This window comes from Triticum aestivum, chromosome 5B (assembly GCF_018294505.1).
Source record: "Triticum aestivum cultivar Chinese Spring chromosome 5B, IWGSC CS RefSeq v2.1, whole genome shotgun sequence".
Taxonomy (NCBI): Eukaryota; Viridiplantae; Streptophyta; class Magnoliopsida; order Poales; family Poaceae; genus Triticum; species Triticum aestivum.
In genome coordinates, this window is record NC_057807.1 from 170,441,444 (window position 1) to 170,513,532 (window position 72,089).

Consider the following 72,089-nt stretch of genomic DNA (forward strand, 5'->3'; position numbering starts at 1 on the left):
TGTGTCCATGACCCCAATCATGGTCAGTCCAGAATGAGCTAACAACCTAATTCGGCTCATCAGGGAAAGGACGTCCCTGTCATTTTCCTTCTAAGGGCTCCGCGGATGCCAGCTTAGGCGTTTCTTCAAAGGAGCATCCTTGAACTCAGGGAGGCCGATCCGAACAGGGTCCGGCAGGGGGACATCTTCTATATAAAACCATTCCGAAGGCCAGTCTTCGGACGCCTTATTCGGGGTTCCGGATAGATATCCGGTCCGAGCGATGCGCCATAGTTCGGCTCCGCCCGCTTGATATATTGACCCCTCTTGAGAACGGGGCACAAGGCAGAACATCTTCTTCCATAGCGCAAAATGAGCCTCGATGCCCAAAAACAGCTCGCAAAGGGCCACGATTCAGATCTAGATCCTCTTCTCCTTTATAGGCAGCTCATTTGCGTAGCTAGGGGGGTAAATGTAAAAATACCCTGCCTTTTTGCATTCGTTCAACACATGGAAGATGGCCATTATTGGGCGTGTAAGCCAAGGAGCGCAATATTTACGAGAAGCCGGACGCTATTCAATAGGTACACAGGATTTGGAGAAGAACCCGCCTTGCAATGTCGAAGACAATCTACGCGACGGACTCATCGCCATTGAAGCCTGGTTCGGGGGCTACTGAGGGAGTCCCGGATTAGGGGGTGTCCGGATAGCCAAACTATCACCTTTGGCCGGACTCCTAGACTATGAAGAAACAAGATTGAAGACTTCGTCCCGTGTCCGGATGGGACTTTCCTGGGCGTGGAAGGCAAGCTTGGCGATACGGATATGCAGATCTCCTACCATTGTAACCGACTCTGTGTAACCCTAACCCTCTTCGGTGCCTATATAAACCGGAGGGTTTTAGTCCGTAGGACGAACAACAATCATACCATAGGCTAGCTTCTAGGGTTTAGCCTCTCTGATCTCGTGGTAGATCTACTCTTGTACTACCCATATCATCAATATTAATGAAGCAGGAGTAGGGTTTTACCTCCATCGAGAGGGCCCGAACCTGGGTAAAAAAATCGTGTCCCTTGTCTCCTGTTACCATCCGCCTAGACGCACAGTTCGGGACCCTCTATGTGACAACCAAAAATTTGACCTTGTTTTATTAATTAAAATTTTGCCAAGAAATTAAAACTTATATTTTCTAGGCTCCCTTTTTATTTTTGAACCTTTTTCTCCCTTGCTATTATGGAGTTTTCCCCATAGAGAAAACTTTTCAAATATGTTATTAGACTTGTTTAACCTCTCAAGAAAAACTTTTCTTTTATTAGTAGAACTAATTACATAATTAATTTGCTTGATCTTTATTTTCTTGAAAAATGGTTTTTCAAGGTTATATGGCCATATTTGAACTATAACCATTTGATAAATTCACTTAAAATTCCAACCAAAATTTGGAGATGTCAGGTGATGTTTTTAAATCACTTTTATGCAAAAAGATATTTCTTTCATTGAATACTTTGAGCTCTATCCCAAGTTTTCAAATTTGCACTACAACCTATTTATTTATTTCTTTAAAACTTCTACCAAAATTTTGGGATGTCAGTGGGAGCATATTATTCAGCTTTATGCAAAAACCCAGCTATGTTCTTTGAAAAATTTGAGTGAATCATCCTCATTTCCATTCTGGTCCAACTTGCTCCTTTTGCTGTGATTCCTTTTCCTACTTGTAGTACACCTTACAAAACCCCAATGTCCAGGAGCATGCACCCATTGGATCAATTTTGTTTCATGAAGTGATGCCATTTGTCTCCTGTCCAGAATTGAGTTTTTGCAAAACTTGCACTAACAAGTTTCTCCTTTTAACAAACTAACCTCACCACCCTCTCATGCATCTAAAGAGACCCCACTCTGGAAGTTTTGGCCACTCCATGAAATGCCTAAGTGCACCTGGCATTTTGTCAAACACCTTTTGGGCATGATCAGCTTTTACATGAGTTTTGGTTTGCACTGTGGACTTGATCCCCTGACCAAACCAGCATGTCTAGTGGTTTTGCCCTAGTCTATTACCCCACCCTGCTAACCCTCTTGTGGTTTAAAGCCCCCTACCTTGTAATGGCATTTCGTCGAGCACATTCCGTGTGTGCACTGGGCACGCCCAGAGCGCGAGCGGAGCACACATTTTGCATGTGCCTCGCCTGAACCGCCGCGTCTCGCCCCGCACTCACTCCGGTCCGTGACCGACCGCAGCCAGCACGTCGTGTCCCCTTCTGCACCCCACGAGCCCCGCAGCCCCTCGCCATGTCTCCGGCAGGCCAGCAGCTAGCCTCCACTGCCACCCGACAGCTCCTGCGCTAGCCAGCACCACCCAAGCCACCCCCGCTCGCTAGCTCTCCCTTGGAGCAGTAGCTGCTCATCCGCTAGCTCCTGCTGCCATCCCCAGCCTCGCCACGATGCCCTGCAGCTACAGAACGTCGGTCGCCGACGAGCTCATCCATTGCCGCCGCGAACCGACGTGGGAGCACTATAAAAGGAAGCCCCTCGAGCCCTCCGAGCACACAAGCAGCCTCACACCGTACTCCTGGTGCCCCCATTGCCGTCAATTGGAAAGAAATAGGCCATCTTCCCCCACTCCGGCCAGTCCGGTCACCGCCGCCTCCCGGCTCTGTTCGGCGCAACCAGGGCCTCCCCCTCTCCACTCTCTCCACCAGGAACCCCCTCACCCTCTCGTGAGTACGCCCCCCTACTCAATCTTGATCGGGGCTCACCGCGGGCAAAATCTCACTTTTTCCGACGACCACCGTCCGCCGCGGAGCTCGCCGCCGGCAGCTCCGTCCACCCCAGAGAACAAAACAACCACCGGAGTGACCGCCTCGACCCCCTGAGCCTATGGATGACATCTGTTTATTGAGCGGTGCCGCCGTTCGCCGGCGAGCGTCGCCGGAGTCTCGCCCCTCCTCCTCGGGCAGAGGAAGAGGAGGGAAGTGGACTAGTCAAACCTGACCAGTGGGCCAGGCGGGCCCACTGTCAGTGACTCAGGCGCAGTCCATGCTGGATAAGTGAAAGCGTATTTCCAGAATATGCTTTCGACGTGTACGTATTTATTTGAAACGTTTTTCTTTTCTGTTTTATTTTAAATAACAGATTTGACTAAACTTTGACTAGCTGTAACTTTTTAAATATAACTCCAAATGGATTGATTCTTTTTCATACCTCTCCCAAATATTGTCTAGTTTATTTTAAGATTTATTTGAAAAAATTTCAAACAACTTTTTGTGCTGTTTTGAATTGGTGTGTTGATTCAAATTTTATTTAAAATAGGACTTTGGAGAGAGAGAAGCAAACTTTCAAAAGTTTTCGAGTGCACCCTGCCTTTCCACATATTGAAGGCAAGCATTCTGAACCCTGGCATAATATTTTTGGTGTGTTCATCGACACGTTTATAACACCACCTCATTTCGAAGGACTTGTTATTTCATGTGATATGATCATTTGCATGGATGCATATTAGTGATTTCCATGCTGTTGGAAATGAACACACTTGTGATGATAATCATCCTCATGTGCCTTGCATGCATGCCGGAAGGAATCCGGGAAAGCCTCTGCCTTGGGTAGGCGTGAGCTTGTCGCTGGTCTCCGTCGGGACGGTTATGTCCGGTATGGCATAGTAAGGTATAATGAGCGGTGATTCTGTTGGTTGAAATATAATTGTTATACATGTCATGCAGGAAATTATAAACCTCCTGAGTCGACCGTGGATCGAGTCTTGATCCAGTAACCCCCACACTTGTTTCGTGCTACCACTTGTCCTTGCCACAGGTAGGGTACGGTTCAGTAATTTGTCAACCCCTTTCTAGCACACACCGTACAGAGGGGCCGGGATGAGGGTACCAAGGCCATGGATTAAAGCCAGTCATCCGGTCAGGGGGCATGGGTGTTTCGGTTGTAGCCGAAGGGATAGCTTCCCCAGTTTTGCGCGCGGTATAAATTTTTTGATCCCATGCTAATCGAGGTTGTAGCCTCCCCACTTAGAGTTTTGCTTAACGAGTGTCGTGGGTGATTCCAGACACCGGTAAGTTAAGCTGGTGTGTGCATGTCAGGTGTGTTTTCATTTAAAAGACCGTAGCCGGAATTAGTCTTGATGGACTAAAGGAATCCGTTACTCGTGGGTAAAGAGTACACCCTCTACAGAGATTAAACCTATTCGAATAGCCGGGTCCATGGTTAAGGACTACAGTCTGGGTCGGGTCAACTGTCGGTCTTAGTGTCGGTCTTCGGAGGAGAAACTACTAAACCAAAACGTGGATCATGACTGATGACTTGTGATAACTATGTTTATTATGGACTAACCCATTATATTATTTGGATTATTGAGTATCCCTGGGACGGTTCTACCTCCTGGATAATCAATGTGATTATTTATCCTATAAGCCCTTTATGTGGTGTCGCTGAGACTCCTGACTGTGGCATTGCTTGTTATTCACTTTCGATATAAGCCCTTTCTGCGATGTCGCTCAGACGTCTGACTATGGCACGCTTGTTATTATTTTGATATAAGCCCTTTCTGCGATGTCTCTCAGACGTCCGACTGTGGCACGCTTGTTATTATTTTGATATAAGCCCTTTCTGCGATGTCGCTCAGACGTCCGACTGTGGCATGCTTGTTATTATTTTGATATAAGCCCTTTCTACGATGTCGCTCAGACGTCCGACTGTGGCACGCTTGTTATTATTTTGATATAAGCCCTTTCTGCGATGTCGCTCAGACGTCCGAATGTGGCACGCTTGTTATTTATTTCGATATAAGCCCTTTCTGCGATGTCGCTCCGACGTCCGACTATGGCACGCATGTCATTTACTCTTCGATATAAGCCCTTTATGTGGTGTCGCACAGACGCCCGACTGCGGCATTTTATTTCCATTCCATTATTGATTATTCGTGTTGCATATAAATAACTTGCTTGCTTGCATCAGAGATTTTTTTTTATGACTGACGATATAATCATAGAATATTTCAGCACACAATTATCATTTATATTATACCCGTGTTCACATTGTTTGCGAGTACATTCAAAGTACTCACTGGCTTGTCCCTGGCTATTTTCTTGGCCAGATTTCTTGCTTGGAGAGGAGCGACGCGATAACAGCCATGGAACCTAAGCAACGATGATAGCAGCCTCGTGAAGATAGGAGTTAACCTGGTCAGGTGTTCCTGTTGGGAAATGGAGTCCCCTAGACGCCGATGATTTCAGACCGCTTCCTCCATCAACCACTAGAACCATTTGTTGTACTCACAGGCGATAATGGTCTTGTACTACATATGTTGGATTTGCTTGGAATTTCTATATCAAGTTGGTGCCTCATCAGCTAACCGTTATCCTGGGGCCGGTGAGCACAACGGCCATTTTCTGGAATTTAATACCCGGAAAAACCGGTCATGACAAACTTGGTATCATAGCCAGGCTGACCATTGGCTAATCCTATCTTAGCCCGGTCGAAAAACCTAGGAAAACCAACCCACCAGACCCTAGCCAAAACCCAGCCAAGCTTCCCGTGCAGGATAGCCACACAGTGACCCCGAAACTTTTGGCAGTTGGTTTCCAACCTATCAGCCTAGCCTGTCAATCACGCGCCAGTGACCGACAAATAATCTGTCTTATTCGCAAGCGTGCGAAGGAAGACTTCATTCCCTTTTTCTATAAAAAGAGCACGCTAGCCTCAACAGAGCACAGCCCCGGCCATCAACCAAAATACCTTCATGACCCCAGAAGTGCTTCGTCGCCTTTTGGGAACACGCTCCAACGGGATTGTGGCCAACAATCCCCGAGATGGTCATCATCGCTACCCCGACCCTGTAGCCCCTCAACCCCCTCTACCAGATCACGACGGTGAAAACCGTGGAGAAACCTCGACGTCCGCAAGGCAAGCCCGCTTAGATATGAACGAGGTAGACCGAGTCGCTCGAGTAGTACCGAGTCTTAGTATGTCCTCGCCTTGTAACTATGTGATCCTATATCGCCATAATTAAATACTGTTTGCCTGTGCATCCCTATTTTCGTCATAAGTCATGCATGAGTATGTTGATGTGCGACTGCATTTTTATCCCGGGCGTAGCTGCCAACCTCGACGACGCAAGTTTGTGCTATGAATAAATCTTTTGTTTCCAACTCACAGGAAAGATATTTTCAAAACAACTCTTAACAAATCTCGAGGACGAGATTTTCTTTTAAGGGGGGTAGTGTTGTGACACCCAAAATTTTGACCTTGTTTTATTAATTAAAATTTTGCCAAGAAATTAAAACTTATATTTTCTGGGCTCCCTTTTTATTTTTGAACCTTTTTCTCCCTTGCTATTATGGAGTTTTCCCCATAGAGAAAACTTTTCAAATATGTTATTGGACTTGTTTAACCTCTCAAGAAAAACTTTTCTTTTATTAGTAGAACTAATTACATAATTAATTTGCTTGATCTTTATTTTCTTGAAAAATGGTTTTTCAAGGTTATATGGCCATATTTGAACTATAACCATTTGATAAATTCACTTAAAATTCCAACCAAAATTTGGAAATGTCAGGTGATGTTTTTAAATCACTTTTATGCAAAAAGATATTTCTTTCATTTAATACTTTGAGCTCTATCCCAAGTTTTCAAATCTGGTCTAGAGGACAGTTTTGCACTACAACCTATTTATTTATTTCTTTAAAACTTCTACCAAAATTTTGGGATGTCAGTGGGAGCATATTATTCAGCTTTATGCAAAAACCCAGCTATGTTCTTTGAAAAATTTGAGTGAATCATCCTCATTTCCATTCTGGTCCAACTTGAGGTTTTGTACTACAACTATATTTTAACTTGCTCCTTTTGTTGTGATTCCTTTTCCTACTTATAGTACACCTTACTAAACCCCTATCTCCAGGAGCATGCACCCATTGGATCATTTTTGGTTCATGAAGTGATGCCATTTTTCTCCAGTCCAGAATTGAGTTTTTGCAAAACTTGCACTAACAAGTTTCTCCTTTTAACAAACTAACCTCACCACCCTCTCATGCATCTAAAGAGACCCCACTCTGGAAGTTTTGGCCACTCCAAGAAATGCCTAAGTGCCCCTGGCATTTTGTCAAACACCTTTTGGGCATGATCAGTTTTGACATGAGTTTTGGTTTGCACTGTGGGCTTGATCCCCTGACCAAACCAGCATGTCCAGTGGTTTTTCCCTAGTCTATTACCCCAACCTACTAACCCTCTTGTGCTTTAAAGCCCCCTAGCTTGTAATGGCATTTCGTCGAGCACGTTCCGTGCGTGCACTGGGCACGCCCCAAGCGCGAGCGGAGCACGCATTTTGCACGTGCCATGCCCGAACCGCCGCGTCTCGCCCCGCACTCACTCCGGTCCGTGACCGACCGCAGCCAGCACGCCGTGTCCCCTTCTGCACCCCACGAGCCCCGCAGCCCCTCGCCACGTCTCCGGCAGGCCAACAGCTAGCCGCCCTGCCGCCCGACAGCTCCTGCGCTAGCCAGCACCGCCCAAGCCACCCCCGCTCGCCAGCTCGCCCTTGGAGTAGTAGCCGCTCGTCCGCTAGCTCCTGCCGCCATCCCCAGCCTCGCCACGATGCCCTGCAGCTACAGAACGTCGGTCGCCGACGAGCTCATCCATTGCCGCCACGAACCGACGTGGGAGCACTATAAAAGGAAGCCCCTCGAGCCCTCCGAGCACACAAGCAGCCTCGCACCATACTCCTGGTGCCCCCATTGCCGTCAATTGGAAAGAAATAGGCCGTCTTCCCCCACTCCGGCCAGTCCGGCCACCGCCGCCTCCCGGCTCCGTTCGGCGCAACCAGGGCCTCCCCCTCTCCACTCTCTCCACCAGGAACCCCCTCACCCTCTCGTGAGTCCATCACCCTACTCAATCTTGATCGGGACTCGCCGCGGGCAAAATCTCACTTTTTCCGACGACCACCGTCCGCCGCGGAGCTCGCCGCCAGTAGCTCCGTCCACCCCGAAGAACAAAACAACCACCGGAGTGACCGCCTCGACCCCCTGAGCCCGTGGATGACCTCCGTTTATCGAGGCCGCCATTCGCCGGCGAGCGTTGCCGGAGTCCCGCCCCTCCCTCTCGGGCGGGGGAAGAGGAGGGAAGTGGACTAGTCAAACTTGACCAGTGGGCCAGGCGGGCCCACTGTCAGTGACTCAGGCGCAGTCCACGCTGGATAAGTGGAAGCGTATTTCCAGAATACGCTTTCGACGTGTACGTATTTATTCGAAACGTTTTTCTTTTCTGTTTTATTTTAAATAACAAATTTGACTAAACTTTGACTGGCTGTAACTTTTTAAATATAACTCCAAATGGATTGATTCTTTTTCCTTCCTCTCAAATATTGTCTAGTTTATTTTAAGATTTATTTGAAAAAATTTCAAACAAGTTTTTGTGCTGTTTTGAATTTGTGTGTTGATTCAAATTTTATTTAAAATAGGACTTTTGAGAGAGAGAAGCAAACTTTCAAAAGTTTTGGAGTGCACCCTGCCTTTCCACATATTGAAGGCAAGCATTCTGAACCCCGGCATAATATTTTTGGTGTGTTCGTCGACACATTTATAACACCACCTCATTTCGAAGGACTTGTTATTTCATGTGATATGATCATATGCATGGATGCATATTAGTGATTTCCATGCTGTTGAAAATGAACACACTTGTGATGATAATCATCCTCATGTGCCTTGCATGCATGCCGGAAGGAATCCGGGAAAGCCTCTGCCTTGGGTAGGTGTGAGCTTGTCGCTGGTCTCCGTCGGGACGGTTATGTCCGGTATGGCATAGTAAGGTATAATGAGCGGTGATTCTGTTGGTTGAAATATAATTGTTATACATGTCATGCAGGAAATTATAAACCTCCTGAGTCGACCGTGGATCGAGTCTTGTTCCAGTAACCCCCACACTTGTTTCGTGCTACCACTTGTCCCTGCCACATGTAGGGTACGGTTTAGTAATTTGTCAACCCCTTTCTAGCACACAATGTACAGAGGGGCCGGGATGAGGGTACCAAGGCCATTGATTAAAGCCAGTCATCCGATCAGGGGGCATGGGTGTTTCGGTTGTAGCCGAAGGGATAGCTTCCCCAGTTTTGCGCGCGGTATAAATTTTGTGATCCCATGCTAATTGAGGTTGTAGCCTCCCCACTTAGAGTTTTGCTTAACGAGTGTCGTGGGTGATTCCAGACACCGGTAAGTTAAGCTGGTGTGTGCATGTCAGGTGTGTTTTCATTTAAAAGACCGTAGACGGAATTAGTCTTGATGGACTAAAGGAATCCGTTACTCGAGGGTAAAGAGTACACCCTCTGCAGAGATTAAACCTATTCGAATAGCCGCGTCCATGGTTAAGGACTACAGTCTGTGTCGGGTCAAGTGTCGGTCTTAGTGTCGGTCTTCGTAGGAGAAACTACTAAACCAGAACATGGATCATGACTGATGACTTGTGATAATTATGTTTATTATGGACTAACCCATTATATCATTTGGATTATTGAGTATCCCTGGGACGGTTCTACCTCCTGGATATTCAATGTGATTATTTATCCTATAAGCCCTTTATGTGGTGTCGCTGAGACGCCCGACTGTGGCATTGCTTGTTATTTACTTTCGATATAAGCCCTTTCTGCGATGTCGCTCTGACGTCCGACTATGGCACGCTTGTTATTATTTTGATATAAGCCCTTTCTGCGATGTCGCTCAGACGTCCGACTGTGGCACGCTTGCTATTATTTTGATATAAGCCCTTTCTGCGATGTCGCTCAGACATCCGACTGTGGCACGCTTGTTATTATTTTGATATAAGCCCTTTCTGCGATGTCGCTCAGACATCTGACTGTGGCACGCTTGTTATTATTTTTATATAAGCCCTTTCTGCGATGTCGCTCAGGCGTCAGACTATGGCACGCTTGTTATTTATTTTGATATAAGCCCTTTCTGCGATGTCGCTCCGACGTCCGACTGTGGCACGTATGTCATTTACTCTTCGATATAAGCCCTTTATGTGGTGTCGCACGGACGCCCGACTTCGGCATTTTATTTCCATTCCATTATTGCTTATTCGTGTTGCATATAAATAACCTGCTTGCTTGCATCAGAGATTTTTTTTATGACTGACGATATGATCATAGAATATTTCAGCGCACAATTATCATTCATAATGTTTGCGAGTACATTCAAAGTACTCACTGGCTTGTCCCTGGCTATTGTCTTGGCCAGATTTCTTGCTTGGAGAGGAGCGACGCGATGACAGCCAGGGAACCTAAGCAACGATGATAGCAGCCTCATGAAGATAGGAGTTAACCTGGTCAGCTGTTCCTGTTGGGAAATGGAGTCCCCTAGACGCCGATGATTTCATACCACTTCCGCCATCAACCACTAGAACCATTTGTTGTACTCACAGGCCATAATGGTCTTGTACTACATATGTTGGATTTGCTTGGAATTTCTATATCAAGTTGGTGCCTCATCAGCTAACAGTTATCCTGGGGCTGGTGAGCACAACGGCCATTTTCTGGAATTTAATAGCCGGAAAAACCAGTCGTGACACCCTACCCGAGATCCGCCAGTTTTGACACTGACAAGGAGGAGGAGCGCCTCGTCGAGCATGCAAAGAGCCTTACTGCTACTGTGGCCGCAACACATGCCGCCTCAGAGGCGACGGATCAGGAGATCTACAAGGAGAACCACCGCTTCAAGAGGGGTCATCTAGAGTGGCAGAGGGCGTTCAAGGTGAGCATCGCTGAAGGTGCAACAGTGGCAGGCACCGTACTGTAGTTTTCCAGCTCGTCGGCAGAGTCCTCCTCCTCTGCCTTTTACTGAGCGCACTCGACAGAGGAGAGGCTGCCTTAAGTAGTACAAACCCCTCCGTAGTAGTAGTATTTAGGGGCTATTTTCTTCAGTTTGTCTGACTATAGATGTGGTGGAACTGCACAACGTACTTTAAATTATCTAGTATATAAAGTAGAACTAGCTATTTCAGTACGTGGTTGGCAACAATTGGGGAAAAGTTTGTCCAGTTAAGCTGTTGAGTTGAACTGTTTGTATAAAGAACAACTGCTTAATCTATGAATGAAATCTATCGTGAATTACTGAATTTTAGTTGCAAAACTTAGATACTGCAAGTGATTTTTAGCTGCATATTTTGACAAATCACAGTGTTACAAGGTTGAAAAATGGCAATTTTACTAAATCAACAAATGTTAATCTTTCCAGCTTAACAAATGGAAACATACCCAATATGAGAGGTGCAGATCTTACCAAATTGTTTGTAAGTCGTTGCACACAGGACATCCAAAACAACTGTTTGCGTTGAAGAGATGCACAAATCTCGCTCACACTTCGCATATAGGTGTTCTATCTAAAACGTTTGCGATCAAGAGCTGCACGAATCCTGCTCGGACCATTTTCCCTTGGCTTCCTGGGGAAGTTGTCGGTTTGCATACGGGTGTTCTAACTAAACGTTTGCAATGAGTATTTTATATTTAAAACCATTGACATTTTTTCAAAAGAAAATCGTTTGATAAGTCTGGACATTAAGAGAGAAAAACGCAAGTTCGCTCAAACCATATATTTCATTCAATCACACTGCGAATTTATATTCATATGATCGAGATACAATATTAAACCTAAGAAAAAAATATTTCCGACGGCGGCGGAGGCAGCGTGCTGCGCCGTCCTTGTCGTTGTCATCCTCTGGGACGCCGTTGTTAAAGTCTTCGGCGATAGTGCTCGGCGACCAGCCGTCAATGCTATAGGGATGGTCGCTGGCACGGGCACGGGGATCTGAGCTGGGACGAGAGCAGCGGCAGCAACCGCCGCGGCCAACTCATTCTGGGCCATGTCCATGAGGCCCCGTTCCTGCTTATTTTCAACTCCTCTAGCTCAGAGTCGACTTCAGCAAACTTGAAGACTAGTGGCAGATGATCCTTCTGCACCATGGCATTGTTGGAGGTTTGTGGGAGGGAGGGGAATGGGAGGCGAATAGTAAGGCGCGCATATTAAGCAGCGGCTCGGGCATCATGAATGGAGATGAAGGCGGGCGGCCATGGAAGTCAAAGGGCTCGCTTCCCAGTGAGCCTTTGCAGCGTACAGCTCACACACTTCCCAATGACCCTGTGCATTGGAGGACAACTTGCACGCCTCTCGGTCATCCTGCGCAACGGACTGCGGTTGCACGCCTCCCGTTCAGTCAAGAAGTTGTCCGCACGAGACCTCCTATAGCCATTAAAACCAAGACACGTGGCGTCACATGAATGGTTAACATAACGCACATGATTTGAATTATACAAACGCTTGCGATGTTAGAGTGGCACCTATTTGTTTCAAAATGCCTGTTGGCTGTTATTTGAGTGCTTCTTCTCTCAAAATGAACACGAAAAATACGACAACATGTCGGGTGCCATTCCATGATAGTATGCCAAGTTTCATGAATTTCAGACGAGTTTTGGATTTGCTAGAATTTAAAAACAAAGTATCTCAACATTTTGCCGGCAATCAAGAGTGCCATGGTGTTTGAAATTCATTCCCATTTCTTACATGGGACCTAAGCATGCAACCAATAACAAAGAATTGATGTTTCAACCAATTTATATGCACTAGACCATGTGCATGTAGGTCAAATTTTAGTTATGCACATAAAATGCCTAGAAAACCTAGTTAATGTAGAAAAATGTTCTAATGTAGCGACCCGACCTCAGACGGTTAAGTCTCTGTGCTTACGTGTCATCCAAATAGCGGAAGCAACAAGGTTGTGGATTCCCATCAACACCAACGGCAAAGTTGAGTATAGGAAATACTAACCCTAACGTATCACTTACTCGTCGTAAGATCCTGCAACATTAGAAGTTGCAGCCACAAAGGGTTAGTACATTGAATGTACTGGCGAATTCACACCATAGAGCAATGATGAATAAAGGCTATCACTACATGCATATATGGCTGGTGGAAAAGCTCTACGGTTACAGTTTTTTGCGAAAAGCCAATTTTTCCCTACTGCAAAGGAATAAATTTATTTAACTATCATGGTGGTTGTTAAACATTGGGAATGGTTGACAGCATTCTCAATCCCAATTAAAAGTACTCATTAAAACCCAACAATATTGATTATAGTAACATGATGAGATTCACAGGAAAATCAAGTACTAGATACTCAAGATGTCCATAACAGGGGACACGGCTAATCATGATTAGTTTGTACACTCTGCAGAGGTTTGCGCACTTTTCCCCACATGACTCGATCGCCTCCGCTGTGTTTCCCGCACTACATGGTGTTTGAGAAACGGATGACCGAGACATATTCTTTCAGAAGCACTAGCACCTTACAAGAGGGGTAGACCATACCAACCAACATCCCCTACATCGGCTAGTCCACCCCGTAAGAGTTCGCACAACTTAGTCAACTATTCTAGAGCCCATAATAGCATGTGGCTGCACACGGAAGTTTCTAGTTTGAATAATCTCATGATCCCTTTGAGCCTGGGTGGCGGTCCAAAGGAAAACATGCAAGTCCTGGAAACCCAGGTGCCTAGACAGGCAAGTCCTGGAGTAACCAGGTGCCTAAATCCACCCAGATGTGTGTTTAAGTTGCCACCTTAAATAAACCATTAATTAGCAATCTCACATCTGTCATGGAAATTCACTCACCCAATCCACGTCTACTAGCATAGCATGGCATAATAAGCAAACGTAGAAGTAACTCCCAAGGGTTTGAAAATAAAACAGGTAATAGGTGCTACCTCAATCTACTTCCCAAAACCCACAATTTAATTCAGATCCTAATCATGCAATTGTTTGAGGATTGAAACTAATGCATAAAAACTGGGTAATAAGGAAGTATGATCAAAGTGTGAACTTGCCTGCAATGTTGATGAAGATGATTCGCACTCAAAACTCTTGATAGTTCTACTCGTCACACTCCGGTCAATCTATCGTGAGCAAGCAATAGTAACCACACATAAGCAATCACTCAAAAGATCGAAAAGAACGAAGTGAACAACTCAGAAAACATCAAAACCAAAAAAATAACTCTTGCAGCATAAGACAATTTCTAACAGTACCAAAATTATGTAAATTTGGCCTTATCAGAAAGTTTAGTTCAAGAGTTTCGATTTGCAAAAAGAATCAACTCAAACGGAGTTATAAATCTCAAGTTATGATCAAACGAAGTTCAAAATTCAAATCTGATCTAATTCAAATTTTAAACTTTAAGAAAAAAACATGTTTGAGTTGTTTATCTGGATAGAGGGGATCATAACAAAGAGGTGGGCGTTGGTTTCGTCTAATTTGGATGAACGAGTAAAAAGTTGTGAGTGTTTGAAGATTAGGGACTAATCTATGAATAAAATATTCACGGTTGGGTCCCTGGCCGAAATAAACAGAAGACGAAAAGACTAAATAATGAACGTTCGCAGCATAACGCTAACTAATGAAAATCGTTCGCTAATGAACCCTAGCTAATGAACGCTCGCAAAATAAACTAATCTAAATATAAAAACCGAACTAGAAACTATAAAGAAAAACCGGGCGGGTTAACGGTTTTATACCGGTTCACCGAATAAAACCGGCGGTGGCGGCGAACGAACTCCGGCGAAGTGCGGCGCGGCTCCAGCGAGGCAAGGTAGCGGCGACGACGAGCTCCGGCGATGCGGGGCGAGACGCGGGCGGCGACGCAAGCGAGCGGCGAGGGGGAGGCGTGCGACGGCGGTGGCAATGGTGCAGAGCAGCGGCGGCGGCGGCGTTGCAACGGCGGCGGCGGATCTGGCGAGGGCGGCGGCGCGAGGAGGAGAAAAGAGGGCCGGAGGGTCCGGGGCTCCGGATTTGTAGGAGAGGGGCGGCCTCGGGAGGCGTGGAGGAGGGGGCAAGGCGGCGCGGGGAGACCGACTCGGGCACGGTGGTGGCCGACGAGTCGTGCGGCGGCGGGACTCCTGCTCGAGGTCGGGAACGGGCGTGCGCGAGCTGGGCTGGCCCGCGGCCTGGTTGGGAGCTGGGCCGGCCCAGTTCGGCGGAGGGATGTTTTTTTTAAACAATTTTTCGGAGAACTAAAATAATAATAAAAAAATAACTAAAAATATTATATAGGCATATAAAATATCAAAATTTTCATAAAAAGATTTTCTACGACTTGAACATTTTTCTAAAGTTAAATAAAATACACACAAATTCAAATAAAGCAAAAAGTGCTTCTGCCCTAGTAAAATCCAATAAAAATCATTTTTTAAATACCAAAAATAATGCAAATTTATTTCTCTCCAATTTTTTGATGTAGGGAATCATGTTACCCTATTTTCCATATATTTTATTTTTGGAGAAAAATAATTTGAATAAAACTCAAATAACTCCAAATTGAAAAATAAATTCAAAAGAATTTTGAATTTAATTCTTTGAAACTCCCAACCAATATTTCATATGTTTTTGAAGAAGTCATTTTATCTTCTCTCATGAAAATCATTGAGTTGCTTGAAGTTTATGAATTGGAAATAATTTCAAATGAAATTCAAATATTTTCAACACCCCTTGTCATTTAAATAAATAGAAGAAGTCATGTCATCTTCTCTCTAGGGTTTTGTGATGAAAAGAATTTGAATTCATGATGATCATAAAAGCAAAATGAAAGTTTGGGGAAGTACTTTTATTCCCTCTCATTTAACTTTCAAAAGTTTTGAATTTCACTCAATTAATCAAACAATCAATCAAATCTATCTATTTGTTATAACATTCCAAAATTTAGAATTTTGGGATGTTACAAACCTACCACCCTTAAAATGAATCTCGTCCTCGAGATTCGGAGAGGCTAGAAAGAAATAGGTTAGGGTTTGGGGTCTTCTCAAAATCCGTCGATCATCTCCGGGATCTGGGGTGCTACCACCCTTAGAAGCATCGTTATGGTTCCATCAAAACTCATATACTCCATCCTTACTGTTGACAGTGTCGGTCTTCTCAGATCTCGGAAAATTCTTTCTCTGGGCTCTTTTGGTGGTGGCATAACCTTTACCGTAATTTTTCTGTCCTTTCCTCTTGGTACGGTTATTCCGGGACTAGGTCTTCTTAGCTGACGGGTCTGGCGCCAATACTAAACAACAATCGATATCTCAAGGTGGTCACCATTTATGGTTTCTCCTGCAGGAAATGGGTCTGGGCTGAACCTCATCGTATGACCTACGTTTGGCAACAACTGCCTTGTACAAGGGAAAATTTGCTATACCACTCTACGGTTCAAACAAGGCATTGTTCGTCGTCTCTCTACTATAGGTAAGTCACTCAGATTTACCATCCCACATAGCAAGGAGAATAATAAGAGTAAGTCGGTATGGTGATCAATCCATCCCGCACCCAAATCATTATCTTGTATATGGTTTAGCGAATCTCGCATTCTAACACTCGGTCATCCTCACAAGCATTGCAGAATTTCTCTTGTCGATGAACCAAGTTCGGATAAATCCATTGATTCTGCAAGCCAAACAAGCATCTATCGTCTCTTCACAACTCTCAGGTTTTGCGTTGCTCCTATAAAATCGTCGGTTGATAAAGTCGTAACTTCTTCCACGGTTTGTCCTTCAGCAAGAGTGTGCTTGATTCTTGGCAGGTCTTGGGGCCTGTGGGTTATGGCCCATCTCATCACTTGCAAACCTTGAACTCCTCATCACGGGCAACTGATCGTTATTCCAACATTCAACTTCCTAGTATTCTTAAACCCATCCAATTGTACTGTCTTCCTTCCTTCTATTTGTACCAAACTAAGACGTGATTACTCAGACTCATCATGGAATTTCCATTGATCCATATTTCCAACATCATACCTTCTTTATATCCAATAGTAATTAATCTCTTCATCCTCGTGGAATATCCCACATATCGAGATAACAACTTTACTTATGAAGTCCATACTCCACTTCATTGAACATCATTATCCTTTCCAGGGTCAAGCGTTCTTACAAGGGAATATTGGCCATCTCTGCATGTCACTTCTTCAACTGGGAAACGTGAAACACATCATGAACTTCTGACAGTCCTTCGGGTGACTCCAACTTGTTGGCCACTTCTCCCATACGCTCAAAAGCTCGGTATGGTCCTACAAATCTTGGGGCTAACTTTCCCTTAACTCCAAATCGTTTAACTCCTTGCAGAGGGGACACACGAAGACTTGCTCTTTCTCCAATTTCATAGACTACCTCCTTTCATTTTTGAGTCGGCAATACTCCTCTGCTTGGACTGAGCTACCTTCAGTCTATCTCGAAACAACTTAACATTCTCTTTTGACTCCTTGATCATATTTGGTCCAAACAACTGACAGTCTCCAACTTCATCCCACATCAATGGTGTCTGGCTCCTTCTCCCATACAAAGCTCGAAAAGGGGACATTTTCAAACTGGCTTGGTAACTGTTGTTGTCTGAGAAGTCCGCGTAAGGTGGATTATCATCCCTACTAGATCCATAATCTAGCGCACATGCTCTCAACATGTTCTCCATAATCTGTTTGACTCTCTCGGTCTATCCATCTGTCTGCGGATGAAAGGCTGTACTGAACTCTAGCCTAGTACCCAAAGTGTGGCGCAGCTGATTCCAAAACTTTGAGGTAAACCGTGTTCCTCTATCTGATGCGATGGTCCCAGGAACTCCATGCAGACATACCATCCTGGTCAAATATATCTTGGCCAAGTTCGCACTTGTATAGGTGGTTTTCACTGGGATAAAGTGAGCCACTTTGGTCAAGCGAATCAACTACTAATCAGATAGAATCATATCCTGTTCGAGTTCTGGGAAATCCGATAATGAAATCCATGCCAAGCTTATCCCACATCCATTCGGGTATCGGCATAGACTGCAGTAATCCTGCTGGCTTCTGATGCTCTGCTTTTACTCTCTCTGGCATACCTCACCTACGAATTCATACTCCGCAATATCCTTCTTCATACCAGTTCACCAGAAACACTCCTTCAAATCCAAATACATCATGGTGTTTCCAGGGAGAATCGAGTATGGTGAGTCATAAGCCTCTTGAAGTATTTTACTTCCTGATCTTTGCATATACACGGTCCTCGAACCATAAGGTGTCATGGTCATCCTTTACGAAAACCTTTGGCCTTTCCTTTGCTCATCCTCTCTTTTACCTCAGCAATCTCTTTGTCATCCTTCTGAGCTTCACGAATCTCTCCGAACAATGTAGGATGAACTTCCATTGCTGCAACCAAACCTTCGGGAACCATCTCCAATCGAAGTTCCCTGAGATCCTCGGCTAACTCCTTTGGTAATCCCCCACTTATGAGGGTATTCATCCTTGTTTTCTTTATGGTTGTGTCCTATTTCTCCACAAGGCTTGCATGCACAAGGTTTCTTCACATCCTTTCCATAAGGCTCCAATTTCTGGGACACAAACCTAGTCTTTGACAAGGTCAACCTAAATTCTTTCCAAGTGGTTACTCCTTGCCATCCATTGATGGTTTGGTACATCCTCCATCAGGTAGCAGCACTTCTTTCAAAGAACGGAAGAGCATGCTGGGTCACATCCTTTCTGACTATAGGGTTATTCTCCATATGATCCTCCATGTTCTCAATCCATTGGTCCATCTCCAATTGACTCATCAGTCCAGAAAATATGAGCTCATCTCCATTCATCCTCTATTGGGTCCATGGGTTTGGGGTGGGATAAGAGAGGTCGAGAGGGATACACACAATACAAACAAATTTTTTGAAAAGACAGATTTTATTGTGGCTGTCAGAAAAACATCAAACAAATGACAGCTCACAATCGTTGCATCTAACGTAGGTATGTAATAGGGGTTGGGTCTTCTAATGGTCTATAGATCTCAACGTCATGAAACTCTTCAAGTCTTGCTCATGTCTCCGGTGGCTCCTTCTGATCATGCTTGTCCTTCTCAAGTTCTTTTGCCAAATCATCTCTGTTGACGCGAAGTCTCTCATGACATCCTTTAATATTTCTGGGGTTGCATTCCAAACTTCTGGGTTTCAACATCCTTGGCATGAACCATGTCCTTCTATTCTTCAGCTCCTCATGAATCTCCGGTGTCTCTAGGTTTTGCTCCTCCAGCTTGGCTACTTTTAGCTTCTGGTTCCTGAGTTCTTCACCAATTGCCTCCTTGTCAAATATGACTTCCTAAAGTCCATCTTAAAATTCCTTGATGTAATACTCCAGATCCTGGCGATATACCAGCTAAGGTTAAAACTTCATCTTTTGCTGACGGATGCTCCATCATCCTTCTACCATCCAATCCTTCCATGCACATGCATGCTTAACTCAGCTCGGTGACAATAGCATAAGCGGGCGATAACATCATGGATAGCCATGTCTATGCCCATGTTACTGCCATGAGCTTTTATTCCATAATTGATATCTCCTGCCTTGGAGCTTTCTTGACAAAAATTTGAGTTCTAATGCTCCATGTTCCGGGCTTTCTCCAACACACCTTGATCTCGGGTATCGACAGCTTCCATAGTCTGTCAAGTTCCATAACGGTAGTGTCGGTGTACTAGAATAGGGGTACCCTAGTATCCCGAACTTGTGCACGGGCAGTTGCAGCACCCCACGGCAAGGCTCGCCAGGTCGCCGCCAAGGTCCTCCGTGGCCCCTCAAAACACAAGACCCCGGCAAGAGGGGCTTGCCGAGAAGCCATCCAAGAACAAAGTATTCAACCCAAGAAGACAAGGCCCCGGCAAGAGGAGCTTGCTGGGAAGGCCAACCAAGGCATCTCAAGAACGCTTGCCGCGACGCGCCACGCGTCCCGGCAAGGCACGACGAGCGACAAGCTCCCGAGCCCGACAAGGTAGCGCCCGTGGCAAGATACTTGCCGCGGGAAGCGGCCGCTCCGTGCCCAGGCTCCAGCACATCCACCAACGTGTCGTCCTGGGACCTTTCCAGGCACGCGTGGCAGAAGGCTGTGCAGCCAGCGGTGCGCGGTGGCAAGCGGCGCTGACAAGGAGGCCATCTTGGCGATCGGTGGCGCCCCGGCGGTCTCTTCTCACACTGTTTAGACGACATAGATGGACATTTAATGCCCTTGTCCCCTATCGTCAGGGTTAGGTATGATACGCTGTGGCTACAGTAGAGGTAGCTGTACCTACCGCACTCTTTTTCCATTTTTACCCCTCTAGTCTACGTTGCCACCTGTCGGTGTCCCCTTGAACGTATAAAAGGATGCCCATGCGCAACGTAGAAGGGGTTCGGCTCATTCGAAACACCAAGAACACTCTCACGCTCGGTCTGGTAGCTTTTATCGCTCCTGAGCAAGAACTCAATATAATTCAACAAGCAGCAGTAGGAGTGTTATCTCTCCGGAGAGCTCCGAAGCTGGGTAAACTGCTCGTGTGCATTGCCTCGATCCGCTCTTCGTGCGACCTCCGCACCCCCTCCGAACCAAAAGGGGCTCGGTCCGCCGGTCCCCATAGGTGTTCGTGGATCAGTTTCCCCCCGACATCTTTGGCGCGCCAGGTAGGGGGCATCGAGATCGTGTGAACCTGATCCGGCGTGCGCACGAGCTAGATCTTCATCATCTTCATCAACATGCCACCTAAGAAGAAGGCTTCGGAGGCAGCTGTTCCGTCCGCGTCGCTTCCGCCGCCCCCGGAGCAAACGGGTGGTGGAGTGGACGCCGGCGGAAGAAAGGGCATCGACGAGGGTGCTCACAGTGCTGCCAAGTCCAAGGACAAGGCAGCACAGACCTCGGCGTCCGTACGCGCACCACGCCCGTCTCAGGAGGTGCGGGACCAGCAGCGTCATGGCGTTCGGAGCGCCATACGTCCGCTAGGCCAAGATCAAGCTGGTGGTCCTTGCGGCGTACAAGACCAGCATGCACGCCAACATGCTGGCCCGAGCGAAGTACGGTCGCTTGGACGGGACACTGCTCCTTCTAACGTGGTTTGGAGTCCGAGCATGTCCCGCTCCTCGCACCGTTCACCTCTGCCACCCACCACTCCAGCGGAAGCCTTGGCGTGAGCTCAACTGCTTCTAGATTACCCTCCGACGGCGGACAAGACCGACGAGTGGAGGGCCACTATCCAGAGCCTCATTGGCTTCGCCAACGGCGACACTGCGCGGCAACCAAGCACCTCGCTGCCGCGGCAAGACTGCCGGACGCGAGCCGATGGCAACAAGACCGATGGAGGTGCAACTTCCATGCACTCTCCACCTCGAAGGCCAAGATCACCGACTCGCCGGATCCACCCCGACAGCGGCTCCACCGCGTCGTCGGATCCATGAGCTCGTAGCGACCAGCGCCAAGTTCTCGATGAACGGCAACAAGAGGACGCTCGTACTCGCATTGAGCGCCGAAGAGAAGCGCGGCGTCAATCTGACCAGCGCGATGGGCCCTCTGTCGACATGCACGCGCCGGGGGAACCAGGCGACTTGCCGTACGCAGTAGGTTGCCCTGCATTCACCCATGAGCTGCGACAAGTCCAGTGGCCCAGCAAGAAAAACTTCAAACCAGACGTACCGGAGAAGTACGATGGCAAGTCGCATCTGTTGGAGTTCCTCAGCATCTACACCATCGCGGTGCAGGCTGCCGGGGGACGGGACGACAAGATCCTTGCCAACTACTTCCCGCTGGTGCTCAAGCCCAACGTCAGATCCTGGCTCATGCACTTGCCGGACAACTCCATCTCCTCTTGGGCAGATCTATGCCATCAGTTTGTCGGCGCCTTTACAGGCGGCCACAAGCCACATGGCCAAGAGAGCGACCTTCATCTGCTAGCCCAGAAGGAAGGAGAGTCCCTGCGCAAGTACATTTAGAGATTCAGCCGTGTACAGCACAACATCCCAGATGTCCACCCTGGCGCGGTCATCAGCGCGTTTCAACAGAACGTGCGAAACCGCAGGATGAGGGAGGAGATGGCGATGTGCAAGATCAGGGACGTCAGCGAGCTTTATGCCTTGGCCGACAACTGCGCACGTGCTGAAGAGGGGAGGAGGCTCCCCGGAGAGAACACAGGAGCAGGAGGGTCTGACAGTGAGGATGCCGCCCTGACAATTAAAGGCCGGCGGGGGAACAATAGAAGAGAGAAGGGCAAGGAAGTGCTAGCTGTCGAGCAAACCGGCAACGGAGGTGGCGCCAAGGAAGCTAAGGATGGTGGCTCCGGCAAGGAGTCCCAGGCTGTGGCAGCCGCTGACAAGCAGGACAGCTCCGGCAAGCAGTATTGCAAGATCCACCGCAGCAAGGGCCACGACCTCCAGAGCTGCAAGAAGGTCGAGCAGCTTGTTGAGCAGCAAAAGGCTGAGTACGAGCGACGCAACAAGGAGAAGGCCCATGAAGGTGCTGGTGGAGCCGGCAAGAAATGCCCCGGCCGGGGAGGACGCCGCGGCAATGCCAAGCAGCGGCAAGGAGACAGACCTCCCCGCGGCCGCGACAAGGATGAAGACGACGACGATGACGAAGACATGGATGATGAAGAGGCCGATGAGCAGGAATTTCAGAAAGCCACAGAGGTCCTGTGCGTTGACGGCGGTGCTTCTCTGCATACTTCACACCGCCAACTCAAGCAGTGCATGCGGGAAGTTAATGTAGCAGAGCCATCCGTAGAGTCACGCAAGCCCCTGAAATGGTCCAGCACGCCTATCATCTTTGATATTGAGGACCACCCTGATCACATAACTGCGGTCGGGTGCTTGCCGATGTTGGTTTCTCCAACTATCCGCAACCTCAAGGTCACGAAGATGCTAGTTGACGGCGGGGCCGGCTTGAACCTGATATCCTCCATAGTCCTCCAGAAACTCCAGATCCCTGACAGCGAGCTCGAAGAGACCAGCACATTCCAAGGAATCAACCCGGGAAGGAGCAAGCCGAAGGGAAAGATCACGCTGCCGGTCACATTTGGCAGCGAGCTGAACTTCAGAACTGAGAGGGTCACTTTTGATGTTGCTGACTTTACATTGCCCTACAATGGAATCCTTGGCCGTCCGGCACTCGCCAAGTTCATGGCAGCCTCTCACTATGCATACAACATGCTCAAGATGCCAGGCCCGATAAGTGTCATCTCTGTCCCTGGCGACAAGAAGGATGCCCTTATCTGCGCCGACAAGATTTACCGGGAAGCAGCAGCCGCAGCCGATCGCAAGTCACTTGGCGCTGAAGCTCCCGGGGGGAAGAAGAAGACCAAGTCCGGCAAGAGCTCTGATGCCCACTCCGGCAAGTGCACCTCTTCGGAGTGCTGCGCTACCGTCCAGGACGCACCATCGAGCTTCACCGGCAAGTACAAGAAGACGATGGCAGCTCCACCTGAGACCAAGAAGGTGTCCGCCAAGGAGGACGGCACTAGTGGTACCTTCACCATCAGTGCCACTCTCGACCCCAAATAGGAAAGCGCGCTCATTGCTTTCCTGCGGGCGAACGTCGATGTGTTTGCATGGCAACCGTCTGACATCCCCGGTGTTCCCAGGAAAGTAATTGAGCACCACCTAGCCGTTTGTCCACATGTGCGGCCTGTCAAGCAGAAAGCCAGGAAGCAAGCAGTGGAGCGCCAAGAATTTATCGCAGAAGAAATCAGGAAGTTGGAAGCAGGAGGCCTTGTCAGAGGAGTGCTCCATCCCACGTGGTTGGCCAATCCTGTAGTTGTGCGCAAGGCCAACGGGAAATGGAGGCTTTGTATAGACTTCACTGATGTCAATAAAGCTTGTCCCCAAGATCCATTTCCCTTGCCGCGCATCGACCAGATTGTTGACTCCACAGCCGGATGTGATTTGCTTTCATTTCTTGATGCATCCTCAGGATACCATCAGATCTTCATGGCAGAAGAAGATGAGGAGAAAACCGCGTTCATCACCCCATGTGGCACATATTGTTTCGTACGGATGCCCTTCGGGTTAAAGAATGCTAGTTCAACGTTTGCAAGGGTAGTCCATGTCGCTTTTGAACCCCAGATACACAGAAATGTGGAAGCCTACATGGATGATATAGTGGTCAAGAGCAAAGACAAGGCTACTCTGATTCAAGATTTAGATGAAACCTTTGCAAATCTGCGCAAGATCAACCTCAAGCTCAATCCCGAGAAGTGCTTGTTTGGAGTCCCTTCCGGCAAGCTTCTCGGGTTCTTTGTGTCTCAGCGGGGGATTGAAGCCAACCCCGACAAGATCAAGGCCATTGAGCAGATCGAAGCATCGAAGCGCGTTAAGGATGTACGAAGGCTTGCCGGTTGCGTGGCTGCTCTCAGCAGGCTTATCTCTAAGTCTGCTGAGCGCGCCTTGCCGTTTTTCAAAATATTGAAAAAGGCAGGTCCAATGAAATGGACTCCAGAAGCGGAGGCTGCGCTGCAGGACTTGAAGAGGTACCTGTCCTCCACTCCAATACTTGTCGCACCTAAGCCACAAGAGAAGTTGCTGCTATATCTAGCAGCAACCAATCAAGTGGTTAGTGCTGCGTTAGTAGCGGAGAGGGAGGCGGACGATGAGCCAGCAACCGCGGAAGGTGAATCCTGCGACAAGCAGGGGGCTTCTCCGACAAGCTCTGGTCCCGACAAAGATGGATCTGCGCAGGCATGCAAGGAGGTGCAGAAGAAAGTGGTGCAGCGCCCCGTTTACTTTGTCAGTTCCCTTCTGTAGGGGGCTAGATCAAGGTACTCTGGTGTGCAGAAATTGCTTTTCGGCCTTCTGATGGCCTCGAGAAAGCTGCGCCATTACTTCCAGGCACATGAGATCACAGTTGTCACTCGCTTTCCGTTGAAAAGGATATTGCAGAATCCAGAAGAAACAGGCAGGATTGTCGAGTGGGCACTGGAACTGTCAAGCTTTGGCCTCAAGTTTGAGAGCACTTCAACTATCCAAAGCAGGGCACTGGCAGAATTCATAGCAGAGTGGACGCCAACACCAGATGAAGAAATTCCAGAAACGAGCGTCCCCGTCAAGGAGGCAAGCAAAGAGTGGCTGATGTACTTTGATGGTGCCTTCTCGCTGCAAGGCGCCGGTGCTGGCGTGCTGCTTGTCGCACCCACCGGAGAGCACCTCAAGTACGTAGTCCAGATGCACTTTCCCAAGGAGCAAGCAACGAACAATACCGCAGAGTATGAGGGTTTGCTTGCCGGCCTCAGAATCGCAGCAGACCTTGGGATCAAGAAGCTCATTGTCAGGGGTGACTCACAGCTTGTCGTCCGCCAAGTGAACAAGAGCTACCAGAGTCCGTTGATGGAAGCCTATGTCGATGAAGTGAGGAAGCTAGAAGAACACTTTGACGGCCTGCAAATGGAACATGTTCCACGAGCTCAGAATGATATTGCTGATGGCCTGTCAAAGTGCGCCGCACTAAAGTTACCTGTGGAACCAGGGATCTTTGTGCTCAAGCTGACTCAACCATCCGTGACACCATCGACCGGACAGAGCAAGAAGAGGAAGTTGGTTTCTGGTGACTACTTTCCGGCAGAGCTTCCCGAAGCCGCCGCCAAGAAGGTCCCCAAGATCGACGCCAAGAGTGCTGAGGAGCAGTCTGCTCCGGCGAGCCTTACGGTTTGTTCCGTTGAAGCAGACGCTCCCGACAAGTTTTGCTCCGGCAAGCTTGCCGGGGAGCATCACGCTCCGGCTGAGCCGCAGGTTCTTGCCGTACAAGCAGATGTTCCTGCAGCAGTAAATATGCCTTTGGTCCTTGTTGTCGAGCCGCAAGCTCCAGCATGGGCGCAGCAAATTGTCCATTTCCTTCAGACAGGAGAGCTTCCCAAAGAGCAAGAAGAAGCAGAAAGAGTAGCCCGGCAGTCAAGTATGTACAAGTTTGTCGACAACACACTGTACAGAATAAGACTCAATAGTGTGAAATTGAAGTGTATTCGCTGGGAAGATGGACAACAGCTGTTGGCAGAGATACATGGAGGCATATGTGGTCACCACATTAGCGCAAGAGCACTTGCCGGCAAAGTGTTCCGGCAAGGTTTCTTCTGGCCGACAGCCCTCCAGGATGCAACTGCACAAGTAACCAAGTGTGAAGCGTGCCAGTTCCATTCCAAACAGATACACCAGCCAGCTCAAGCTCTCCAGACGATCCCTTTATCTTGGCCATTTTCGGTCTGGGGGCTCGACATCCTCGGCCCCTTTCCCCGAGCTGTCGGGGGCTTTGAGTTCTTGTACGTCGCCATCGACAAGTTCACAAAGTGGCAGGAAGTGGAACCAGTGAAGAAGGTGACAGCACAGTCAGCAGTCAAGTTCTTCAGGTCGATTGTTTGCCGTTTCGGGATACCTAACAGGATCATCACCGACAACGGCACGCAATTCACGAGCCGCACCTTCATGCAGTATGTCCAAGATCCTTGCGCCAAGGTCTGCTTTGCTGCGAGGACTCAAGACCAGAACTTTCGACAGGCTGCGCAAGTGCGGAAGAAACTGGATCAAGGAGCTACCGGTGGTTCCTTGGTCGATCAGAACGACGCCAAATCGAGCCACTGGCCTGACACCTTTTGCTCTAGTCTATGGAGCAGAGGCAGTTCTCCCCACAGAACTCGTTTACGGGTCGCCTCGAGTGCTCGCTTACGATGAGCTCGAGCAAGAGCAGCTGCGACAAGATGATGCGCTGCTCCTTGAGGAAGACCGTCTTCAGGCTGCTGTGCGAGACGCTCGCTACCAGCAAGCTTTGCGTCGCTACCATAGCCGCAAAGTTAAAGCCAGAAGTTTCGAGGAAGGCGACCTTGTTCTTCAGCGCGTTCAATCCGCCAAGAATTCCAACAAGTTGACACCGAAGTGGGAAGGCCCTTATTGGGTGAAACGAGTCACTAGGCCTGGTGATGTCTGCCTTGAGACCGAAGATGGCATTCCGGTGAGCAACTCCTGGAACATTGAACATCTTTGTAAGTTTTACCCATAGGGCGCGGTTGCTGGGAGCTTTTCCGGCAACCACCTTTTGTACAAGTCTTGCCGCTGTTGCATGTAATCCTTTGTACAAAGCCGGGCGCAGACCCCGTGCATAAATAAAGTTCATGGGCCCCGCACATCTTGTCAATTTCATGCTGTATTCCTTTTTGCATACGTTATCTGACATTTTGTGCAGCACCTACCTCCGGTAAGCGATAACGAGCCGTAAGGCTCCATATCTTTATTTTCTCTTCTCTCTTTTTCTCAAGAAGGAAAAGGTTCCCTCGCACACAAGGTTTGCCGGGGGGGAAAGGAGAAGATAATGGTGTGGACCAGGCTGTTCAAGAGAGTTTCGCCTTGCCGGGAAGCAAACGACAAAGAAGCTAAGTCGCCAATGTTTGAGCGATCTGTTTTTAAAATTTTAAGTTATTTTCCTTGAACGACCGTGCTTTGTATGGAAAACATGTGCGTGAAGGAACCAACTCGCAGCTAGTTGCGCCCTTACTTTGTTTCGAGTCCGCTCAACAACTTAAGTGAGCTGCGACTAGTTGCGACAAGGTTGCTTGTCCGTAGCGGCACCGCCAGCAGGCTGCTGAAGTTCCGCACTCAGCGCTCGCGGCAAGGGTACCTGCGCCGGCAAGTTTTCCTAAAAAGCGTAGGGCAGAAACATACAAAGCCAAGAGTCGAGTAAAGTAAGTAACACAACAATTATTACCTAAGATAGAGTTATATTACAAAAGTAACTTGTCGCGCCTCTAATAAAAGTGTTCCCGTGACATGACTGGCAGCGGCAAGAAAAAGAAGAAAATGGACGGCCTAATCTACGCGGCCGCCATCAACCCTCTTGACCTCATTCACCTTGTCCACAATGGGTGCGACAAGGGCTTTGAGTGCGTCAAGATCAGCATCCGCCGGCAGCTTCTTGAGGACATTGGCGAAGTTGAGGCCTGGGTTGCGGAAGGCCACCTTCACCAACACCTTCTCCAAGACTCGAGCGCAGATCGTGCGCGACTCGTCGGCCAGCTGCTTCGGGATCCTCTCTCGGAGCCGCTGAAGGGGTGTCGCCACGCCTTTGAAGAATATAGTGAGCTTGGCGCTGGGGGGGGGGAGATTCTCATCGGAGGAATACCCAAAGTCCTCCACCCCCAGCTGCGCCAGCTCCCCGTCAATGACAGCGGCAATGTTCACGAGGCCCTCCGTCCAGAGCTCCACAGTATCTCTGAAGGTGTTCTGGGTCTCGGCGGCCCTTGTCAGCAACGCTTCGTTGCCCTTGATCTCCTCCTTCAAGTCCGCCTCCCGCTTCTTGGCGCCGTCCAGCGTCTCCGTCAAGGTGGCCAGCTTGAGCTTCACATCAGCATTGGAATCCTTGGCGGCGCTCAGCTCTTTGCCCTTCTCGGCGAGTTGGCCCTGCAGCTCACCGTGGGCAAGGGCGTCCTTCTCGCGCTCCAGCTTGAGCGCGGCAAGCTCTTCGCCGCCCGCCTTCAGATCAGCCTCCAGCTGCGCCACCCTTGCCTCCAATTCCTTCTTGGCGGTCTCGGCAGCCGTAGCTGCATCCTTTGCTTCTTGGAGCGCCCCGCTAAGTGCCTACTCACGCGCGGCAAGTTCCTCCTCGTGGCTGTCGAGGTTCACTTTCCGTTGAGCCAGCTCGCCTTCTTGCGCGTGCAGCTTCTCGCCGGCGAGCCGCTGCTGCTCTTCAGCTTCGGCCTTCTCGAGGAGGAAGGCCTTCCGCTCCTCAGCAAGCTCCTCCCGCTCCTCCGCCAAGGCCCGGAGAGCTTCCTGGCGAAGACCCCGGAGCTCCTCCGCGCGCTTCTCTATGTCCACGCTCGCCTTCGTGACGAGCGCTTCCCGGGACTCCAGCTTGGCTTGGCGGGCGCGGTAGAGCGCCAGCAGCCTCCGTAGCAGCCGTTCCTCCTCAGGCTCGTTGCTGCTGCTTCCCGGCACGTCGACGATCGACAACCCGGCGGAGGCGAGCACCTCCCCATCCAGAGCTTCTCCTTCCACTGGCGCCCTGGAGCTTGACGCCCAGGGAGCTTGATGAAGATGCCCTCGCCGGCCTTCAGATAGGCGCCGGGCTGGGACTCCTCGGAGCCTGGCGCTGCGGCAGCGGCAGAGGGATCGGCGGTCGGTGTAGCGCCTGGCGCTCCTGCGGCCTCAGGGCCGTTAGTGCGATCGCCGGATCCCTCGCCAGCTTCCTCGGCGGCAGCCTTGGCGGCCTCTTCGCCGGCGTGCACATCAGCACCGGGTCCTTCTTCGGTGTCCGCGGCATCATCAGCATCACCGCGCGCGTTCTCCTCGCCACCCGCCTCGGTCTCCATCGGCTCCGTGGAGGGTGGATCTGACGACCGGAGAAGGAGAATAAATCAAACAAGCATTCAAGAAAGAGAGAGAAAGACCAGAAGAACACGAGGAAGATTTCAAGCAAGGGATTACCTGCACTTGGATCCATGACCATGGGCTCCACCACCGGAGGCTCGCTGGTGCTGCCCCTTGCCGGAGGCTCCTCTCTTGCCGGAGATTGTTCCCTTGCCGGGGAACGCTCCCTTGCCGGGGAATCACCCCTTGGCGGTGTGGTGGAAGCGGAAGGCACGTCGGAGGCAGTTTCCGAGCCCTCCGGGTGAAGCTGTTCTGCTCCTGCACAAGCAAACCAACAGTTAGAAGTCAGCAAAGGAAAGAGCACCCGTGCGCGCCCAAAAGCAGAAAGTAAACTATGTACTTACGCTGGGGGCTGAGCTGGGGGCTGCTTCGCGGAGTTGTTGCCGGGTCCGGCAAGGTAGTCTCGGGCGCCCCTCCTGTTGTCTCGACGGGCTCATCCTCGATGATAACCACCAGCACCTTGACCCTCTTCGCCGCCCTTTGAGCCAACATCCTGAAAAGGAACAAGTTCAAATTGAAGCAAGTTAGATACAAGATAAAGCTACAAGATGGAAGAACTACAAGTGCGCAGATGAATCTTACTCTTCTTCCTCCTCATCGGAGCTGAGCGCGGAGAGTCGAAGTCCGGCCCACCTGCGGCGCGATGAGGCGGAGGAGAAGGATCCCTTGTCCGCTTGACGGGTGCGGTGGCAGTGGCGCGGGAAGATCCAGCTCCAGTTGCTGCAAGGCACGGGGCGCTCCCGCGGCAACATCGCTTGTCGCGGTGGAGCGTGTCGCGCGGCGCGTCGGCTGCTGATTCCTTTGCCGCCCCGTTGCGTCCCCGCCCCTGCGAAGGTGCCTTCTTGGTTGAACTGGGGGCTGCGCTGCGAGATCCGCCTGCGGCAAGTGGCCTGGAGATGGCGGGCCGCTCGCACCCTCGGCGGGCTCGCCCGACTCGACCTCCGGCGTGGCAAGCTCTTCTTCGCCGTCGATCCACTCTCACTCGGCAAGGCTTGCTGCCGCCTCCGCCTCTGCCTCCTCCACAGTGAAGCCAAACTCACCCGCGGCAGCGGCTGCCGCCGCCTCTTCCGCCCTGGTGAAGATGCGTCGCATCTCCTCCTCGGTGGTGTCGCGGGTGAGGCTCCTCTTCTCGTTGGCGTGGACCTCCACCTCCACCAGCCCGTCGAAGAATTGCTGCATGACCTCGTCGGCTAGCTCTTGCCACGTCGGGACCAGACCGTGTGAATCGCACTACGGCATCATCGCGTAGATGCGGTTGAGAGAAGAATTGTTGCACAGAGGGACGACCCCCGCCGGCAACCTAAACCACTCCGGATGCTGGGGATCGTGCTTGAATAGCTCCTTGAGCATCGCATCCAGCTCCAGCACGGTGAAGTTGAAGTTGAGGCCCGGGCGCAGTCGCATGATATCTGCCGGGCCGCCAAACTCCCAAGCGGGTCTCTTCCTCTCTTGCAGGGGGGCGATGCGGCGGCGGAGAAAATCTGCACCTACGGCACCCACGGTCAACCCGGCAACCCTGAGACGCAAGATTCTGGTGGTGGCAATCTTCAGCCTCGCGTCCTCCGGGGCTAGGCTGCTCCAGTCATTGCCGCGCACTACAGGAACTTGTCGCAGGGCGGTGAACGGCTGCGGGTCCTCCTCCATGATCCAACACCACTCAGCTCTCCACTCGTCCCACTTGCCGCGGAGCTCCCCCTCCAGATATGCCTCCTTGCCGGCCCTCGAGATCTAGGTGATTCCTCCGGAAAGCGGCTCTCCTCTCTCGACCCGAGGCATGAAGTAGTGGCGGAAAAGAGCGACATTTGGGTGGACTCCGACAAAGTTTTCTCACAAATGTGCGAAAACGGACATGGTCAAGACGGTGTTGGGGGTGAAATCAAGGAGATGAAACCCGTAGGTGTGCATAATGTCGCAGAAGAATTCCGAGAAGGGCGGGCAGAGGCCGCAATAGAAGAACAACGGGAAGAAAGGATACCCGTATGGAGCCCTTGTCGAAGCAGCGGCGGAGAGAACTCTCGTGCGCGGATGCGCACGCATCTCCGTTGCCCAAAAAAGATAGAACCATTGCCGCAGCCCCTCCGCGTCGAGCTCGGCAGGGAAAGTGGCCTGCTCCTTGCTCAGCGCCTCGAGCCGCAGCGCCTCGGCCGACTTCGCGACCTTCCCGGTCTTCGGAGCCATGGCGAAGGTGGTGGAAGGGGTCGACGGTGTTGGTGGAGACGGTGGAGATTGGGGGCGGAGCGCTGCTTTCTCAGAAGAGAGGGGAACGGCGGAGATTCTGGAGTAGTAAACGGACAAGGTGAGCAACTGCCTCTGTCCCCTCTGCTTATAAAGAGGGAGGGGGCGAACGTTACGCATTTTCAGAATAAAGAATACCCCACGATCTCTCCCACGACGCCGCAATCAACGTGTGTCGTTCGGGGAGGGCGCGGTGGATGCGGAGTAGCAAACGGCACGACCAGGCCGCGTGTGCCCGTGCCCTGTTTTGGGCCTGGCCCAATAGCGCTCGGCACCGTGTATGGCCCAGGCCCGGGGGCTCCTGTCGGTGTACTAGAATAGGGGTACCCTAGTATCCCGAACTTGTGCACGGGCAGTTGCAGCACCCCGCGGCAAGGCTCGCCAGGTCGCCGCCAAGGTCCTCCGTGGCCCCTCAGAAGACAAGACCCCGGCAAGAGGGGCTTGCCGGGAAGCCATCCAAGAACAAAGTATTCAACCCGAGAAGACAAGGCCCCGGCAAGAGGAGCTTGCCGGGAAGGCCAACCAAGGCATCTCATGAACGCTTGCCGCGACGCGCCACGCGTCCCGGCAAGGCACGGCGAGCGACAAGCTCCCGGGCCTGACAAGGTAGCGCCCGCGGCAAGATACTTGCCGCGGGAAGCGGTCGCTCCGCGCCCAGGCTCCAGCACATCCACCAACGTGTCGTCCTGGGACCTTTCCAGGCACGCGTGGCGGAAGGCTGTGCAGCCAGCGGTGCGCGGTGGCAAGCGGCGCTGACAAGGAGGCCATCGTGGCGATCGGTGGCGCCCCTGGCGGTCTCTTCTCACACTGTTTAGACGACACAGACGGACGTTTAATGCCCTTGTCCCCTGCCGTCAGGGTTAGGTATGATACGCTGTGGCTACAGTAGAGGTAGTTGTACCTACCGCACTCTTTTTTCCATTTTTACCCCTCTAGTCTACGTTGCCACCTGTCGGTGACCCCTTGAACATATAAAAGGAGGCCCATGCGCAACGTAGAAGGGGTTCGGCTCATTCGAAACACCAAGAACACTCTCACGCTCAGTCTGGTAGCGTTCATCGCTCCTGAGCAAGAACTCAATATAATCCAACAAGCAGCAGTGGGAGTGTTATCTCTCCGGAGAGCTCCGAAGCTGGGTAAACTGCTCGTGTGCATTGCCTCGATCCGCTCCTCGTGTGACCTCCGCCCCCCCCCTCCGAACCGAAAGGGGCTCGGTCCACCGATCCCCATAGGTGTTCGTGGATCAGTTTCCCCCCGACAGGTAGTTTTCCTAGGTCAAGCAAATCTGGAAAATCTTCAACGCCTCCTAGTCTTCGAAGTCTTCAGCCGTAGTAATTTCCATTATCCAAATGCATGGTAAAATCTCCTTCATTCCGAATGGTCTTAATTGTCCAATATCTGGTCCTTTTTGGAGTGGTCTCATCATCCGAATCTTCGTGATCAAAAGGGGGAAAGGGTATGGTCTCACTATAGAGAATATTTGAAGAAGCTCAGAAGAGAAGAGAGGTAAAAGATTCTTTTGAAAAGAAAGATATAGAGAAAAATCTTTCCTATGGGCTTGCCAGTTTCTAGGGTCACGTCCTACAGTCAACATGTGCTCTGATACCATCTTGTAGCGACCCGACCTCAGACGGTCAAGTCTCTGTGCTTATGTGTCATCCCTGGATCGGTATGCTGACACACACAATACTTGAGGATTTATAACAGAGGTAAATCACATGTATAAAGTAGAGTAAAAACTATTACCTCAATCCAAATAGCGGAAGCAACAAGGTTGTGGATTCCCATCAACACCAACGACAAAGTTGAGTATAGGAAATCGTAACCCTAACGTATCACTTACTTGTCGTAAGATCCTGCAACATGAGACGTTGCAGCCACAAAGGGTCAGTACATTGAATGTACTGGCAAATTCACACCATAGAGCAATGATGAATAACGGCTATCACTACATGCATATATGGCTGCTGGAAAAGCTCTACGGTTACAGTTTTGCGAAAAGCCAATTTTTCCGTACTGCAAAGGAATAAATTTATTTAACTATCATGGTGGTTGTTAAACATTGAGAATGGTTGACAGCATTCTCAATCCCAATTAAAAGTACTCATTAAAACCCAACAATATTGATTATAGTAACATGATGAGATTCACAGGAAAATCAAGTACTAGATACTCAAGATGTCCATAACCGGGGACACGGCTAATCATGATTAGTTTGTAAACTCTGCAGAGGTTTGTGCACTTTTCCCCACATGACTCGATGGCCTCCGCTGCGTTTCCCGCACTACATGGTGTTTGAGAAACGGATGACCGAGACATAGTCTTTCAGAAGCACTAGCACCTTACAAGAGGGGTAGACCGTACCAACCTACATCCCCTACATCTGCTAGTCCACCCCGTAAGAGTTCGCACAACTTAGTCAACTATGCTAGAGCCCATAATAGCATGTGGCTGCACACGGAAGTTTCTAGTTTGAATAATTTCATGATCCCTTTGAGCCTGGGTGGCGGTCCGAAGAAAAACAGGCAAGTCCTGGAAACCCAGGTGCCTAGACAGGCAAGTCCTGGAGTAACCAGGTGCCTAAATCCACCCAGATGTGTGTTTAAGTTTCCACCTTAAATAAACCATTAATTATCAATCTCACATCTGTCATGGAAATTCACTCACCCAATCCACGTCTACTAGCATAGCATGGCATAATAAGAAAACGTAGAAGTAACTCCCAAGGGTTTGAAAATAAAACAGGTAATAGGTGCTACCTCAATCTACTTCCCAAAACCCACAATTTAATTCAGATCCTAATCATGCAATTGTTTGAGGATTGAAACTAATGCATAAAAACTGGGTAATAAGGAAGTATGATCAAAGTGTGAACTTGCCTGCAATGTTGATGGAGATGATTCGCACTCAAAACTCTTGATAGTTCTACTCGTCACACTCCGGTCAATCTATCGTGAGCAAGCAATAGTAACCACACATAAGCAATCACTCAAAAGATCGGAAAGAACGAAGAGAACAACTCGGAAAACATCAAAACCAAACAAATAACTCTTGCAGCATAAAACAATTTCTAACAGTAACAAAATTATGTAAATTTGGCCTTATCAGAAAGTTTAGTTCAAGAGTTTCGATTTGCAAAAAGAATCAACTCAAACGGAGTTATAAATCTCAAGTTATGATCAAACGAAGTTCAAAATTCAAATCTGATCTAATTCAAATTTTAAACTTTCAAAAAAACATGTTTGAGTTGGTTATCTGGATAGAGGGGATCATAACGAAGAGGTGGGCGTTGGTTTTGTCTAATTTAGATGAACGAGTAAAAAGTTGTGAGTGTTTGAAGATTAGGGACTAATCTGTGAATAAAATATTCACGGTTGGGTCCCTGGCTGAAATAAACAGAAGACGAAAAGACTAAATAATGAACGTTCGCTGCATAACGCTAACTAATGAAAATCATTCGCTACCGAACCCTAGCTAATGAACGCTCGCAAAATAAACTAATCTAAATATAAAAACCGAACTATAAAAACCGGGCGGGTTAACGGTTTTATACCGGTTCACCGAATAAAACCGGTGGTGGCGGCGAACGAACTCCGGCGAAGTGTGGCGCGGCTCCGGCGAGGCGAGGTAGCGGCGACGACGAGCTCCGGCGATGCGGGGCGAGACGCGGGCGGCGACGCAGGCGAGCGGCGAGGGGGAGGAGTGCGACGGCGGCGGCAGTGGTGCAGAGCAGCGGCGGCGGCGGCTTTGCAATGGGGGCGGCGGATCTGGCGAGGGCGGCGGCGCGAGGAGGAGAAAAGAGGGCCGGAGGGTCCGGAGCTCCGAATATATAGGAGAGGGGCGGCCTCGGGAGGCGTGGAGGAGGGGGCAAGGCGGCGCGGGGAGACCGACTCGGCCATGGCGGTGGCCGGCGAGTCATGCGGTGGCGGGACTCCCGCTCGAGGTCGTGGACGGGCGCGGGCGAGCTGGGCTGGGCCGCGGCCTGGCTGGGAGCTGGGCCGGCCCAGTTCGGCGGAGGGATCTTTTTTTTAAACAATTTTTCAGAGAACTAAAATAATAAAAACAAAATAACTAAAAATATTGTATAGGCATATAATATTTCAAAATTTTCATAAAAAGATTTTCTACGGCTTGAACATTTTTCTAAAGTCAAATAAAATACACACAAATTCAAATAAAGCAAAAAGTGCTTCTCCCCTAGTAAAATCCAATAAAAATCATTTTTAAAATACGAAAATTAATTCAAATTTATTTCTCTCCAATTTTCTGATGTAGGGAATAATGTTACCCTATTTTCCATATATTTTATTTTTGGAGAAAAATAATTTGAATAAAACTCAAATAACTCCAAATTGAAAAATAAATTCAAAAGAATTTTGAATTTAATTATTTGATACTCCCAACCCATATTTCATATGTTTTTCAAGAAGTCATTTTATCTTCTCTCATGAAAATCATTGAGTTGCTTGAAGTTTATGAATTGGAAATAATTTCAAATGAAATTCAAATATTTTCAACACCCCTTGTCATTTAAATAAATGGAAGAAGTCATGTCATCTTCTCTCTAGGGTTTTGTGATGAAAATAATTTGAATTCATGAAGATCATAAAAGCAAAAAGAAAGTTCGGGAAAGTCCTTTTATTCCCTCTCATTTAACTTTCAAAATTTTCGAATTTCACTCAATTAATCAAACAATCAATCAAATCTATCTATTTATTATAACATTCCAAAATTTAGAATTTTGGGATGTTACATCTAACGAACCCCGAAAAATTCCAAAATTTAACACAACACTCCTGTTGTTCTCTGTTGACACTAGAAATTTTTTGTAAGCAATAAGAGGCTGTGGATATCATTTCATCCCCAAAGGTGGGACGTTCCCTACCGAAACCATCAGGATTGTTGCGAGAAGCTTATACCCAAACCTGCCCCAAATGGGACAAAATATTTACCATGGAATGTTGATGCCGCTCCATGATTGCATGTGAAATTTCATGAATTTTAGACGACTTTTGGATTTACTAGAATTGAAAAACCAGGACTCGTAATGTTTTCGGCCGAGTGACGGTGGCAGGGTGTTTGACATTCATTCCCATATCTTGCATGTGACCTAAGCATGCAACCAAGGACACATATTTGAATTTTCAACCAATTTATATGCATTAGAGCATGTGCATGTAATTCAAATTTGAATTATGCACATAAATGCATTGAAAACTCAATTCTTGCATAAAAATGTCCAAACGAACCCGGAAAAATCCCAAAATTGACACAACACTCTTGTTGTACTATGTTGACACTACAAAAATTTGAAAGCAATATGACGCAGCGGATATCGTTTCGTCCCCAAAGGTGGGACGTTCCCTACTGAAACCAGCAGGCTCGTTGTGGGAAGCTCTGGTTTGTGAGAAGCTTATCCCGAAACCTGCCCCATATGGGACAAATAATTTTCCACGGCATGTTGATGATGCTCAATGATAGCATGTCAAGTTTCATGAATTTCAGACGGGTTTTGGATTTAGTAGAAATTAGAAAACCAGGAATCACAATGTTTGTGGCCGAGTGACGGTGGCAGGCGTTTGACATTCATTCCTATTTCTTGCATGGGACCTAAGCATGCAACCAAGGACATAGATTTGAATTTTCAACCAATTTATATGCATTAGAGCATGTGCACGTAGTTCAAATTTGAATTATGCACATAAATGCATTGAAAACTCAAGTAATTCATAAAAATGTCCAAACGAACCACGAAAAATCCCAAAAATTGACACAACACTCCTGTTGTTCTATGTTGACACGAGAAAAAATTTGAAAGCAATAAGAGGCAATGGATATCGTTTCGTCCCCAAAGGTGGGACGTTCCCTACGAAACCATCAGGCTTGTTGTGAGAAGCTCTAGATTGTGAGAAGCATATCCCCAAACCCGCCCCAAATGGGATAAAAAATTTACCATGGAATGTTGATGCTGCTCCATGATAGCATGCCATGTTTCATGAATTTCATATGAGTTTTGGATTTACTAGAATTTAAAAACTAGGTATCTCAATGTTTGTAGCCGAGTGACGGTGGTAGGGTGTTTGACATTCATTTCCATTTCTTGCATGGGACCTGTCGTGGAATTGTCACGTCAGATGTCCTAGTGAAAGGACTTCGTCGTGGAGCCATCGCAACTAGGAAGCTTGAAGGGGTTAATCCGGACAAGGGACACGAGAGGTTTTATACTAGTTCGGCCCCTTACGATGAAGGTAAAAGCCTACGTCTTGTTGTGATTGGGATTATGTATGTCAGGAAGCAGAATCGCTTGACCTAGCTCCCCAGTTGTTGTTTCATTAACCAGAACTGCCGCCGGGTCGTCCCTTTATATACTGAGGTTGACGCCCAGTGGCTCTACAGAGTCCCGGCCTTATAGATTGTATCCGTCCCAGTCTCTTAATCTTTCTTGCCTTACAGTACAAGTTACATGATCGAAGCGGTTTAACACTATGGGCCTTTGGTCCTTTACTAAGCCGCCGTCTTCAAGGTTGAGCTTCTGTCTTCAAGAATGCTTGTAAGTATAACCCGGCTCCTTTTGGCGAGTTATACTAGTAGTTATATCCCCAACATTAGGCCCCAGGCTGATTTGAACTAGTTCATGTCAGTCTTCAATACTTAAGAAAAAGTCCTCCGCCTCTTATTTAAGAAGATTCATGTAACCCGCCATGACGTCATCCTTCAAATTTGTGGTAACCGCCATGACATCACCTGTCATAAATGTACGCTTTGTCCAACACATCTCAACGGATCATTGTCTTAATGACCATCCGAAAATCGAGGCGCCTTTGTAGTTGGATAACTATGTTTTTTGGGCCACCTCGTTTTTTGCGCCCACTTCACAGGGTTTTCTATATAAATAGACCTGACTAGGTCTCCTATCATTCTCCATTTCACATCTTCTTCCTCTCGCCCCCATTTGCCACTAGAGCTCCGTCGTCATCGCCACTGCGCCCTTCGTTGTCGTCGAGCTTGGCCACTGCATCGACCTGATCTTGTCCAGAGAACGACAGCGCTCCTCCTCGGCAGATCCATCGCAGTAAGTTCTTCCCCTTTCCGCACCATAGATCTGCGTTAGGGCTAACGCGTTCCTCTGTACGGGCACAGTTCATCCGAGCTCCTGCGTTTTTCTTGCCATGGCTTCGTCAGATCCAAAAGATCCCATAAATCCGATGCGGCTCGTATTCCGCATCCATTTTGATTAACAGCAATCCTTTCTTGCTTGTAAGAAACCCTCATGTCAGCACATGAACTTCTCTGTGCTCTTTCTTAGGTCTAGTAATATTTCTTTTCTGAACCTTTGTTTAATCCAAAATAATTACTGCAAACTGTGAAACTTGTTTGTCCTACACTTAGGAAAAATCCATATGTTGTTAAACTTGCTAGTCATGGCAGCTCTGACTGCGGGCTTAAGAAAGTGATAATCTGAACTTCCCCTGTTAGTTCAAATAACAATGATGGCTTTAAAACACTTATGGCGGCTTACGTAATCCGGATGGAAATATCCTTATACCATTAGGCCCCTTCATAAGTCGCCATAGTTCATTCCAGCAATATTTTTCCTGCACGGCTTAAATTTGAACTCGCCTTATTTACCTTGCATTTAGGCTTTCAAACATAATGGCGCCCAAGGCACCTACCACTTGAAATTGGGTGAAATCCATTGTCACTGACAGCACTTTAGATGACTTCGTCAAAACCGGCTATCTGCACAAGAAAGAAGTCATGCGTTAACGTGCTCCTCACCCGGACGAAGAAATCCCTCAACCCAAAGATGGAGAGGTGGTTGTGTTCACCAATCATATGAACCGGGGTTTCACGCCTCCTGGTTCAAAAAAATTCAGAGACATGCTGAAGTTTTTTGACCTTCACCCAGAAGACATCGGACCCAATTCCGTGTCTAATATCTGCAATTTCTAAGTGTTCAGCGAGGTTTATCTTGGTGAAGAACCCAATTTACTGCTTTTCAGAGAGCTATTCTACTTGAACCGCCAGACAGAGTGTGCCAGTGGTCAGAGTTTGGAACTTGGTGGGATTTCCATTCAGCATCGCAGGGATGCACTTTTCCCCTATGCCAACCCGCCAAGCCATCCAAAGGATTGGAACATGACGTGGTTCTAGTGCAAAGATACCTCCCCTTCTTGACACCAATCATCATTTGCCAGACAAGATTACTTCCGCAGAATGCAGATCCCTCTCTCCTACCATAGCTAAGATCAAAGCTCTGTTGGGGAACGGGTTGACGGGCATTGACCTGGTCCGAGTCTGGCTCGCCTTGCGGGTTATCCCTTTAAGCCGCCGCACCGTCTTAATGTGTGAATACACTTGCGCCGAGAATGACCCCCTGCGCCATAGCTCTGTCGACTTACCTGCTCATGTTGTTCATGACATGACCAAATCTCTTCTCAATGAGACTCTGGCGAATTGTGGCAGAGTGGGTCTCTCTCCGTTCTGCAAAAACAACCCGGCTCCAAAGGTAGAAACACCCATCAAAATGTTTACCTTATTTTCTTAATGCTTCATCCATATTCACAATATACTTAATCTTTGCAGGCGGGTGATACATTTTCGAAAGTTAAATTTGATCATGAAGCGGCTAAAAAAGCCAGGAAAGAAAAGAGAGCCGCCAGGAAAGAAGCTGCCCAAAGGAAGGGCAAGAAAGCTACTACTAACGACTTTCTTCGGCTGTCAGACTCTTCTGAGTCAGAGGTAGCCCTTGACTCCCTTGGCTTATTCTTTAGTCATCTTATTGACACTAATCATCAGCAGGAGGACACTGGGACAAGCCGTAGCAAGGCTGACGAGGTAACTATCCTTTCCTCCGACTCCGAGCCTTTGCTCAGACAGAAAATCCACAGAGTGACCCGGAAAGTAAGATTTTCTCATCCTCTAGCTCATCACGATCCTCAATTTCTTTTGAAGCGGCAAATTCGTGAGAGCCGGAGGTAGACCCAGACTTGCAAGGATGCGGAGCTCTCCTCCGGCTTACCAAATACTCCAAGGAAATGGCGAAACGAGGTTATCTCTCTTTTAACTAAGTTTTACCCCTTGGCGGGTCTCTTTCGTCAACCACTCACTTCCTCTGACTCGGATTATCAGGATACTTCCACTCCCTCCGGCGAGTCATTGCATTCCAATCTGCCGACTTTCAAGACTGTACCAGGGTATAATAAGCCACTCGCTTTTGTAACTAGTGTCATCTTCTTACTTCTTTATTAACCTTTTTATTTGAATGAAGTGGTCAAGCTAAACCCAGAAAGAGGGTTAGAAAGAATAAACCAGCTAACGAGAGAGTCGCCACTGATGAGCTGGCTCTGGAAACAACCGTGCCGGAGTGAAGTACTCATGAGCCGCCACAAGAACCAACACAAGATGTGTCACCTCCTAGTGACCTGCCCACTAACCAAGGCGCTCTTGATTCAGAAATTCCCAAACCTCCAAGTCCAACCCGGACAGCTGATCCTTCCAGTGCTGAAGTCGAGATCACCGGGACTGGCCATGTTGACCCGGGGAGGCCAACCGTGCTGGCCAAATGCCCTGCCAAGGAAGAACTTATGGACCAGCGCCGAGTCAAGATGGATGTCACCAATTATTCTCATATGAGTGTTGGAGATGTCTTCTCTGGCTACATGAGCCAAGTGCACAACAGCCGGAATCTTGAGATTGATATGGTAAAGCAGATGCACCATAAATTCGAGGTATAACCTGTTTTGTTTTGTTCCTTTATCCTTCAGTATGTTAGCCGCCAAGTCTGCTGCTTAAGATACTTATGCTGTAGACTTAGAAATAAATTTGACAACATAACAAAAGAATAAATTTCCGGCTTACCATGTAGTCCCCAAGGGGCGGCTTAACCAATATGGTTGAGCCGGCTCTTTATAAAGAATCCTATAGATCTTTTAAATAATGATATGCATTAGCCCCCAAGTGCCAAGTGTTATTGTTTACAAAATGCTTGGGACTTACTTTATGTGAATCACCATATGATGAACCGTCGTAAAAAAGAAAAACTCTGCAAGACATTAGCCCCCAAGTGCCAAGTATTATTGCTGGCAAAGTGCTTGGGACTTTGAATACTGCATAAAGAACTTACTTGATTTTATATTCGCACAGGCTACCACGAGTCAACTCGAATCGGAGGTGACCAATTTGAAGAGCCGCCTTGAATTCCAAGAGTCAAAACTTGAAAAGGCCAACAGTAAGTTCGAGTTCAGTGTGTCTGAACAGGATAAACTTAAGAAAGACTCTGAAACTGAAAAGAAAGCCTGGGCGGACGAGAAAACCGCATTGATAAGCCGACCTGAAAAAGCAGAAGCGGCTCTTGAAGAAGTCATTGGAGAATTGTCCGGGTTAAAGCGTCGGATTTCCCAAATGGTCGCGGCCATCTTTGGTAAGTCACCGTGCCATTGTGTTCATATCTTTAAACCATGTAATAGAATATGTGCCAGAAATTAACCTTAATGAATATGCTTTGTACAGGCCCCAGAAGCGCAAATTTAAACCACAACATGCTGATGAAGCTGAAAGCTGTGTATATCTTGGTGGAACAATTGTACATCGGGACACAACGTACCCTTGCTTCGGTGGCCTTATCCAATGAGATGCCAACCCGCCTAGTACGGGTTTTAAGTAAGCTGTCAGTCCTTCCACAACGGATTAATGAAGTCAGACGGTCAGCTGCAAGAGCCGGAGCGGTAAATGCTCTAAGCCGGGCTAAGGCCTGGCTACCTGAACTAGACCTGGAGGATATCGCCATTGGTTATCCAAGTCTCAAGGAAGATGGCACGTCATTTGAAGACGTGGATTTCCTTGCTTGTGTCAAAGAGGTACACCCCGTGGCAACTCTAATAGCCGCTGAAGTGGATTATACCAAGTACCAGGCGGGTTACGATGAACAAAATCAAAGGATTCCGACACCTGAATATGACATGACCAGTTTGATTCCCCCAATTCGTAAGCATACCTTTGCTCCTGAAGTTGACCCGGCCGGTCTTGTTGATGATGAAGCATAATTTGAAGCCTTAAACAACATTGACTAGTCATCATCAACCTTCTAGGAAAAGGAGCAGAGCACAAGCGCGGAGAGGGCTAACCCAGACGCTTCCGGCCAATCCTAAAGGTGAAGCTATCATGGCGGCTTAGTATATGGTGTAAAAAACAATGCAAACTATTTGGACTTAACAAGTCCTGTAATAGGGTAGAGATAACTCTGTTGTGGCCATGCCATCGTGCATGTTTTGATGCTTAACATTTTGAAGCCACCTTGTTATATTCATGCACACAGTTGATTATTGTTGAAGAAACTGTCCTTCACATAAACATGATGCTTAAGGGCTGGCGACTCATCAGTCGATATTGAACCGGGTTACAGTTACTATATTGATAACTGTAAGCTTCAGGAAAAGTCTTAAGTCAAACAATGGGGCTTCCAAAGATAACGTAAATCAAAAAAGATAAATAACAATGGCATGGCTACTGATTTGAATACGATCAGTGAACCGCCCAGAGGGGTTTAAGCTAGGATTCGAATACGATCATGTAGCCCCCTATGGCTTTGGCATTGTGCCGATCAAGAGGGTACCGACAGCTGTGTTCTCCTTGTTTCGAATATTACCTATGTTTGAACAGGAAGCCCCCTAATGACCTTAAAAGTTTTTTAACGACTCTGATTTGAATACGATCAAAGTCGGTTCCCAAATGGGGTTAAGCTATGATTCGAATACGATCAAGAAGCCCCCAAGTGAGCTTGGCAGTGTGCCAATCAAAAGGGTATCGACAGCTATGTTCTCTTTGGTTCGAATACGACCTATGTTTGAACAGGAAGCCCCCTAGTGACCATAATTTTGAACGGCTAGATTTGAATAGAATCGTAAGCCGGATCAGAACAGACTGAGCCAGATCAAATATAACAACCCCCCCCCCCCCCCGAACGATCATGTGATAAAAAGATGATAATACTAATTACAAATTTACCTTCTGAGAAGGGAAAAAGGACAGAAGTCCTGCTTTATTATTTATCATAATATATACATTGTCAAAATAAGCACATCAGTGGAGCCTATGGCTCAATTGTAGTAGGGCCGGAGATGAGCAATGTTCCACGGCCTCCGGGTCTCTTCCTTCGACTTACGTGAGTCTTTGTGCTCTCGAACGTTAATAAGGTAATATGACCCATTGTTTAAGTTCTTGCTGACCACAAATGGTCCTTCCTAAGGTGGGGATAACTTGTGAGCATCAGTTTCATCCTAGATGAGCCGGAGCACTAGGTCACCTTCCTGAAAAGATATGGACATAACTCGGCGGCTGTGATAACGGCGCAAATCCTGTTGATAAATCGCCGAATGGGCAGCTGCCAAGTCTCGATATTCATCTAACAGGTTAAGAGCATCCTCGCGTGCTTGTTCATTGTCTTTCTCCACATAAGCCGCCACACGAGGTGAATCATGACGGATGTCACTAGGGAGAACCGCCTCAGCTCCGTTGACCATGAAGAAAGGCGTATAACCCGTAGATCTGTTAGGAGTAGTGTTGATGCTCCATAACACTGAAGGTAACTCCTCAACCCAACAACCCGGCATCCGTTGCAAAGGGACAAAGAGCCGGGGTTTAATGCCTTTTAGGATCTCTTGATTGGCCCTCTCGGCTTGACCATTGGACTGAGGGTGAGCCACTTATGAAACATGAAGCCGGACATGCTCACGTTGATAGAACTCCTCCATGGCGCCTTTAGACAGATTAGTGCCATTGTCAGTTATAATGTTGTGGGGAAAACCAAAGCGAAATATCACCTTCTTCATGAATTGAACCGCCGTGGTTGCATCACACTTACTGACCGGATCTGCCTCAACCCACTTTGTAAACTTATCAACTGCCACCAAAAGGTGAGTCTTTTTATCTTTGGATCTTTTGAAAGGCCCAACCATGTCAAGCCCCCAGACTGCAAACGGCCAAGTAATTGGAATCATCCTCAACTCTTGAGCCGGCACATGAGCCCGTCTTGAGAACTTCTGACAACCATCACATTTACAGACTAGATCCTCTGTGTCTGCATGAACCGTCAGCCAATAAAAGCCATGACGAAAAGCCTTAGCCACAAGAGATTTCGACCCGGCGTGATGACGGCAATCCCCTTCATGAATCTCACGTAGAACTTCTTGGCCTTCTTCAGGAGAGATGCAACACTGAAAAGCCCCTGTAACACCGCAATGATGTAACTCGCCATTGATAATCGTCATGGACTTAGACCGCCGGGTTATTTGCCTGGCCAAGGTTTCATCTTCAGGCAACTCGCCCCGTGTCATATAAGCCAGATACGACACCGTCCAATCTAGGATGATATGAAGAGCCACCACCAACTGTGCCTCAGGGTCCGGAACAGCCAAATCTACCTCTGTAGGTAGCTTGACAGAAGGGTTATACAAAACATCCAAGAAAGTATTAGGCAGCACCGGCTTACGCTGAGATCCCGGCCGGCTTAAGGCATCAGCCGCCTCGTTCTTTCTACGGTCAATGTGTTCCAACTGATAACCCTTGAAGTGCCCCGCAATTGCATCAACCTCCCGGCGATAAGCCGCCATGAGAGGGTCCTTTGAGTCCCACTTGCCTGACACCTGCTGAGCCACTAAATCTGAGTCGCCGAAGGACCTTACCAGGCTTAAATTCATCTCTTTAGCAATCCGGAGACCATGGAGCAAGGCTTCATACTCAGCTGCATTGTTAGTACAAGGAAACATCAACCGGAGTACATAACAAAACTTATCACCTCGAGGGGAAGCCAGGATAACTCCAGCCCCCGAGCCCTCCAATTGCCTAGACCCATCAAAATGAATTGTCCAATAGGTATTGTTCGGCTTTTCCTCAGGCATCTGCAATTATGTCCACTCGTTGATGAAATCCACCAATGCTTGAGATTTAATAGCTGTGCGTGGCACATATTTTAAACCATGAGGCCCAAGCTCAATGGCCCATTTGGGGACTCACCCTGTGGCCTCTCTGTTCTGAATAATATCCCCCAAGGGGGCAGAACTAACCACAGTGATGGGATGGCCCAAGAAGTATTGCTTAAACATCCGACTGGCCACAAACACCCCATAGACAAGTTTCTGCCAGTGCGGATATCGCTGCTTGGACTCAATCAGTACCTCACTGATGTAGTAAACCAGCCGCTGAACCGGGTGCTCCTTGCCAGCCTCCTTGCGTTCCACCACAATAGCCACACTGACAACACGTGTGTTAGCAGCCACATATAGGAGCAAATGCTCCTTATCAATTGGAGCAGCAAGAACCGGCAGCTCAGCCAACTGTCTCTTCAGATCTTCAAAGGCAGTATTGGTGATGTCATTCCAAGTAAAGCTATCCGTCTTCTTCATCATCTGATACAGCGCCATAGCCTTCTCCCCTAACTGGCTTATGAACCGGATTAAGGCGGCGATACAACCCGCCAAACGCTGGACATCATTAATACACGCCGGCTTGGCCAAGGAGGTGATAGCTTTTATCTTCTCCGGGTTAGCTTCGATGCCTCTGTTAGAAACCAGAAAACCCAAAAGCTTGCCTGCAGGCACACCAAAAACACACTTGGCTGGGTTAAGCATCATCTTGTAAACCCGGAGATTATCAAACGTTTCCTTGAGATCATCGATCAAGGTCTCTTTCTCTCTGGACTTAACCACTATGTCATCCACGTATGCATGAACATTGCATCCAATCTGATCGTGGAGACAATTCTGTATGCATCGCTGGTAAGTCGCCTAGGCACTCTTGAGCCCGAAACGCATTGAAACATAGCAGAAGGCTCCAAACGGAGTGATGAACGCCGTCTTCTCCTGGTCCTTAATAGCCATTTTTGATCTAATGATAACTAGAGTAAGTATCCAAAAAGCTCAAACGCTCACAACCCACCGTATCATCAATGATCCGATCAATACGAAGGAGAGCAAAAGGATCAGCAGGACAGGCCTTGTTCATGTCCGTGTAATCCACACACATACGCCAAGTGTCGTTTTTCTTAAGAACAAGCACTGGGTTAGCCAGCCACTCTAGATGAAACACCTCAATGATAAACCTAGACGCCAAGAGCCGGGCCACTTCCTCACCAATAGCTTTCCTTCTCTCCTCGTTAAACCGTCGAAGAAATTGCTTGACCGGTTTAAACTTTGGATCAATATTAAGAGTGTGCTCAGCGAGTTCTCTCGGTACACCCGGCATGTCAGATGGCTTCCATGCAAAAATGTCCCGATTCTCACGGATGAACTCGATGAGCGTGCCTTCCTATTTGGGATCCAAATTAGCACTGATGCTGGACTGCTTTGATGAATCGCTTGGGACAAAATTTACATGCTTAGTCTCCTCTTCCGACTGAAATTTCATGACCATCTCGTGCTCTGTAGTTGGCTTCTTCGAAGATGTCATATCCGCCGGGTAAACATTGTCCTTGTAGAACTTTAACTCTTCCGTCGCGCAAGCTGACTCAGCATAAGCCGCGTCACCTTCTTCACACTCCAGAGCTACCTTGCGGCTCCCGTGCATCGTAATGGTTCCCTTATAACTCGGCATTTTGAGCTGCAAGTACACATAACCCGGTCGTGCCATGAACTTAGCATAAGCCGGCCGCCCAAACAGAGCATGATATGGGCTCTTGATCTGAACTACTTCAAATGTTAATTTCTCGGCTCTGGAATCATATTCATCCCCAAATGCTACCTCCAACGCTATCTTGCTGACCGAATACGCCGACTTGCCAGGAACAACACCATGGAAAAACAGTGTTGGACTTCTTAAGGCTCTTATCAGTCAGCCCCATGCGACGGAAGGTCTCATAATAGAGAATATTGATCCTGCTGACTCCATCCATCAGCACCTTGGTGAACTTGTATCCACCGACTTGAGGGGCTACGACCAAAGCTATGTGACCCGGATTGTCAACCCGGGGAGGGTGACCCTCTCTACTCCATATGATATGCTATTCAGACCACCTCAAATAACGAGGAATTGCCGTCTCAACTGCGTTCACGGCCCTCTTATGAAGCTTCTGGTCCCGTTTACACAAGCTGGTGGTAAACACATGATATTGCCCACAGTTCAGTTGCTTTGGATTGCTTTGGTATCCACCTTGCTGCTGCTGCTGATTTCCCTGGCCAGCCTGTTGGTTATATCCACCTTGGTTTCCCTGGGAATTTTGAAAATTGGGATTTGACCCGCCGCCCGGCCCGTGAAAGCCGCCACCACCTGAGCCGCCCGGGCCATTGTTACCGTCAAACATGTTGGAGTTCTTGAACGCCTTCATAATCGTGCAGTCCTTCCACAAATGTGTAGCCGGCTTCTCCTTGGAACTGTGTCTCGGACAAGGTTCATTCAATAATTGCTCAAGTGTGGGTCCTAACCCGCCGGATCGAGGAGGTGGCCTTCCCTTGCGCCGATGGTTATGATCCTGCGCGTTGGTGTTATCCACAAAATCCAAACTACCTTCAGCCTTACGTTTGTTACCTCCTTGACTTGTCGGGTTGTGCTGAGAGCCCTTGCCGTTGCCGTTGCTCTTTCCCTTCCCTGCCTTCTCATCATCAGACTCGGGATCCTTGGTACTATCAGAATTGGCATACTTGACCAGAGCCGCCATCAGCGTGCCTATATCATTGCACTCACATTTGAGCCGCCCGAGCTTTTGTTTGAAAGGTAAGAAACGGCAATTCTTCTCCAACATTAAGACTGCAGAGCCGGCATTCATATTATCAGATGAATGTATTATGGCCTTAACCCGGCGTACCCAATGGGTTGTAGACTCACCCTCTTCCTGCTTACAATTCGTCAAGTCCACGATCGACATGGGCTGCTTGCATGTGTCTTTGGAGTTCTGGATGAACCGGGCCTTTCACTCTGCCCATCAACCGATTGAATTAGGTGGCAGGCCTTTCAACTAGGTGCGGGCGGATCCGTCCAACATCATGGTGAAGTACTTAGCCATTGCTGCGTCAGAAACCTCCAACAACTCCATAGCCATCTCGTAGCTCTCAATCCATGCCCCAGGCTGTAAGTCGGTTGTGTAATTTGGCACCTTCCTCTGCCCTTTAAAATCTTTAGGCAACCGCTCGTTACGTAGAGCCGGCACCAGACACGGGACTCCTCCAGTCCGGGTGGCTATACCTGCCTCAATAGAAGTCGCTGGGTAAACCGGATATGGCTGATAAGCCGTCAACTGAGCCACTTGCTCAGCCGCCTGTTCAGCCTCTTGCCGCAATCCCTCTTGCTCCACCAAGTTAATGGCCTCATGACGCAGCGGGTTACCGCCACCTTGCTGGTCACGGCGTCTAACGTTGCTTGATACGGCCGCTGAATCCGTGTGCCTGCTATAACTCGGGCTTCGGCTTGGGCGAGGGGTCGAGTGGATCCTGTATTGGTTGTATGAGTACGCCTCCTGCTGTACCAAAGCCGTCTGAAGAAGATCCCTAACCCGGCGGGTTTCAACTGCTGTCGGAGAGTAGCCATCAATTCGGAGAGCCGCTAATCGGGTTGCTGCTGCTATCATGTTTTCCAATGGGTTGGAGTAATGACCCGGAGGGGTTGCTACGTACTGAGCTGGCGCCATGTTTACACAGGGCGGTCCCATCACCGGTGACTGAAACGGTGCTCCGTCCCCAGGTGTCGCAACATGGTTTGGCCCTGTGCGTGGAGGGAGCCATGGAGGGTTGCCTGTCTCCAGGATGAGCCACGGCGGGTTACTGGGCCCTGTTCCTATCGTGTTAAAAAGGTTCCGAGGGCCATAAACCAGGGGAAGTCGAGACTGGGCCTTCTGATACCTTCTCCACATGACCTCATTAGCCGCGTTCTGGTCTTGCGTAAGCCGGAAAGCATGCGCCTGAATCTGCGGAGCCTGAACGTCCAGAGCCGCCCGCTCTGTGGTTATCCTAACATCTTCTGCTGCCAGGTTCTCCTTAGCTCGCACCATATCAAACTTGTCAGTGAGATCCATTAACACCTGGGCCGGTGAGCGCACAGGACCTCCTGCCCTGGCTACCGCTAACTCAGAGATTACCGCTGCTGCAGTTGCGGAGTCTTAGATGGGTTGGGTTCCAGCCATGAAAATCCCAACCCTACACGACCGCTCAAGACAATCCGGAATACTGCTGTCATCGGAACAGCCACCGAGCCCGCCATCCTGCAGTTGGTACAATGAATCTGTCTCACCTGTGGACGACTCACCGTCAGAGTAGATGGCTGCCTCACCACCAGAGGCAGATCCTTCAGAGAGCCCTCCATGGATGCATCCCACGAAGGCATGCTTCATAGACGGAAGAGCTCGGGCGGGTCTCGCACGCTGAGCCGTTTCGACGAGGTCGGTGCAGATGTCCGGCTCAGGGCCCGGCTCGCAGATCTTGCCGATGAAGAAGTGGATTCCTCCGAAGGGGACCCGGTACCCGTACTCAATTGAGCCGGCCTCGGGGCCCTAGCCTACGCCATCGATGCAGAGATCGCTGCGACGACTCTTGGTCATCCGGCCCACAACATATCCCTTGAGCCCTTCGAAGCTGCCCTTCAAGAACTCAAATCCACCGTGCGCTGGCCCCACGGTTGGCGCCAACTGTCATGGAATTGTCACATTAGATGTACTAGTAGAAGGACTTAGGCGTGGAGCCATCGCAACTAGGAAGCTTGAAGGGGTTAATCTGGACAAGGGACACGAGAGGTTTTATACTAGTTCAGCCCCTTACGATGAAGGTGAAAGCCTACGTCTAGTTGTGGTTGGGATTATGTATGTCTTGTTAACCAGGAAGAAAAATCGCTTGACCTAGCTCCCAAGTTGTTGTTTCGTTAACCAGAACTACCGCCGGTTCGTCCCTTTATATACTAAGGTTGACGCCCAGCGGCTCTACAGAGTCCCAGCCGGCTTATAGATTGTATCCGGCTCGGTATCTTAATCTTTCTTGCCTTACAGTACAAGTTACATGATCGAAGTGGTTTAACACTATGGGCCTTAGGTCATCTCTAGGCCGTTGGGACTTTACTATGCCGCCGTATTCAAGCTTGAGCTTCTTTCTTCAAGAATGCTTGTAAGTATAACCCGGCTCCTTTTGGCGGGTCATACTAGTAGTTATATCTCTAACAGGACCTAAGGATGCAACCAAGGACACATATTTGAATTTTCAACTAATTTATATGCATTAGAGTATGTGCATGTAGTTCAAATTTGAATTATGCACATGAATGCATAGAAAACTGAGTTAATTTATAAAAATGTCCAAGCAAATCCCCAAAAATCCCAAAATTTGACACAACACTCGTGTTGTTCTATGTTGACACAAGAAACATTTTGAAAGTAATAAGAGGCAACATATATCGTTTCGGCCCTCCAAGCTGTCACATACCCAACCAAAACCATCAGTCTTGTTGTGAGAGAAGCTCTGGTTTGCGAGAAGCTTATACCCACACCTGCCCCAAATGGGACAATATTTTTACCACGGCATGTCGCTCCCGTTCCATGATATCATGTCAAGTTTCATGAATTTTAGACGAGTTTTCGATTTACTAGAATTTTAAAAGCATGTATCTCAATGTTAACGGCCGGGTGACGGTGTAAAGGTGCTTGACATTCATTCTCATTTCTTGCATGTGACCTAAGCTTGCAACCAAGGACAAACATTTGATTTTGTAAACCGTTTTTATGGACTCGAGCATGTGCTTTAATTTTTAATTGTGCACCTGAAATGGCTAGAAAACCAATTTAATGTATAAAATTTCCAAACGAACCCTGAATAATTCCAATTTTTTATGCCACACATATAGTTGCATGTTCACTGCAGATAAAAGGTCTAGCAATTCAAACAGCATCCATTGCCGCTATGACCCCATTATGTAATTCAAATCAAGATGAAAAATCAAGTAGATCCCACATAGTTTATTATCACCAACCGTGTGAGATGTAGTACAAAATATCCTGAAGCATCATCAGTGTATAGTACGCCTATGTCTTACGCGAGAAGGTGCATCGGCTATAGTCCATAGCCGGCGTGTCAAGCACACTAGCTCGCTCCCCAAATATCATTTCACTGTTCAATCGTCGCCGGTGAAAGATGAGGACATGGACCCGCGTCGCAAGGGCAACTTCGGCGGCCCACTCCGGCGAGAGCGCGGCCACAGCCACCAGGCACGTGCTAACAAGCTTCGTGAGGGCGTCCGCAATCTGCGACCGGGCGGCCAAGGCAGCCCAAACGGCCGTTGTTGCTTCTCAGGCGGCGGTAGTAACATCTGCCTCGGGAATAGCAACTGGCGAGAGAGGCACAGTAGTTGTCCATTCCGTAGGGCCGGACTTAGCCCTGATGGAGGCCGCCCTCGAACATGTCGAGGCCGCCCACACCTAGCTCATGGCGGTCACCGCGCAAATCAAAAGAAGCTTCTCTGACAACGATCGGCAACCCACGGCTGAAGAGTTGGCAATCGCCGAGAGCGTTCGAGCAGCCGTCCGTTCCTGCGCGGCATACCTTGGCACGACGGAGCCTGCCAAATCCTAGTTCGCGGCCGCCCGCGCCCATCTTGTGGCAGCCTTTTCCAAAGAGATGGCGGACGCGGATGGCGAGATGCTTTCCGAGTATGGTGCGATGGATGCCAGAGAGCCCCTTCCCATGAGACCGTCGGCGCGAGCTGGACATGGAGGAGGCGACGGAGATTGACGAGCACCAGTTTTAGTAGTACTCTTTGTTTTGTTTAATTAAAGAGAGCCGGTCTTTAATTTGTTAGAGTAATGTTTAGGCCAGCTAGCTCTATTTAATTGCTGCACTTGCTCGATTAAGAAGTGTGGGTGTGTTGTAGTCTCCTTTGTGTACCCAAATTATGCAATGATGTCGATGAGCACTGTAACCAGGGAAATTGGAACCAATTTTTTTGATGTTCAAACTCATCACACACAAGTTAAGCTATCTAAATCGTTTGTGATGTTCACATATCATACACAGTTCTAAATAAGGGACCGTGTCTGATGACACTTTGCGCGCCAGTTTTTTCGCTAAACCGATTCAAAATTTTCGGCTTCCACGGAAATATCTACCTCCCCACCCCCTCCCCCTTACCAAAAGCCACATTTCCCCTGTTTCCTCCTTCCTTTCCAAGTTTAAACCTTACTCCTTACTTCCAGCATCGCCCCCTCACCGACGGCCCTCCTTCACGCTGCTTGGCCTCATCTATCCAGGTAGGTAATCCACACCAGACCCCCATCCTCCTACTCGTTCCACATCTCACATGCCCTGACCGCCAGCGCGACACCTTCCACCCAAATCACTTACGCCTCCACCAAATAAGGGCCGCCCTAAGCCATGGTGCACGCAGTATAGCTAGGAGCTCAAGGAGCATTTGGCAGCGGAGAAGTAAATCGTGGCTGCACACACAGATGAGGTCGTGATGGATACCATTCGTGCCGAACCCCAGATCTTGGCGAAGCACCTTGCCATTTTCTAGCTATGCTGGTTAAGCATGCTCGGCTTACCCGGAGCGTGTGCTGCTCTGGCCTTTCCTTAACAAATTCTAGTGAATTGTGCTATCTAATTTTACCATGCAATTTGTTGCTCCTGTGTATATGTTCTATATGTCGTGCAGTGTGGTGGTCACTTATTAACTTTTTGGTTAATTAGTTGTTGTCTTCAGATAAGTGTTTGGTTCAATTCTGCAAATGTGATGTTCAATTCTTCAGGATACAATTTTCTATTGTCTTCCATGTGAGAAATAAATCGATTTATCGTTACAAAATACATGACAAACAAATACAATTTTTATATTTCCATGTTGTCAAGCATGCTTGTTTTGGTTATACATTGTGCAATGTGGTGCTCAGTTAACGTTTGGTTCATTGTGTTGTGGTGTTTAGTTAACTGTTTGGTTCCAATCTGCAATGCGTTGTTCAATACTTCTGGGTGCATTCTGTTATTTTATACCATGTGAGAAGTAAATCGAATTTGGCTGTAATAAATACACGAGAAACGAATACAATTGCTATATTTCCAAGTTGTTAAGGATGCTTTCTTTGTTTAACTGTCTGATCTTCTATTAGGAGTATGTTATATTGTGCAATGTGCTACTCAGTTAATGTTTGGTCCATTTGTTGTGGTGTTTAGTTACTGCTTGGTTCAATTCTCCAATGCGATGTCCAATTGTTGTGGGTAGAATTTTGTATTGTTGTGCATGTGAGGAATAAATCGAATTTGGTTGCACTTAATACATGAGAAACATATACAAGTGCTATATTTCCTAGTTCTTAATCATGTTTGGCTTGGATAAATGGGTTTTCCATGTTGCTTGAATTAATCTGATGAATCTGCAATGTGCTTATTTTTCATCAACAAATTTTACTGATAGCATGGGAACCCTTACTTAACGTAATGACTAACTACCTTATATTTGTTGCAGGGAAACAATGGGAAGCACTAAGGTTTACAATCGAGGTTAGCATGTGCATGGTCCGTTGTCTAATAGCACATTATTGTGCAATTGCAGGAACCATTCTAATATCTAGGTTTTTAACAATTTGGTGTAGCACATGTAGGTCCGGCTGTTAGTGGTTTTGACCCACTGTTCGACCCTTTTTGCATATGGAGAAATGAGTTGTCCATGAATATCAATCAAGTCAAGAAACTCAGAAAGATTGTTAGGATAAAGAAATTAGCGACAAAAAATAACAAGATCTTTGTCTGCACAATGAAGAAGACACCAGTTCACCATAGGATGGTACTAACTATTATACCCTGCCTTTTTTATTCCTTTGCCTCATTTCCAATATAGAGAAGATATTTATGCACATCCTTGTTTTCAGGCCTTTCCAAAGAAGTTCACTGATGATTACCTGTCAAACCACCTCTATGGATAGGAGGGGAGGAAGGTTTTCATACAACACCCACGGTTCAATATTGAAGTGTTCCTGAAGAGGACGAAGGATGGACGGTCAATCATCCACAGGCACTGGCCTAAAGTTGCAAAGACCTTCAACATGAATGAAGGCTCAATATTCGCCATCCGCTTCAGCAATTTTCCTGATGATGCATCTGTCTATGTATAGTCTATGATGCTAATTTCAAAAGGTTCTAGATGTTGCCTATTAAACTTGGTGCTGTTGCAGTTGTGTAATGGGGTAGCTTAGTGCTGAAGCTATATCATGTTGTACTCTGATGTATTTCAATTATGAAATCATGCTTACTTAATATAGGAATGAAATATATTATGTGTTTAATATGAATGTCAATTAGATTAATAAATGGATTATTAATAATAAGGCAATTAGCCTGCTAATGGCCAATTAGCTTGCTAATTAGTTTTTGCTACTGCAAATGGTTATTGAGAAAATAATGTGGGTGATGACCTAAGGCAACGCACACAGTTTCTAGGAATAAACCGTGTTGGATCGATGAACAATCAGACACGATATTCTCTTTAAAACTGTTTGTGTTAGACCACCTTCACAAATGTTTACCACATAAAAACTATGTGTGATGGACAGCCTTTGCCACACAGTTTCTTCCATGCACCGTGTGTGATGCATTCAATAAGGCAAACGATAAAATTGTTAATATTGTGTGTGATGGCAACACTACCACAAACGATTTAATGGGGAAAATTGTGTGTGATGTACCTGCGACCGGAAACATTTTCCTTGGAGCGACTGTGTGGGATGTATATATGAACGGAAACATTTAGCAGGGACTAACTATGTGGGATATACTTACGACCAGAAATGATTTCGCCTGTATAATTGTATTTTTTAGCACTACTGTATGTATAACTGTATTTGCTCGCTTGCCGGTTGCACACAACCTCATTTTGCCGAGCTTGTGTGCCAGGAGGGCATATCCCCGACGGTTTCTAGGTCGTGTGGGAAGGACCCCCCGATCGCCCACACTCACTTGGCGGCGGTTCCAAATGTCGTGTCAGAAAGGGGTTAAAAACTGTTTGTATAGCACCTCGCTATACCAGTGCTACTCCTAGTTTGTGGTGGATTGGCCTCATGAGGGGCCGAGGAAGAACAAGTACAGGGGACGAACAACCTGGTGAGGGCTCAGGCGAGAATGAGTCGACCCCTTCTGTGGTGGTGGCTAACCTATATTTATAGTGGCCTCGGTCCTCCTTCACCAAAATATAGGCAGGAAGGGATCTTACAGTAGCCAATTTTAAAGGGGACAAGTAGTACATCTTATCTTGACGAAAGGTGGTCTTCGCGTCAAAGCTTCTAGTCGTGACACTACGGTGGGCTTGGCGGTGACATTCGTCCTGCGGGGCTGCGGTCTTGGTCTTGTTGCACTGGAATGGAAACCTTTGCAAGATTCCTCGGGAACCCATGCCTGTCCTTGTCTCCTTAGCACCAAAGAGGAAAACTGCCTTCTCCGCGCCCGCTGGCGTCCGTCTGCCATGGTCGTCATGGCTTACATCATGGTAGCCTCCTGAGGCTGGGTACCTGCATAGAAATCTCCGCTCCTTGAGAGGCCGCCTGGGGAGGCCACTCCCTCGGGGGGGGGGGGGGGTCTTGTTGTCGTCCGCCTTGCGGGGCTTGGCCCCTTGCGAGGGACTTGTCTTGGTGGTCTTGCAGATGGGCCATACCAGGCCGTCAAAGGAGCCACACCATGGGCCGTAGGCAGGCAAGTCTGGGTACCCTGGTTCCAGAATGCTGACAGTAGCCCCCGGGCCCAAGGCATGCTCAAACTTGGCTTTGAGGTGAAACCAAGGGGCGTGATGAGCTCATTATCCAATTCTACTCAATAGCTCATTTCTATCCCGATAGAAAGATTGTCTTGATGTGTGAAGGTACTAGGTACCAATCCTCTATTGCTGAGTGGGCCAAGCTCATTAATGCCCCTGAAGAAGCTAAAAAAGACATTGATGTCTATGCTAAGAAGAAGCATCACAACACCATGGCCAACATGTACAAGGAGATAGCTGACAAAGCCTTGGAGACACATAAGCTAGGCTCAGTGTACTACTTGATGTAAGGATTGGCCACCATGAACACCATTCTGAGGCACACAATGTTGCCCAAATCAGTAGATCACGGGAGGCCACTCCATCAATTTGCTTCAGCTCTTTGATTTGCCCCAGAAGTTCAAAGTCATGAGTTTGATTGTTTAGACCATCAAGAGAACAACTGCTGACCAGAAGAGGTCGTGTGGATATGCTCCACACATCCAGATGTTGATAAATTCCAAGATGAGCAAAGGTGTCTATTTGTTGGACAAAGATCATCTTCCCTTGAGGCCTGATTTTGAGGACAACATAGTTGTCATGAATGCTGAAGATCCCACATCTGCGGAGGCTCAAGAAAAGAGGCAGAAGTCAAAAGATGAGAAGGCAGCAAAGATGCCAAGTGCTGAAGAGGCTTCACAGGTTTTCCTCAAGTCAAAGCAAGAACGACTTGGATATCGTATTCAAGCTACTTTGAGGATTGAGAAAGGATTGGCCACCCTGACTCAGAATCAAGAGAGCCTGGAGAGGATCATTGAAAAAAAGTTCTATGATCTTGGCTTGAAGGTGACAGAAATTCAAACAGCAGTTGAGCAGCTCCAAGAAGAAGCTGAGGAGAGGAAAGGGAAAGCAACTACTGAATTGTTTCAGAGAGTGCATAGGGCACAGAGATCTGCAGCAGTGCCAGTGCCAGACACTAGAGCTACTACATCAACACCGGCAGCTACAGCTTCAGTTGCCCCTCCAGTGGCAACTCCACCAGCTCCATCAACTTCAATAGATGCATTCTTCCTTGGAGTCCTCTCAATACCACCTCCTGAAGATCAAGCTTAGAAAGCTGCATAACACTGTGCATTTTCAAGCTTTTTGGTAATTTGTTGCCAAAGGGGGGAAAGTGTATAGATCATAGGCTTCGAGAGAGAGCTTTTCTTCTTTTGCTACTTATTTGCTAGCTTGCTTGGTTGATACTTTATGATTGTGTGCGTGAGATACTTTGTATGGTCATGTGTTTGATCATATCATACTTAATGCTTGTGCTTCGATGATGATATTCTCTATCTTTCATGCATGATCATTCACTTTGCCTTCGTGATGAGTGCTTGTTCCTATTTCTATGATTTTGAGTGCTCCACCAAGATGTATGTGACATGGAAGAGTGACACACAATCCTAATTTGGTGTGCATTTGCATTCAAAACCAAATTTTAAATAATGCACAAATTTAGGGAGAGCTCTTGCTTATCACACACTTCTCAAAGCGATGATATTTTTCATTATTATTATCATTTATCGAAGCATTGATCTATATGTTGTCATCAACTACCAAAAAGGGGGAGATTGAAAGTGCAACTAATCCCTGTGTTGTTTTGTTAATTCGTAACAACATATAGCTCATTGAACGAATGCTATTTCAAGATGATCATTTCAGAAAGTTCAATGATTGGCATGGCATGGACTAGATATGTGGACCCCTGAAAATGCTAAGGACATATATTGGCAAGACTCTACATTTTCTTTTAGTGATCCAAGATCATGTTGAGTCCATAGGAAAGCCAATATTATTAAAAGGGGATGAGTTGTTGCTTAATGGCTTGCTTGCTCAAAATTCTTAGTGATATGCTCCAAAACCGTCAACCACTTTCTCATTTCCAAATATGTTCTAAACCTAGATGTCAAACTCAGCCCCACTGATTTAATCTATCTGGCGCCACCGAGTTCATTTAACATAGCCACTGCCACAAACCCTAATCAGTCCGATTTCACCGATAGGGATCTCGGTCTCACCAAGATGGGATTGCAAACTCTCTGTTTCCCTTCATAACGTTTTGGTGTTACCAAATGAGCAATTGGTCCCACCGACTTCGCAATGCAAACTCCCTGTTTCCTTTTTGTAATGTTTCGGTCTCACCGAAATGAGCGAATCGGTCCCACCTACTTTGCCTGACCAACTCCCTGTGTGCCTATTAATAAAATTGATCCCACCAAGTTCATGTGATCGGTCTCACTGAGATTAAGTTATGCCCTAACCCCAGCGCATCGGTCCCACCGAGTTGATCATATCAGTCCCACCGAAAAACCTGACATTCATATTTTTACCGGAATCAGTCTGACCGAGTTTCACCATTCGTTCTCACCGAGTTTGGGAATCTGTGTGTAATGGTTAGATTTTATGTGGAGGCTATATGTACCCCAGCCCACCCATTCTTCATTCGTGGAGAGACCTATCAGAACGTGCCTACACTTCCACTACTCAATTTCTGAGAGAGAACCACCTACTCATGTGTTGAGACCAAGACATTCCATTCCAACCACCAGAATCTTGATCTCTAGCCTTCCCCAAGTTGCTTTCCACTCAAATCATTTTTCCACCATAGCCAAATCTATGAGAGAGAGTTGAGTGTTGGGGATACTATCATTTGAAGCACAAGAGCAACGAGTTCATAATTAATCAACACACCATCTATTACCTTTTGGAGAGTGGTGTCTCCTAGATTTGTTAGGTGTCACTTGGGAGCCTCCATCAAGATCGTGGAGTTGAACCAACGAGTTTGTAAGGGCAAGGAGATCACCTACTTCTGGAAGATCTACCCAAGTGAGGCTAGTCCTTCGTGGGCGATGGCCATGCTGGGATAGACAAGGTTGCATCTTCGTGCACCCTTCGTTGGTGGAGCCCTCCGTGGACTCGCGCAGCCATTACCCTTTATGGGTTGATGTCTCCATCAACGTGGATGTACGATAGCACAACCTATCGGAACCACGCCAAAAATCTTCGTGTCAACATTGTGTTTGCTCCCTCCAAAATCCTCCCATTTACCTTAATATGCAATGATTTACATTCTGCTGCTATACTCTTAAATTTGCATGTGTAGGTTGAATGCTTGACTAGTGCTAATTTGCTAAAATCTGCCAAGAATTAAAATCGGGAAAAGGCTAGGTTTTTATTTGGTCAAGTAGTCTAATCCCCCGTCTAGACATACTTTCGATCCTACACTTTACTCTTTTCATTCGTCTGGAGTGTCTCAACAATTCTTGGTGGTCGTCGTTGTCATTCTCAGCTTTGAATACTTTAGAAGAGTTTTTCCACTAAATCTCTCAAAGATTCATGGTTCTAGCTTCTTGTTATCCTCTAAAATTCTTTCCAGTGTGCAATTCTTTTCTTACCCATCCGGAGTATGTCAGGAGTTGTTTTCCGTTTCATTTCACCGGAGGCCATCATTCCAGAAGAATTCTTCGTCCTCACATTTCAGCTACCATTATCCAATTACCCCGGTGTGTCTCTCAAGTAGTCTTTAGTCAGCTTGTGATCTCTTCGTTCTTTTGCATCTATATCCCCTCAAGCTTTTTTGTTATTCTAATTCTTCCTGGCAATTCATTCTCTCTTCTTCATTCTATTTCAAATTCTCATGGTGGTTCGTTCAAGATTCCTTTTCCTTTGTTATCATATCAATTCATTCGTTCTTTCCAATCCTATCGGTAGTTCATGAAGACCTTCCCAAGTTTTGTGTTTTATCTCCCCTTAATCTTTTTCAACGTGAATAATTAGTATGAAAATCCATTGCTTCTCATCAAATAATTTGTGGATGATAAGCATAACATAATTCTTATTCTTCTTTCATCAAGTTGATTAATCTCTTCATTTCGGAGTTTTTTCATGATGAATAATCTCTCGATACTAAGTTGTTCATATTTTCCGGAGCTACAAGTTTTCTCACTTGTATCGTCGCGAAACCCCATCTAAATCATCGCAAGGCATCATGTTGCTCTTTTCATCCTTCATTTCTTTAATCCGTTTGCTTACTGGACTTCTTCATGGTGGTTCATAAAGGATTTAACTCTTTCTCTTCAAGGATTTAATTCATTCTTCAAGTGTTCATCAAGATTCTTCTTGGAGGATCTCAAGTATCTTTTCTTCTTGTGTCTCGAAGTGCAATTGATTCCCCGTATTCTTTTAAAGTGGAGTTTTGCATTTCTTCGTTGTCCTTAGCCATTCGGCCATTCAGTTGTGGCATAATTTCACCTCAAGTTTTGAGATGCTTTTCCATAAGTCCACAACAAGCGTATTCTTTTGTTGTTAATTTTCTGAACAACTCCATTCAATCCTTCCTTCAAAGGATGCTATCGAATTCCCTCGTGGTGGAAGTTGTTGTTCGCTTATTCGTTCTTTTCATTCCACTATTTCAGTTCTTCCGAAGGCATTGCGATGTTCATCTCGTCAAGTGTCATCCCATCTTGTGAAGTTCATGTTATATTTCTTCCATTTTCAGCCGGAGTGCTGCCTAAATTCTTTCGTTCTTTTTCCTTTTCTATCTTCTTCTAGCCGGAGTAGTTTCAGAGTCTATCTTATTCAACGAGCTTTTGATTCTCGTCATATCCGCCTTTCCTCTTTTCTACAGAGTACTCTCGACTCTGTTCATCTTCTCTCTTGCATCCTTACTTCACATCTTCCACTTTTTCTTCCATCTCGTTCCTAAGATCTCGGGACAAGATCTTCTGTTACTGCAGGAGAGTTGTAACGCCCTGAGACCGACGCACCATGTGTCGTCCATTTATTCATCGTCGTTGCTATGCCATCATGTGCATTTCATATGCATGTTTTTCAAAACATGGATCCGTTCGGGTCTCCCAGTTCTCTCCATTGTCCGTTCCGAGCAGAGACACACTCGCACGTGCCCGCGGCACCTCCGAAATATTATTTTATAAGTGTCATAAATATGTTCTCAGAATGCGGTGAAAGTTGCCATGCGGTCTTATTATAGTGTAGGTAGGTTGCCTGCCAAGTTCCTCACATTCGGCGTCCGTTTGTTAGCCCAACCGTTAAACACACAGCCGCAATAAAGCTGGTATATTCATTGGACATTTTTGGTCTCCGGAAAACTGTGCCGGGCCATACTTCATCTCTCTCTTCTCAGCCCAAGGCTTCCTACACAGCAAAACAACCCACGTAACTAACCCTCTGACCGGAGTTGTCAGATTGCGATCCGAGGGCTCTGAGTCCCTCTCAGACCACCTAAACCTAGCCACTTTCCCTATTTATAGACCCCCATGCCATTTTGGGCATCTCCTAATCAAAACCCTACCCCCTAGCCTCCCCTAACCCTCAGCCACCGCCTCCTCATCATTTTCCGTGCTGACCCGCTCCTCCGCGGCCACTTGGCGCGTCCCCGTTGGCGAGCCTCTACCCAGCCGCCTCCTCTGACCACTCGCGTGCTGCCAGACGCCCCTCCCCCTCATCTCCACCGCTGCCAGCCCGCCCGAGCCCGCGAGGGTCCCTCTGAAGCCCATCGAGGCCTGGGTGTGCCAGAGCGTGTGCCGCCGCCTCGCTCCCGCATGGCCAGCGCCGGATCCCGATGCCGCCGCGCTCGCCCGCTTTGCCTCGTCGCCGAATCCCGCCTGCCTTACCTCTCCGACCCCGCTACCAAGCCAACCGCCACCTCCACCGTGTCGTCGCCCCACTGCTGCCATTGCTCGCCCCGCCGGAAGCCTCTCTCGCTAGAGCACCGGCTCCGCCCTCAGCCGCGCCCCGATCTGACCGGAGCTGCCAGATCGGGCGAGGGACGGGCTCCTCCTCGCCCTGTCATCCGAATCTGCGCCCTCCTGGCCTCCTCCGGGCTCCGTCGGCTCACCGGAGTTCCTCTCCGCCGGAGTGGGCCTCGCCACCGATCTGCACCGCTCTGTCCCGGCACCGCCTCGACCAGAGATCCAAACACGACGCTCCACTGCGCCATCCCGCGCGTCCTCGTCCAACTGCACCACGGCAACCCTGGACATCCTCAACCCCCCATCCAAATGCCTCACCTGGATGCCTTCATCCTCCACTGCGTCATCCACTTTTCCCGAGAGGTTGTTTTCGCCCAAGTCCAAGTTTTCTGCTATATTATGTGTGCATGTTTGTGGAGTCATAACTTTGTGCATGTTGCTTCGTTTGGAGTGTGATATATCAAAATGTTCATCTCTTGATGCTCTACATGGTGGTTTCTGTTGCATGCTTGTTTGAGTGCATCTAGTTGTTGTAATCAATGTTGCAAAAGTGCTAAGTGCTATTAACTGCTGAAAACTGTTATAACATGTTTTAGCAACACAATCATGTCATATTTGCATTGGTGTATTCCATTAGTCATGATATGCCCTGTGGTGAGTGCATGAAGGTCGTGAAGTGGGCTACTTGATGTTAATATTCTGCTAAGTCCAAATCTATATCATGTTGCTATGTTTGCTTGATTCTACCATCAAATCCATTAATAATCTGGAGATGCCTAGTTGACATTTTTTGATTTCCATGTTATGCTATATCATCCCATGCCATTTGATGCCTCATATGTGTCTTGTAGCATATGTTTGCATTGCTATGAACTTGCCTAAATGATGTTCCAGCTTTCTGCTAACTTCATGATGCCATGTTGTGAGCTTATATTAATTAATCTCTGCCTCTTTTAGATATGCTCCAATTACATGAATTGAAGTATGCTATGAGTACTTTGTTCACATGCCAAGTTTGATAATTTTGAACTTCATATGACCTCTGTTCCAAGCTTGCAAACATGCTATGATAATATTGTTGTTTTACACTTACTGAAATTGTTGCAATAGTGATTACCGGTCTAGTTATCGATTGCCTTGGACAAATAACTTTCTCGTAGCAAAAAGTTCTCTACTAATATTTACTTTATTGCATCTTTATCTAAACAGCCCCTAGCTTTTATTTACGTGTTCTTTATTATCTTGCAAACCTATCCTTTCACACCTACAAAGTACTTCTAGTTTCATACTTGTTCTAGGTAAAGCGAACGTCAAGCGTGCGTACAGTTGTATCGGTGGTCGATAGAACTTAAGGGAATATTTATTCTACCTTTAGCTCCTCGTTGGGTTTGACACTCTTACTTATCAAAAACTGTTGCGATCCCCTACACTTGTCGGTTGTCAAGACCTTTTTCTGGCACCGTTGCCGGGGAGTTATAGCGTGGGGTGAATATTCTCGTGTGTGCTTGTTTGCTTTATCACTAAGTAATTTTTAGTTGTTTTCTATCTTTAGTCATGGGTAGGAAACGCAAAAAATACCAAAAAAATTTAGTTGTACCTACTGCTCCAATGGTTGAAGAACCACTCAAAATCTATCACACTACTGAAGCTTTTCACTTGGATCATCTTCGATCCCTATGTGCTCGTGCTGAAACCCCAACTAGCTTAGTTGAGGGAAAATCTTTAGATGAGCATGCTTGTTATGTGCGACACCGTATATCTGAAAAGGGGAAACTATTATGGGATCAAATTCAACGTTTGCAATGCTATGCTTGGAATTTATGTGAAATATATGATGTTACTTGTTGTTCCGAAAACCCTAAGAAACACCTTCCCTACCAATGTGAGTTTATTGATAATGGAATCGTATCTTCGTATGCTAAGGGTGTTTATAATTACTATGATGTTCAACAAATTGAAGAATTTGTTGCTTTTAAGGGTGCTTTGGAAATTGCTTGTTTGATTAAAAAGTATGATGCTACTCTTTACAATTCTGAAAGTTTTGCCATACTTGAATATTGTTATGATAATTATGCTTCTAATGCCTATGTTAAACCATATATTGAGAAATTCTCCACTGTCCAAGAAGAGACTAATATTTTGCAAGAAGCTATGGAAGAAGAAATTGATGAAACAGTGCGCTCATTGGATGAAGAAGATGATGAGGAGAGCGAAGAACAAAAGGAGGAAGAGAGGATTAGCTACCCGTGCCCACCTTCTAATGAGAGTAACCCTCCAACTCATACATTATTTAATTCCCCTTCGTGCTTACCGAAGGATGATTGCTATGATGATTGCTATGATCCCTTGAATTTGTCTGAAATATCCCTTTTTGATTATGCTTGCTATGCTTGTGGCCAAGATGCCAATATGAATTATGCTTATGGAGATGAACTTGCTATAGTTCCTTATGTTAAATATGAGATTGTTGCTATTTCACCCACATAGTCCTATTATCTTTTTGAATTCTCCCTACCACACTTTATTGGAGAAGTTTGTGCTTATTAAGGATTACATTGATGGGTTGCCTTTTACCATTGCACATGATGATTTTGATGAATATAATATGCATAAGCTTGCTGCTCCTACTTGTAATTATTATGAGAGAGGAACTATTTCTCCACCTCTCTGTGTTTCCCATACTATGAAATTGCAAGAAACTACTTATAGTATGCATTAGCCTTTACTTGGTGTGCATGAATTGTTCTTTTATGACATGCCGATGCATAGGAAGAGAGTTGGACTTCGTTGTTGCATGATATATGTTACTTTGTGCTCACTACTAAATTACAAATCATTGTTAATTAAAATTGGCTTTGATATACCTTGGGATCCGGGTGGATTCATTAGTTGAGCACTAAATGCCTAGCTTAATGGCTTTAAAGAAAGCGCTGCCAGGGATACAACCCTGAAGTTTTAGAGAGTCATGTATTCCTGTTGAGTGCTTTCATATAGTTTAAAAACAAAAAAATAAAGAGGGGAACCTAAAAACTTTTCAAAAAGGAAAGTGAAAGTGAGAAAGACAAACATTGTTGAAGTGGGGGAGCTCCTTGAACTTTGTTCATGTTCACGGAAACTTTGTGAATCTTTATTACAGAAACTTTTCATCAAAAATAATTATCCCCTTGTATAATTCCATTGTATTATAAAAATAATGTGCCAAGGTTTGCCTTTAGGATGTTTACAATGCTTGTTGGTTTGTACGGTGCAGGACAGAAACTTTGGCTGTAGTGCGCGATTTTACATTTTTAACAGGAACGTCAATTGGTTATAATTCCTTTTGCAATGTCTTGATATACAACTTGTTTATTTTTCCTAATTTTGGTACAAGTTTTGGGGTACCAGAAGTATGGTGGATGTTCATATTGCTACAGACTGTTCTGTTTTTGACAGATTATATTTTTGATGCATAGTTTGCTTGTTTTGATGAAACTATCAATTTATATTAGTGGATTAAGCCATGGAAAAGCTATATTACAGTAGACACAATGCAAAAACAAAATATGAGTTGGTTTGCAAAAGTACTTAGAGTGGTGATTTGCTTTATTATACTAACGGATCTTACCGACTTTTCTGTTGAAGTTTTGTGTGGATGAAGTGTCTAAACGAGGAGGTCTCGATATGAGGAAAAGGAAGAAAGGCAAGAGCTCAAGCTTGGGGATGCCCGAGGCACCCCAAGTAAATATTCAAGGAGACTCAAGCGTCTAATATTGGGGATGCCCCGGAAGGCATCCCCTCTTTCTTCAACAAGAATCGGTATATTTTCAAATTTGTTTCGTTCATGCATTATGTGCAAGTCTTGGAGCGTCTTTTGCATTTAGTTTTCATTTTACTTTTATGCACCATGATGGTATGAGATAGTCCTTGGTTGATTTATAGAATGCTCATTGCACTTCACTTAAATATTTTTGAGTATGGGTTTATAGAATGCTTCATGTGCTTCACTTATATCATTTGAAGTTTGGATTGCCTGTTTCTCTTCACATAGAAAACCGCCATTTGTAGAATGCTCTTTTTCTTCACTTATATTTGTTAGAGCATGGGCATACCTTTTGTAGAAAGAATTAAACTCTCTTGCTTCACTTATATCTATTTAGAGAGATGATAGGAATTGGTCATTCACATGGTTAGTCATAAAATCCTACATAAACTTGCGGATCACTGAATATGATATGTTTGATTCCTTGAAATAGTTTAGCGATATAAAGGTGTTGATATTAGAGTTATGCTAGTGGGTGACTATGGATTAGTAGAAACACTTGTGTTGAGGTTTGTGATTCCCGTAGCATGCACGTATGATGAACCGCTTTGTGATGAAGTTGGAGCACAATTTTATTTATTGATTGTCTTCCTTATGAGTGGCGGTCGGGGACGAGCGATGGTCTTTTCCTACCAATCTATCCCCCTAGGAGCATGCGCGTAGTACTTTGTTTTCAATGGCTTGCAGATTTTTGCAATAATTATATGAGTTCTTTATGACTAATGTTGAGTCCATGTATTATACGCACTCTCACCCTTCCATCATTGCTAGCCTCTTCGGTACCGTGCATTGCCCTTTCTCACCTCGAGAAGTTGGTGCAAACTTTGCCGGTGCATCCAAACCCGGTGATACGATACACTCTATCACACATAAGCCTCCTTATATCTTCCTCAAAACAGCCACCATACCTACCTGTCATGGCATTTCCATAGCCATTCCGAGATATATTGACATGCAACTTCCATCATCATCATATACATGACTTGAGCATTCATTGTCATATTGCTTTGCATGATCCTAAGATCGCTAGCATGATGTTTTCATGGCTTGTCCATTTTTGATGTCATTGCTATGCTAGATCATTGCACATCCCGGTACACCGCCGGAAGCATTCATATAGAGTCATATCTTTGTTCTAAACATTGAGTTGTAAGTAAATAAAAGTGTGATGATCATCATTATTAGAGCATTGCCCCAGTGAGGAAAGGATGATGGAGACTATAATTCCCCCACAAGTCGGGATGAGACTCCGGACTTTATGAAAAAAAAGAGGCCAAAGAAGCCCACCAAAAAGAAATAAAAAAATGAAAAAATGAAAAAAAATGAGAGAAAAAGAGAGAAGGCGCAATGTTACTATCCTTTTACCACACTTGTGCTTCAGAGTAGCACCATGTTCTTCATAGAGAGAGTCTCCTATGCTTTCACTTTTATATACTAGTGGGAATTTTCATTATAGAACTTGGCTTGTATATTCCGATGACGGGCTTCCTCAAATACCCGAGGTCTTCATGAGCAAGCAAGTTGGATGCACACCCACTTAGTTTAAATTTGAGCTTTCATACACTTATAGCTCTAGTGCATCTGTTGCATGGCAATCCCTACTCACTCACATTGATATCTATTGGTGGGCATCTCCATAGCCCGTTGATACGCCGAGTTGATGTGAGACTTTCTCCATTTTTGTCTTCTCCACGTAATCCCCACCATCATTTTCTATTCTACCTATAGTGCTATATCCATGGATCATGCTCATGTATTGCGTGAAAGTTGAAAAAGTTTGAGATTACTAAAGTATGAAACAATTGCTTGGCTTGTCATCGGGGTTGTGCATGATTAAATATTTTGTGTGATGAAGATAGAGCAACAGCCAGACTATATGATTTTGTAGGGATAACTTTCTTTGGCCTTATTGTTTTGACAAGACATGATTGCTTATTGGAACGCTCGAAGTATTATTGTTTCTATGTCAAATGATGGACTATTGCTTTGAATCACTCATGTCTTAATATTCATGCCATGTTAGACATATGATCAAGATTATGCTAGGTAGCATTCCACATCAAAAATTATCTTTTTTATCATTTACCTACTCGATGACGAGCAGGAATTAAGCTTGGGGATGCTGATACGTCTCCGTTGTATCTATAATTTTTGATTGTTCCATGCCAATATTATTCAACTTTTATATACTTTTGGCAACTTTTTGTACTATTTTTTGGGACTAACATATTGATCCAGTGCCCAGTGACAGTTCCTGTCTGTTGCAGGTTTTTTGTTTCGCAGAAACCCAATAACAAACGGAGTCCAAACGGGATAAAAACGAACGGAGATTTTTTTGGAATATTTATTATTTTTGGGAAGGAAAATCAACGCGAAACGGTGTCCGGGGTGGCCACGAGATAGGGGGGCGTGCCCTCCCCCCCTGGGCGTGGCCTGGGCTCGTGTGGGCCACCCGCAAGGCGGTTGACGCTCTTATTTTGATGCAAGAAATCTAATTTTATGAGAAAGATCTGGGCGAAAGATTCACCCCAATCGGAGTTACGGATCTCCGGATATTTAAGAAACGGTGAAGGGGTAGAATCTGGGAACGCAGAAACAAAGAGATAGATCCAATCTCGGAGGGGCTCTCGCCCCTCCCACGCCATGGGAGCCAAGGACCAGAGGGGAAACCCTTCTCCCATCTAGGGAGAAGGTCAAGGAATAAGAAGAAGAAGGGGGGCTCTCTCCCCCTTACTTCCGATGACGCCGGAACGCCGCCGGGGGCCATCATCATCACCGTGATCTTCACCAACAACTTCACCGCCTTCATCACCAACTCTTCCTCCCTCTATGCAGCAGTGTAACCTCTCTCTTACCCGCTGTAATCTCTACTTAAACATGGTGCTCAACGCTATATATTATTTCCCAATGTTGTATGGCTATATTATGATGCTTGAGTAGATCCGTTTTGTCCTATGGGTTAATTGATGATCGTGATTGGTTTGAGTTGCATGTTTTATTATTGGTGCTATCCTATGGTGCCCTCCGTGCCGCGCAAGCGTGAGGGATTCCCGCTGTAGGGTGTTGCAATGCGTTGATGATTCGCTTATAGTGGGTTGCGTGAGTGACTGAAACACTAACCCGAGTAAGGGGATTGTTGCGTATGGGATAAAAGGGGACTTGATACTTTAATGCTATGGTTGGGTTTTACCTTAATGAATCTTTAGTAGTTGCGGATGCTTGCTAGAGTTCCAATCATAAGTGCATATGATCCAAGTAGAGAAAGTATGTTAGCATATGCCTCTCCCTCAAATAGAATTGCAATATTGATTACCGGTCTAGTTATCGATTGCCTTGGACAAATAACTTTCTCGTAGCAAAACGCTCTCTACTAATATTTACTTTATTGCATCTTTACCTAAACAGCCCCTAGCTTTTATTTACGTGTTCTTTATTATCTTGCAAACCTATCCTTTCACACCTACAAAGTACTTCTAGTTTCATACTTGTTCTAGGTAAAACGAACATCAAGCGTGCGTAGAGTTGTATCTATGGTCGATAGAACTTGAGAGAATATTTATTCTACCTTTAGCTCCTCGTTGGGTTTGACACTCTTACTTATCGAAAACTGTTGTGATCCCCTACACTTGTGGGTTATCAGAAACCCTAGCAAGGTCACCCACCGCCGCCGGCGCAAGGCCTCCATTGTCAACATCTGCCGTTTTGCTCGCGCAACTTACCCACTGATCTCCATACCCTAGCCGCCCAGAGTTTCTTAGATGACGCCTGCCAAATGCCCCCTTTCCCAGAGATCCCCATCCACATCCCCATCCCCCACTCTAGAGCATCGCAACCTAATCCCGCTATGCATCCCGTGGTGCTTGAGGAGCAACTGGCCCAAAAGAGGTGTATCGTGGCTTCTTCGCCCGACATTGCCGAGGTGGCCGCCGAGGAAGCTGACGACCGTTACTGGCCGCAGGCTCCCAATCAGCGGGATAGAGTATGTTGGTGTGTCGCGGACGCCGGTGTCAGGGAAACTGAACCACGAACACCTATGGGACCGGCGGACCGAGCCCCTTTCGGTTCGGCGGGGGGCGGAGGTCGCACGAAGAGCGGATCGAGGCGAAGCACACGAGCAGTTTACCCAGCTTCGGAGCTCTCCAGAGAGATAATACTCCTACTACTGCTTGTATGTGTATATTGAGTTCTTGCTTTAGAGCGCGCAGAGCTACGAGACCGAGCGTGAGAGTGTTTTTAGCTTCGAATCAGTCGAACCCCCTCTACGTTGCGCATGGGCCTCCTTTTATATGCTCAAGGGGTCACCGACAGGTGGCAACATAGACAAGGGTAAAAATGGAAAAGGGGTTGTGGTTGGTACAACTACTTGTACAGTGTCTCATACCTAACCCTGACGGCAGGGGACAAAGGCAATAAATGCCCGTCTGTGTCGCCCAAACAGTGCAGAAAGGGACCGTTAGGGACGCCACCGCTTGCCATGATGGCGATCTTGTCAGCGCCGCTTGCCACCACGCACCGCTGGCTGCACAGCCTTTCGCCACGCGCGCTTGGAAAGGCCCCAGGGCGACACGTCGATGGATGTGCTGGAGCGCTGGTACAGAGTGGTGGCTTCCCGCGGCAAGCGTCTTGCCGCGGTCGTTGTCTTGTCGCGTCTGGAAGCTTGTCGCTCATAGGGCCTTGCCGGGACGCGTGGCGCGTCGCGGCAAGTTCCTTGAGATGCCTTGGTTGGCCTTCCCGGCAAGCTCCTCTTGCCGGGGCCTTGTCTCCTTGGCTTAAATATTTTGTTCTTGAATGGCTTCCCGGCAAGCTCCTCTTGCCGGGGCCTTGTCTCTTAAGTAGCCACGGAGGATCTTGGCGGTCACCCGACAAACCTTGCCGCGGGGTGCTGCGACTGCCCGTGCACAAGTTCGGGATACTAGGGTACCCCTACTCTAGTACACCGACAGGAACCCCCGGGCCTGGTCCACACACGGTGCCGAGCGCTGTTGGGTCAGGCCCAAAACAGGGCACGGGCACGTGCGGCCTGGGTTACGCCGTATCTTACTCCGTATCCACCGCGCCCTCCCCTAACGGCACGCGTTAAATGCGGCGTCGTGGGAGAGATCGTGGGTGGTTTCTTTATTCAGGAAGGTGGAACGCCCGCCCCCTCCCGCTTTATAAGTAGGGGAAACAGGGGCAGTTCGCCCGCCTCGTCGGTTACTGCTTCAATCTTAGAAATCTCCACCGCTCCCCCCTTTCTTCCCAAAGTCGAAAGAGAGCAGCGCACCGCCCCCCATCGCCACCAGCACCGCCAACACCGTAGATCTCCCCCACCACCTCCGCCATGGCTCCGAAAGCCGACAAGGGGAAGGGCGTGAAGTCGGCCGAGGCGCAGCCGCTCGCGGCGCTGCGAAAGCAGCGGGCCACCTTCCCCCCCCCCCAGCTCGCCGCGAAGGAGCTGAGGGAGTACTACTACCTCTTCTGGTCGACGGAGACGCGAGCGCATCCGCGCACGAAGGTACTTTTGGCTGCCGCTTCGAAACTTGCTCCGAACGGATATCCCTTCTTCACGCTGTTCTTCTACTGTGGGCTCTGCCCACCTTTCTCTGATTTCTTCTGCGATATCATGAACACCTACGGGCTCCACCTCCTTGACTTCACCCCCAATGCTGTTCTGACCATAGCAGTTTTCGCACATCTCTGCGAAAACTTTGTCGGAGTCCATCCAAATGTAGCCCTTTTCCGCCATTTTTTCATTCCCCGAGTCGAGAGAGGAGAGCCCTTGTCTGGCGGAATAGCCTGGATCTCGAGACTCGGCAAGAAGGATGCTTATCTGGAGGGAGAGCTTCGCAGCAAGTGGGATGAGTGGAGAGCAGATTGGTGCTGGATTGTCGAGGAGAACCCGCAGCCATTTACTGCCGAGTGCCAAGCCCCAGTAGTGCGCGGCAACGATTGGAGCAGCGTGGCCCCGGAGGATGCTAGGCTGAAGATTGCCGTCACCAGGATCCTACGCCTTAGGCTTGCCGGGCTCACCGTAGGCGCCGTTGGCGCAGATTTCCTTCGCCGCCGCATCGCCCCCCTGCAGGAGAGGCGGAGACCCGCCTGGGAGTTCCAGAACGCGGCGGATATCATGAGGCTGCACCCGGGCCTCAACTTCAACTTCACGGTCCTGGAACTGGACGCAATACTCCTGGAGCTGTTCAAGCACGATCTTGAACATCCCGGGGCGTTCAGGTTGCCGAGGAACGTCGTTCCGCTGTGCAACAATTCCTCGCTCGACCGCATCTGTGCAATGATGCCGCTGTGCGACTCGCATGGGATTGTCCCAACCTAGCAAGAGCCTCCCGACGATGTCGTGCAGGAATTTTTTGACAGCTTGGTAGAAGTTCCGGTCCGCGCCGACGAGCAGAAGAGCCTCAACCGCGACACCACCAATGCCGAGATGCAGCGCATCGCCACCAGGCTGGAAGAGGCAGCGGCAGCTGCTGCCGCGGGCGTGTTCGGATTCACCGTGG